The sequence below is a fragment of the Chrysemys picta genome, chromosome 24 (assembly GCF_011386835.1).
Source record: "Chrysemys picta bellii isolate R12L10 chromosome 24, ASM1138683v2, whole genome shotgun sequence".
Classification (NCBI taxonomy): Eukaryota; Metazoa; Chordata; order Testudines; family Emydidae; genus Chrysemys; species Chrysemys picta.
In genome coordinates, this window is record NC_088814.1 from 2,345,243 (window position 1) to 2,416,904 (window position 71,662).

Genomic DNA, 71,662 nt, shown 5'->3' on the forward strand with positions numbered 1-71,662 from the left:
TGTGGCTCATCAGTGATCTACAGACTATAGTTTGGGAACCCCTGCTCTACTTCAACAGCCTAACAATTCTCTTTGTTAGGAGTGTATGGGACCTAGCATCTGTCACAGGATTAGGACCAGACCTGAATATTTATAGCACGATGTCTCAGATTTTTCCACTGAGAGGTTCATCACTAGTTTCACTTTACTAAAGTATGACTCCATGTTTATTCATTCATTCACTTTGATCTTCGATATCTACACCCCAGCATCTCATATGAAAAACATGCTTATTAAAGACAAAATAAAAATTTAAATAAAAGAACAATATATAAAGAGCTTTCTGTTGCAATAAGCTGTATTATTTCTTCCCAGTGTATAATTTAGGCAGTGTTTCTCCTGGCTGCTTCTTGTAAAATTTTCGTCATAAAGAAAAGCTGCTGATTCATGAAACATCATTGCGAGTGTATATTGGGAACTAGCTGCTAAAGTGTAAATTAACTTCCTTGTGTACTGGGATTTCTGGAGGGAAACTGCCTTTGGGAAATTATTCTTGGCATAAACAGCAAGACTAGCCAGCCCCATGGGAAGAAGAAACACCCAACTGGTGACACCCACTGTAGAAGGTATAAATAGAGAACTGTGGGGATAGAAACTCTGCAGTCTGAATTCATATCAAGCTGTGCCTCTTGCTTTGGGCTTTGGGTTGGATTCTTAATCGCTGTCGCTATGAGCTTCAGCACTAAGCAGACTGTTACTCTCTCTACCAAAGGGAGGAGTAGTGGTGGTAGCTGTGTGGTTGGAGGTGGTGGTGGAGGAAGGATTTCTTCAGTCTCTTCTGGAAGATATAGCTCCTGTGGGATAGGCAGCGGTAGAGGCTTTTCGGGTAGGAGTTACAGTGGTGGTGCGAGTTGTGGAGCAGGACTGAGTGCTGGTAGCTTTTCTGGAGGTAGCTATGGAGGTGTCGTAGCAGGAGGTCACCCAGGATACGGCTATGGAGGTTGTTCCAGCATAGGGTTCGGTGGTGGCACCCACTGTGGATATGGAGGTGGCTTTGGTGGTGCCGTTGGTGGTGGTTTTGGTGGTGCAGTCGGTGGTGGCTTTGGTGGTGGTGGTCTTTGTGGAGATGGCGTATTTGTCACCTGTGATGAAAAGCTGACCATGCAGAACCTTAATGACCGCCTGGCTTCTTACCTGGACAAGGTGCGATGCCTGGAGGAAGAAAACGCTGCCCTAGAGTGCAAAATCAAGGAATGGTATGCCCATCATGGACACACCGGTGTACCAAAGGACTACAGCTGCTACTATAAGGAAATAGAAGATCTTCAAAATCAGGTGACATTTTTTGGCTGTATTCCCCATTGTAAAAGCTTCCTTCTGAGTTTGTGTTCATATCCTATTTCACTTTTGTAAAATGTTCTTTGCAGACAATAAATTAAGGCAACTGCTTTTATGAACTACGAGTGAGGGTGTGAAAACTCATGAGTCCATTTAAAATTTGCCTTTGCTTGACCAGATTTGTACAAAGAGAAAAAGGTTACATATGCAGGGAACAATCTGGGCCTGGTCAGTATTCCTCCTATCCAGAGGTGGGGGTGGGAAAGGGGAATATTCCCCTAAAGAACAATAAGAAAAAAAGACTACTTTGTCACCAATAGTTTTGAATGGACAATTTAATTTTTGTAAAAAATATTTTCCAAGTATATTCGGAAGAAGGATTAGTCAGCTAGGAAAAACAAAGCGGACAGAATCACAGGGTGCAGGAGAGAGATACACGCCAAATGCTGAGCTGTAATGTAAGCCTTGCAATGAAAAAATATAAACTCATAGTTACGAACTCTAGACCAAGTTTGAAAATGTGAGGTCTGTTATAGCAGGCACCAGGGAGCACTAATTCTAATTGCAAAACTGTTAGCATCTTAACTGTGTGTTTTTACACATTCATTCATTTCACCTATTTCACTTCACACACTTGGACATTTCTCAAACATTTCTCCTTGGATCAGAAATTTTCTGTGCTTCCTATCTGTCTGAATTTGAATACTGGGAGAGTAAAAAGACTGAAATTTGCAACGTGACACTGAGCATAACAGAGTGAAGAGACTTCATGGCTGAAAATCCCCCGGATCCTCTTCTTTTCCAGATTGTTTGCGCTACCCTAGACAACAACAAGATCATTCTGAACATTGATAACAGCAGGATGGCAGCTGATGACTTCAGACTGAAGTGAGTACCTCTCTGTAGCAGACAAACCCTGTCATTCTCCTCCTGTTCCCTCACATCCTATTTACAAATTGACAATGAAGATATCCCCCAACCAAGAATTACTGGTATTCCTGATTCATGACAGGTTGTATTATTGTGATATTTTATTATTATTAATTATCTGTATTAGAGTAGCAGCTATGAAGCTCAGTCACGGACCAGGACCCCATTGTGCTAGGCACTGTACAAACACAGAACAAAATGACTCACCACCCCCAAAGAGCCGACAATCCCATTAGAAGACAAAAGACAACAATGGATACAGACAGACCAATGTGGGAGTACTCGAGAACAACGACACATAATTGGTGGTCTCAGATTTTGAGATGTGCCTTCGGTCTTTGACTCTAGAGGTGCCAGAATAGGGGCATTTCCAGGACAGAGTGTTTGAGGCAACAAAGAGTTTGCTTGTGGGGTTTAGGGGGCTAAAATATAGGGACAATGGATGTAAGTTGGCATGAGTCCATTGAAGGCAATGGAGCTATGCACATTTATACCAACTGAGAGTCTGGCCCACGGTTTTTATAAAAAGAAAAGAGTTTAGATTATTTCCCAGGGGAAGTGCAGAAAAATCAATGTGGGACATCTTTGTAGTAGTTCCAGTAGAGAGGAGAGGGGCAAGAAAAGCTGAAGAAGGTCTTTTACGAACCAAACATCACATCCCTGCCTTTGAACACACAGATAGACTAGGCAGCAGACGCAGTGTGTTATACTTTAAGCACAGCTCTGAAGGTAAAGCTGAAAGAAGGGAAACCCAGACCCATTCCTAACCAAAGTGCAGCTGCCAGGAATTCTCAATGGTGGGCTCAGCCACGGGCTGACTTTTCTGTCTTTCTTGTCCACGGCTTAGGTTTGAGACTGAGCTGGCCCTTCGCCAGAGTGTGGAGGCCGATATTAATGGCTTACGCCAAGTTCTGGATGAACTGACCCTGTGCAGGTCTGACCTGGAGGCGCAGCTTGAGTGCCTGAAGGAAGAGCTGTGTTGTCTGAAGAAGAACCATGAGGAGGTAGGAGCAGGGCCGGTGCAAGGAAGTTTCACGCCTAGGTGAAACTTCCACCTTGCGCCCCCCCCAAGCCCTGCGGCAGCTCCCCGCCCTGAGCTCCCCCCCCCCCGTGGCAGCTCCCCTTCCGGGGAGCGGTGTGGCAGCTCCCCACCCCAGCTCACCTCTGCTCCGCCTCCTCCCCGAGCACGCCGCCCCCGCTCTAATTCTCCTCCTCTCCAAGGCTTGCGGTGCCAAACAGCTGATTGGCACTGCAAGCCTGGGAGGCGGGAGAAGTGGAGCGGCGACCGCGCGCTCGGGGAGGGGGCGTAGGAACGCTGTAAAAAAAAATTGGGGGCACCGCTTTTTGGCGCCCCCAAATCTTGGCGCCCTAGGCAACCGCCTACTTTGCCCTGGGTAGGAGCTCATTCCCTTAAATGGATTTTTTTTTAATTTTGTACATTATTTACTACAGCAGTGGGGACCTGATCCTGATTAAAACACTGGGGCATGAGTGCAACTACGATCAAGAGAATATTAATAATAATCTGCATTATTATGATATTGCTCCTTTCACAAACCCCGTTGCCTAATCATATTCATTCTAATTTAAAATATAAAGAGGGTGGATCCAGTGCTGGAGGAATTGTCACAAGCAGCCCAAGCGCTCAGGTCCAGCCCTCTAAGGTTTGGGAGCAATGGAGTTGGGTCTTAATGTCAAGCTTCTGGGAGCTCCTGGGCTCTGCAAAATGGGAAGGGGAGAGAGCTACCAGAGACACTAGCATGAGTTGGATAAATCTTCCAGCTGATTTGTCATGGACCGATAAAATAACTTTTCTCTTCTTTGGCATATTTCATCCAAAGAACTTTACTCAAAACAGTGCAAATGTTCCATTGCAATGAATCAGTATTAACAACTCCACTGTGAGGTTGGTAGTATTCTCTCTATTTTGAAGACAGGATATCTAAGGAACAATTAAGAGAAGAGTCTGCCTAAGATCCCTCGGAAACTCTGGAGCAAATCGAGGCATAGTAGGTCAGGAACTCTAACCGCTGAACCAAGCTCACCTCTCTTAAAACACAATAATGAAAGGAAGCAATATTCAAAGAGCCAACACACTGAGACTAAACTAAGCTAAGGCAGTAGAAATGGGCTAACTGGATTTGGAGTATAGAAGAGACACACACAAAAATGGTAGCTGTTGTGAAAATATAATCTGTTAACAGTGTAATGTGGCTATCAAGGAAAACACCTCTTATGCAGAATCCAGGTCACAAAGTGACACAATGACCCAGATGAAGATGAAGTATAAAACCTGTTAATTTTTCCAGCAAAAATAGTCAGGAATTCTTTAATTTGCTGGGATTAACCATCAGACATCCCAATAAACACCCCCTGTTTCTTTACCTCAGGAGTGCTCACTGTGGAATTTTGCTTAGAAATCATCTGTGGTTTCCCCATCAGGGCTGGGTCTATCCTGGAGAAGATGCATCAGAGACAGTTGTTGTGACTGTCAGAAATGGGCCCAAGGATGCAGAGGCTCACTGACAGTGGCATGCTGCTCTCATTCGCCCGAGAACTCAACTCATGTTTTTTTCTTTTTAAACAAGCTGATCTGGGTTATCTTTGCAGGAAATCAATTGTCTGAGAAACCAGTCCACTGGTGATGTCAGCGTGGAGGTCAATTCCTGTCCTGGCCCAGATCTGAAGAAAATCCTAGAGGAAATGAGATGCCAGTATGAAACCATGATTGCACAAAATCGCAAAGAGGTTGAGGACTGGTATGAATGCAAGGTAAATTCATCACAACCGTAACTCTCTCAAGCAAAAATACAGGAGCTATTTCAGAATCACACATTCACGCCATGGGGAGAATTTATTCCTGTAACATATGTTCCAAACATGATCAGCATAGATGTATAGTGACCAGGTCACAGGGGATAGAGGCCCTGTGCATGTACAGTGCATGTGTCTCATGGAAGAACAGGGTTTGCTACATGTCATTATTGAGGTGTGTTGGTGGAACAGTGGGCGAGCCTGTCAGTTAGGACAGAAGAGAATTACTGGTGAAGTTGTGCGGGGTCTTAGCATTAGACTAGCAAGGGGAGTTACAAGCAATAGATGAGATCGATTCCAGTGTGCAGAAAACTTGCCCAGCCCCTGCCTATCTTACATCTTTTGTCACCCACTCCTAGATCCTCCTGACAATTAAAAAATCCCACTGAAGCTCTTTATTCTGTGTTTCTGGTTTTCAGATTGAGGAGGTGAATCGTGAGGTCATCACAAGCAGTCAGGAGGTTGAGTCGTGCAACAGCCAGGTCGCTGAACTTAGACGTCAGTTGCAGTGCCTGGAGATAGATCTGCAATCCCATCTTAGCCAGGTATGTGATGTTGTCACCATTGATATCTCACCTGTGACACACTGACGTCTGGATTTCTGGACTGATGGGGACCAGCCTGGCCTGGCACTTCACATAGCAGTGACGATATCGCTGACAAACCCATTGTTAGCAACAATTTGCTTTTATTTTTGCCTAGGAAATCCTCAACTTCCTGCATCCAAATAGGTTTAATTTAGAGCATGGCTAAAGTACATGTGGGTTTTTTGCTTCATTCTTAGAGGGACAACCTGGAAGCCTCTTTGGCTGAAACCGAAAGTCGCTACAACAGCCACCTGTGCCAGTTACAGCAACAGATCACCTGTGTGGAGCAGCAACTGGCTGACCTGCGAACAGAAATTGAGTCCCAGAACCACGAGTACAAGGTCCTCCTGGATGTCAAATGTCGACTGGAGCAGGAGATTCACACTTACCGCTGCCTGCTGGAAGGAGGACAGCGTGACATTGTGTACGTAGACTACAGACACAGCGGGGCATAAAGCAAACACTTATGCTGTGATCTGTGCAATGTGTGAGATCTAAAATCACAGAGAGTGAGGAGATTCAGGGGGTGCAGAGGCAGCTGTGAAAATGAGAGAGAATTGTAAGAAGAGATTAACCTAAGTATTTCAAACCTGCAGAAAAGACCCAATGTGCGTTTTTGCCAAAAGTCCAGATCATTCCTTCTTTTATCCCAAGCATCTGACATGTCTCCAACTCCACTTCGTTGTGAAACAAGCGGTATAAATAATTAGGCAAAGATTTTTCCTGATTTGGAAGGAAGGGATACAGCAGACCCTCTTTAAAAAGCCCATTGGCAATGGCAGCCTATGACTAATTCATCCTTTGTGGCAAAGATAGTGGGGAGAATGAGTGGCCTCGTAGTGATGTGCTTTTGCTTTTCTGCATGGATGAAGTGGAGTGAGGGTGCTGGGGAGGCGTGCTGGCCAGGTCCTGGCTCTTTGCTGGACTGGGAGCAATTGATGACAGGAAAAGTCACATGGCTTCACTGACCCTACAATGCCGTTGTACGGTTGGTTTCTGTTTCATTCACCAAACATTCTTTCCTTGTCACAGTGGTTCGGAAGGAGGGATTGGCGTAGCAGGTGGCATAGGAGGAGGAACAGTCATTAAAACTTCCCACTGCTACTCTTCTTCCCACTCTGTCCCCCATGTCACGTCTTGCCACCCTGGTGATCTAAAAGGTAAGAACTGACTTACCGGATAAGGGGAAATGTTTCTTTAGTCCTCTTCTTACCAACAGGGCAAGAGAGACGCTGTCAAACCCACTCTCTGTTAGGTGGTTCTGAGGTGTTGTGGCCCAGCTTTCAGGACCCTGCTGTAAGGCAACTGGAGAGTCTGGTAGGACATGGTGACACAACAGTGGTCTGGTATGGGGGGTGTTGGCAAGAAACAGGACCAAATGCAGCTGTGACTCTCTCCCTATGAATTATGAATGGTGCAAGTGAGGGAGAAGAGAGCTAAAAGAGAGGGAGGAGAAAAGAGGGAAAAGAAAGAGGTAGCCAGAAGTGGAAGCAGTGAGAGAGAGGGAGAGACTCTAGAGAACTTGGAGAAAGAGGCTGGAAATGGAGGCTGGCTGTTTTGTAGGGCAAAGGAGGAGGCGAAACGTCCTCAAAACAGAGAGACGGAACCAACTAGGTGTTGGTGGGGGATGGGAAAATGGATCCAAGGCCACAAACAGTATCTCCGGGAGGTCCATCCAGCCGAGGGGGGAGCCCGACAATTTACATTTGCATTCTAGGAAAAATAAATCACCTTTGGGTGCAGAGTGAGCTGGGTGTCTAGGGCATGGACAAGGCCGGGGGAGGGCACAAGGAGCTGTGCTTGTGCATTCCCAGCACAGCGGCTGGCCCGACCTGCGGGGTTTGTATTCTTTACTTAAATTCTAAACACATAAACCATTTGGGGGCAGTTCTGGAGCTCATCAGAATGTATAGTCAGCAGGGTGTGTGTGTGCATCCCCCCCTCTCAGGGTGTATCGCAAAGCCTGATGCTGCAGGGAAGGTTTTACTTCCTTTCTAAGCAAAGTAATGGCTCTATTTCTCCCTCTCCAGGGCACGGCAGAAAGATTTGTGACTAAGAGAAACCGGCATCTTCCAGAGCAAGACGCACCGAGCAAAGACCCACCCACGGACAAAGCGAGAGCTCAGCCAGCACTGTGCACCTCTACAAAGAGCATGGAGAAGAGCTCTTCAGAATTACTCAACGCTGCTAATGCCAACACCACTGTCCTGAGGGGCCCATCTGAGCCTTGGTCCACCTTCCCGCCTATCATGCTATTTGCTTCTTCCATTCTGTGATGCTCTGTGTGTCCAATCACAATAATTACTTACTTGAGTTAATCTGTACCGTGGTTGGTAATTTACCTTCTGCTGAAAAAGTGTCTCTAATAAAACTTTGCTTCTGCCTGATGCAATCAAGAAACCTGTGTCTGGGAAATGATTTCCTCTATCAAACTTTTCAGTGGTTTCTAGTACCGGGTTAAACACAAAGCCATGTGCTCAGATAGGTCTGTTAGACTGTGCCATAGTCCCCAAAGGGAAGTGGTGGAAGCCTCATCTCAGTAAATTAAGGAGAACAATTTTGCTTTGGCCAATGTGTCTGAGGGAATGGACTAACTAACTTAGCACGTCTTTTGCAGCCCTAACTTCTATGTCAACACACTGCCTGTTACTGTATAAGCTGCTATTGTTCACAGTCTATATGTACAGCGCATACGGGCTGGTTTATGTGAGTTTGTGGGTTTCTTTCAGAACACTATGCTAAATTTTAGGTTAAAAAAAAAAAGGTTAATTGAGCACAGCTGAAAAATCTGGCTGACAGCTGTGCAGACTGAATGCCTCAGTATAATACTAGAAGACAGGCCTGGTGACTTCTAGGGTTTCCCCTATGAAATGGACTAAAGTAACCAATTCCCTTCACACAGGTCACTGGGCTATTCCTTTGGTCACTACCAGTCAAATTGAACTCAGCCTAGTACTCTAAAGGCGAAAGGTTATGTAAGCCATTACCAACCCCCGAACAATCCAGTCCCTCTCTGAGCCACACACTGGGTTTAGTTCTCAATGGGTTTGTGACAGTTTTTGTCAGAACCTGGTCATCTGTGTTTGTGCGCTGGGGCCTCACTTGAACCAGACACATTTTCTCAAATTCTAAGATTTTGTGAAATTACAGTTTCAACTCAGAAGTTGGAGTGGGAGAGTGGCTATCTTGAAACTTTTCCTTTTATGGGTAGAAATTAGATGGGGAGAAAAGAGGCTGAGAGAGAGAGAATATAACATTTTATATGTAATATTTATGTCACTGAATCCATATTTCACATATAATGGATGCACTTAAAATTAATTCTGATTTTAGTATTACTAGTTCCAGAAATATTCCCCATTTTAAATATCGCTGGAATGTGTAATACCTTTAAAACCAGACTGAACTATTTAAATGTGCCCACTGAACAGAGCCCTTTGGCATGGTGGGTAGAGAGCAAGGAAGATGCTATCGCTGTAGCGCATGTTGGTGAGGAGGGCAGAATGTAGTCAAGGGAGTTGGGCCATTTCCCTTTAGATGCAGTACACAAGAAGCAGTGAACCACCATGTGTCCACACTGTGGCAAGCCGACGGGCCATGGTCTGAGCAAACATCCAATGAAAGTACTGTAGAAGCGTGTCTGGAGCACTCACAGGTTGTTAGCATTTGGCTAGGTTATTCCAAGAAAGAAATAAAGAGGAAGCCATCCGGGTTCATCTACCAACTTCCTAAACACAGCATCCCACAATTGTACATTGCAGGCCGACAGTCACAAATAACCTTTGATGTACAGAGCCGTCCTGCCTTCCAGCTGTTATTTACAGGATGAAGATCTTTCTCTCCTCTCAGTAAAAAAGGACTATCATTCTTTTAACTTGTCTAAGTGAATGGGGGTAATACTGTGTATGCCACATGTCAGTGATGTGCATAGATTATTCTAGAGCAGGGGTTCTCAAACTTCATTTCACTGCGACCCCCTTTTGACAACAAAAATTACTACATGACCCCAGGAGGGGGGACCAAAGCCTGAGCCCACCTAAGCCCCACCACCCCAGGCCAGGGGGGGCAAAATCTGAGACCCTCCGCCCTGGCGGGGAGGGCCAAAGCCAAAGCCTGAGCCCCATCACCCCAGATTGGAGGGGGAGGGGGAGAGGGCGCAAAGCTAAAGGGCTTCAGCCCCAGGAGGGGGACCGGTAACCTGAGCCCCGCCACCCAGAGCTGAAGCTGTTGGGCTTTGGCCCCAGGTGGTGGGGCTTGGGCTTTGGTCCTGGGCCCCAGCAAGTCTAACACCAGCCCTGGCTACCCCATTAAATTGGGGTTTGAGAACCCCTGTTCTAGAGTGTCCTCTGTACAGTGCATTCCCGTAGCTCGTACGGCAGGCCAGGACACTGCTCCTGCTCAATGCTTTGCTAATTTTTAAAACATATACATACCTTAAGAATGATCTTCACTCACAAAGTGTCTCGATAAATCAGAGTCTATATTTTCCATGGATGGTGAATCCTTGGCTACAAATTTTCTTCATCCCTATCTTTCGCCAGTCCAGCCCAAACTTTCTGAGATCTCGAATATCATGAGCAGGACTTTGCAAAGATATAAAAATCAGCCCAGGTTCAGCCCAATGGACAGTATTTAAAAAGATAAAATTAATTTGTAATGCAGAGTGGTCTTGTTAAATACAAACAGAAATATAATGGCTGCAGTTGCTAAAATCAAGCCTGGAAAACCTGCCTTATGATGAGAGACTCAAGAATCTCTGTCTATTCAATTTATCAAGAAAGAAGGTTAAGAGCGGCTTTGGCCATGGTCTATAAATACACTGGAAGAAGATTTTGGATAGGTTTCTGATTTTCTTTAATCCAGCAGACAGAAACACAACATCCAGTTGATGAAGGCTGAAACTAGACAAATGCAGGCTGGAAATAAGGGACATTTTTGAGGATAATTAACCATGAGAACAATTTATCTAGAGATGCAGTGAAGCGTTCATCCCTTGATATCTTTAAATCAAGACTGGATGTCATCTTAAAAGACATGCTTTAGTTTAACAATAAGTTATGGGCTCAATGCAGGAATCACTGGTGAAATTCTCTAGTCTGCATTATGTGGGAGGTCAGATGACGTAGCGACAATGGTTCCTTCTGGCCTTAAAATCTCTGAATCTCTGAGCAGAGTTGAGTAACCTTTTCTGGCCATATCTTCTTTTTGTCAAAACACGTCGTTCCGAGAGAGGGAAACATTTAGTTAATTCATGCTGATTTCGCTGAACTGCTTTGGTCAAAAATAAAAAGTAAAAACATTTGATCCCAAATCTAAATAATTGACCCCAAAGCAAAATGTTTCAATCTGTCAATTTTGCAGCTACTTTTCATCCAGAAATATAGGTTCAATTTTATTTAAAAAAAACATAAAATGTTTTTAAAAGCTCAAAAATGAAAGGATTTTTTTTGTTTTGGGTTGTTTTGTTTACTGCAAAATTATTTTTCCTCCAACTTTTTGGTTTGGGGAATAATAATAATTTCAAAAATTTTTCATTTTGGGTCAAGCTGAAAGAATATTTTTTTAACTTTTTCAGTACGGCTAATGAACCGAAAAATCCATTGTTCGCACAGCTGTTGCTGAATAAATGTGACAACAAACTAGATATGAAAGTCATTTTTTTTACACAGCTGGTGATTTATTGCTACAATTACACACACTAAAATCAGCGTCTGATATTCTTCAGACCTTTATAAATGAAAATTAACTATATTAACATCTGCCTGATTTCCACTGTGTTACGCTGGTTTTACAGGATAATTCCATGCACATCAATCAGTTTACATGGACATAAAACTGGTGTAAGAGTGTAGAATCTGGCCTTTGATTTCTAAGTCATAATTAAAATAAAATAAGTGCACAACAAAGGTGAAAAGGTGTTTGAAACAAAGGAAAAAGATTTCTAAAATAAAATAAGTGCACATCCTAGAAAAGGTTTCTGAGATCTTCTACCCATCAGCTTGCTGCGTGGAGGTAATATCTATTCTATACAGAGCACTCAGAACTGCAAGGCTTTGCACGGTATATTGGGGTGAAATGTCTCTTACGCTCCCCTCTGATGGACACACTCACCTACAAAGAAAACCTTTTAGAGTCCAGAGTCATGTCATTCCATGATCATACAAGATCCAGACTAAATGAAGGGACCAGAAATTACTGTTAACAAACACAAGGGAGACACAACAGGGAGGAAATAGGGAACGCCTGAGTGGAGCTAGATTTATAGCATCCACAGCATATTCCAAAGCATGTCTCGCAGGCCCACAGGCACACAGAACAGTGTGTGTGTGTGTGTGTGTGCGGGGGGGATTCCTCTGCTCAGAAATGAAACATTATTTATAACACAGAAATAGATAAACTCTCCCTACAGGAGCAAAGGAATCTTCATATTTGGAAGAGAACAGTGATCTCCTTGGTCTGGTATCCAGTCTCTGATAGTGACCAGTGCTGGATGCTTCAGAGGAAAGTGTAAAACTTTTGCCTAATTATACTATACATTGGGACGGATTGTCTTTCTGACCCCACCTGGTGATCAGTTTGTGCCCTGTAACATCAGGGTTGCTGAGGACCCAGGGAAGGGTAACATTTTGACTCTTACTCGCCAACAGAGGAAGCAAGACTCCCCTCTGGTAAATAGTAACGGCATTTATTTTGGGAAGGAAGTTATTCGGTGCGGGCTCTTGGGGCGAGGAGGGTTAGGGCTGCGTGCATGCCTAGATAGGGCATTGATGTGCTCTCTCACATCGCGGTAATCGGCCTCAGTGATCTCTTCAAAGGTCTCATCCAGAACTTGGGCAATGTGCTGGTGCAGGTTTCTCACGAGAGCCTACGACGATAGCACTGTTATGCTTGTGTGGGATCTGTACATGCTACTGCAATAGAAATAACAAGAAATAATAGTTATACGTCACACCTCTTCTGGTCTATTGTCTCCACCTAGTCTAGCACTGTGTTAGTATCAATGGCTGTAAATGCTTTATGCTGTAAAGTGGTCACATGAATGACAAATCATAAATGTACAATATTTAAAAAAATATTAAATACAAACAGAAGAATCATTTCAGAATCTATCTATCTGCACTGGACTGACCACCTTAATGTCAGGTGTTTCAAGCACTTTAAATAGTGCAGCTCTGTGGCTCACTTCCCACATTCACACAGTGCTCTGCCAGTACATTTCCGTGTTCCGCTGCAGGCTCCGGCGTTGTCTCCTATTCCAATCCATCACTGCACACACATCCCAGCAAGAAAATATAAAAGGAGGGTGAACCAGCTGTGCCTTCGCTCCCACTTCATTCTTCCCGGTATTCCCTAATGTAAGTTTCTTTGGATTCTTCTTTGCCATGATGATCGATCGACGATGATGCCCCCAGTGTGTAAATGGCAGGAATTTTTATTGCATTGTGAAATAGCGGCAGACTCTGCAAGCAGATTAAAGCCTCCAGACAAGAAATCGAGGAGGTTAAGGATGAGCTTCTATGAGTAGATGATTCTGCTCTTGTTGCACACGCTCTACCACACCCCCACTGCATCACTAACAAATGTGCTGAGATAACTCAAAGCGACGAACTAACCACCAGTGTGAGAGAAACTGAAGTAATGTACAAGACCGGCACCTTGGAAGGTATATTTAAGACCTAGTGTTGCCAAATTCAGCATGGTAATGATTTCCTTTATCTGCTTGGAATTTTGTCAGACATGATCATTACTGACCAGCGAATCATTAGCCCAATAAAAAGGCATAGTCTGAATTTGAAGAGTTGCAACACTAAAATTGCAATCAGCACAGTATCCCACACCCACCCGCATGCAAAAATCAAAGTACTGATTTCCAACTTACTCTCTGTCACACATCAAAGAACTGGAAACATTTAATAGTCGACGCCTGGCAGCTATTATGCAAATTGTAAAAGGTAATTATGACAAGTGACAAGATAAAATCATGTACAACAAGGTTTCAGAAACATCACGGAAGCAATGCTTACGAAAGAAAGTTCTGCTGCTTTGGACACACCCTCCTCATGGAGCACACAGGGCTCTTAGAGAAAATATTCTATAGTGGACTTTTGATGAACAAAAGAACCAGACAGACAAAGAGAGAGCGATGTCCTGAAAATTAACTCTGCCCATTGTTATAAAAAGCCATCGGTGGGAAGGTGCAACAGGAAATTAATCATTTTGGTGGGAAAAACAGTAACACCTGATGCTGCAAGTTTTGAAGCAAAAGGACAGTTTGCTGTCACAGAGAGCAGGAGAGAGTTAATGAGATGAGTAGCTAGGATGACCAGACAGCAAATGTGAAAAATTGGGACGGGGGTGGGGGGTAATAGGAGCCTATATAAGAAAAAGACCCCAAAATCGGGACTGTCCCTATAAAATTGGGACATCTGGTCACCCTATGAGTAGCAAACATAAATGCATTTCCCTCTCGGATCCATGGCAGGGCCTGTACGTCGAGCAATGGCATCTGCAGCTAACTACAAATGTACAAAAATCTCCCTAAAATACTGAAGGTGGAATTGACAATGACCCTCTGTTTGTGCTGCATGTAATTCAGGCAAGGTTTGCTGTGCCGGCAAGAAAGTGGAACTCTGCTGTGGTAAAATGATACCTCTGAAAGAGGGATCAAAATGTTACCCCATCCACAAATGCTGCTTACAGGACAGCTATTGGCTAATTTCTTCAGAGATCCTACACAGCATAACCAAAGCTTCAAGCAATAAAAGCATTATATTAATTTCTGTTTGTCCTCGGAGCCTCACCCTGACTCCAATTATACTCCAGACTCCAAACGATGAAAATCAGATTTTTCTCCCTACAACTTTCCTCATGATTGTGTCTTTGCTGACTTGCATTTCGGGCGTGAGTGGGGCACACTTCTGAAGGGAGGACTGGCTTGGGTTTATAGCACTGTAGCCTAATTCAGGAGCCCTGCATGTAATTCTTGGCTCTGCCACAGTTTCATTCTGTGACCTTGAGGAAGTCACATCATCTCTCTATGGAATGATTATTTTAATGCTGTTGGGGGTTTCCATGTACCGCATAATTAATGAACGTGGCATCTAGAGCCATGTGATAGGCATCCCCTTTATCATTTGAAATCTAAATAAATAAATCAGTCACTTAAATGGGGATCACAGTACCCTAACTTACATGAATGGGATGATGATAAATCCATAAAGACTTGGGAGGCACTTGGGTATTATGGGATGAGAGCCATATAGGTGCGTAATATAGATAGCTATTCCTACCAGTAAACAGGAGATGGTTTGAGAGGTATGAATTTGGAAGGATTGTCTTTCAGATCCCAGAGGAGAAGGACTTGGAGAATTAGGTGCTCAGAACAGCAAGTAGTTTTTCAATAACCCTTTTCTCTCTAATATGGAATCCCTTTCTCAGTCTCATTCAGGCAACATGATATAGGAATTTAGCCTCTCCTTATACAGAGAGTTCCTGATTGCTCCTCAATCTCTATGTTAGGGCTTCCAGATCCCTAGCACAGTATCTCATGCTAGCGAATCTTAGCTGTTCACAGCTGACTGGTTCCATCCGGGTTTAAATGTTACTGGCCTTTTTGGTAGTATGCCAGTTCTGTGACTCCTCTTCTAGTTCCCATCTGTATATCATAGCGGTAGTGGTGTCCAGAATGTTTTAACACCAATTACTGTGCAGTTCAGAAATGAGAACAGCTCTTCTCACTTTCACTTCCCTGCTCAGTATAGATTCTTAGACTTTAGCAATGGAAAAGATCTATTCGGTCACACCTAGTCCACCCCTTGCAGCCAGCCAGTTGTTCCTCCAGTTTTTTCAGCAGTCCAGTTTTACATTCTCTATTTCATGAGTTCCCAGAGTTTTTCTTACACACAACAAATATTAACAGGGAAATTGACCATGGACAACCCCACCCCCATTCACCACTGCATGGACCATCTCCCCTTTCACTCACCGTCACAAAACATCCAGCTGGCATCTACAGCAATTACTTACATAGGAAAAGTAACAGTAGGAAAGCATTGAATGTATTTTTTGCTTATTTTAATGCAGTTTTCAGCTGAACACAAGGAGAAGGGGAACCATCCAACTCTCCACAGACTACCAGCAAGTGCTCCATGTGGATCATCAGTGATCTACAGACTATAGTTTGGGAACCCCTGCTCTACTTCAACAGGCTAACAATTCTCTTTGTTAGGAGTGTATGGGACCTAGCATCTGTCACAGGATTAGGAGCAGACCTGAATATTTATAGCACGATGTCTCAGATTTTTCCACTGAGAGGTTCATCACTAGTTTCACTTTACTAAAGTATGACTCCATGTTTATTCATTCATTCACTTTGATCTTCGATATCTACACCCCAGCATCTCATATGAAAAACATGCTTATTAAAGACAAAATAAAAATTTAAATAAAAGAACAATATATAAAGAGCTTTCTGTTGCAATAAGCTGTATTATTTCTTCCCAGTGTATAATTTAGGCAGTGTTTCTCCTGGCTGCTTCTTGTAAAATTTTCGTCATAAAGAAAAGCTGCTGATTCATGAAACATCATTGCGAGTGTATATTGGGAACTAGCTGCTAAAGTGTAAATTAATTTCCTTGTGTACTGGGATTTCTGGAGGGAAACTGCCTTTGGGAAATTATTCTTGGCATAAACAGCAAGACTAGCCAGCCCCATGGGAAGAAGAAACACCCGACTGGTGACACCCACTGTAGAAGGTATAAATAGAGAACTGTGGGGATAGAAACTCTGCAGTCTGAATTCATATCAAGCTGTGCCTCTTGCTTTGGGCTTTGGGTTGGATTCTTAATCGCTGTCGCTATGAGCTTCAGCACCAAGCAGACTGTTACTCTCTCTACCAAAGGGAGGAGTAGTGGTGGTAGCTGTGCAGTTGGAGGCGGTGGTGGGGGAAGGATTTCTTCAGTCTCTTCTGGAAGATACAGCTCCTGTGGGATAGGCAGCGGTAGAGGCTTTTCGGGTAGGAGTTACAGTGGTGGTGCGAGTTGTGGAGCAGGACTGAGTGCTGGTAGCTTTTCTGGAGGTAGCTATGGAGGTGTCTTAGCAGGAGGTCACCCAGGATACGGCTATGGAGGTTGTTCCAGCATTGGGTTCAGTGGTGGCAGCACCCGCTGTGGATATGGAGGTGGATTTGGTGGTGCTGTTGGTGGTGGCTTTGGTGGTGCAGTCGGTGGTGGCTTTGGTGGTGGTGGTCTTTGTGGAGATGGCGTATTTGTCACCTGTGATGAAAAGCTGACCATGCAGAACCTTAATGACCGCCTGGCTTCTTACCTGAACAAGGTGCGATGCCTGGAGGAAGAAAACGCTGCCCTAGAGTGCAAAATCAAGGAATGGTATGCCCATCATGGACACACCGGTGTACCAAAGGACTACAGCTGCTACTATAAGGAAATAGAAGATCTTCAAAATCAGGTGATAGTTTTTTTGGCTGTATTCCCCATTGTAAGAGCTTCCTTCTGAGTCTGTGTTCAGATCCTATTTCACTTTTGTAAAATGTTCTTTGCAGACATAAATTAAGGCAACTGCTTTTATGAACTACGGGTGAGGGTGTGAAAACTCATGAGTCCATTTAAAATTTGCCTTTTCTTGACCAGATTTGTACAAAGAGAAAAAGGTTACATATGCAGGGAACACTCTGGGCCTGGTCAGTACTCCTCGTGAATGAAGTTTGTAACAGGATGTTTTAATATATTTATACCCAAAAGGGAGATGAGAAGAGAAATTCATTCATTAATTCACTGAGTCATCTTCATTATTACATTGTGTCCTGTCATCAGTTTTCCCAGATTCTAGTTAAAATCCCATTTCTATTTCAACTAACTTTGAGCTCCTATCCAGAGGTGTGGGTGGGAAAGGGGAATATTCCCCTAAAGAACAATAAGAAAAAAAGACTACTTTGTCACCAATAGTTTTGAATGGGCAATTTAATTTTTGTAAAAAATATTTTCCAAGTATATTCTGGAGAAGGATTAGTCAGCTAGGAAAAACAAAGCAGACAGAATCACAGGGTGCAGGAGAGAGATACGCGCCAAATGCTGAGCTGTAATCTAAGTCTTGCACTGAAAAAATATAAACTCATAGTTACGAACTCTAGACCAAGTTTGAAAATGTGAGGTCTGTTATAGCAGGCACCAGAGAGCACTAATTCTAATTGCAAAACTGTTAGCATCTTAACTGTGTGTTTTTACACACACATTCATTTCACCTATTTCACTTCACACACTTGGACATTTCTCAAACATTTCGCCTTGGATCAGAAATTTTCTGTGCTTCCCATCTGTCTGAATTTTGCAACATGACACTGAGCATAACAGAATGAAGAGACTTCAGGGCTGAAAATCCCCTGCCCTCTTCTTTTCCAGATTGTTTGCGCTACCCTAGACAACAACAAGATCATTCTGAACATTGATAACAGCAGGATGGCAGCTGATGACTTCAGACTGAAGTGAGTACCTCTCTGTAGCAGACAAACCCTGTCATTCTCCTCCTGTTCCCTCACATCCTATTTACAAATTGACAATGAAGAAATCCCCCAACCAAGAATTACTGGTATTCCTGATTCATGACAGGTTGTATTATTGTGAGATTTTATTATTATTAATTATCTGTATTAGAGTAGCAGCTATGAAGCTCAGTCATGGACCAGGACCCCATTGTGCTAGGCACTGTACAAACACAGAACAAAATGACACTCACCACCCCCAAAGAGTCCATAATCCCTCTAGAAGACAAAAGACAACAATGGATACAGACAGACCAATGCGGGAGTACTCAGGAACTACGACACATAATTGGTGGTCTCAGATTTTGAGATGTGCCTTCGGTCTTTGACTCTAGAGGTGCCAGAATAGGGGCATTTCCAGGACAGAGTGTTTGAGGCAACAAAGAGTTTGCTTGTGGGGTTTAGGGGGCTAAAATATAGGGACAATGGATGTATGTTGGTATGAGCCCATTGAAGACAATGGAGCTAAGCACATTTATACCAACTGAGAGTCTGGCCCACGGATTTTTTTAATAAAGAAAAGAGTTTAGATTATTTCCCAGGGGAAGTGCAGAAAAATTAGCGTGGGACATCTCTGTAGTAGTTCCAGTAGAGAGGAGAGGGGCAAGAAAAGCTGAAGAAGGTCTTTTACGAACCAAACATCACATCCCTGCCTTTGAACACACAGATAGACTAGGCAGCAGACGCAGTGTGTTATACTTTAAGCACAGCTCTGAAGGTAAAGCTGAAAGAAGGGAAACCCAGACCCATTCCTAACCAAAGTGCAGATGCCAGGAACCCTCAATGGTGGGCTCAGCCAGGGGCTGACTTTTCTGTCTTTCTTGTCCACGGCTTAGGTTTGAGACTGAGCTGGCCCTTCGCCAGAGTGTGGAGGCCGATATTAATGGCTTACGCCACGTTCTGGATGAACTGACCCTGTGCAGGTCTGACCTGGAGGCGCAGCTTGAGTGCCTGAAGGAAGAGCTGTGTTGTCTGAAGAAGAACCATGAGGAGGTAAGGGCTCATACCCGTAAATGGATTTTTTTTAAATTTTGTACATTACTTACTACACCAGTGGGGACCTGATCCTGATTAAAACACCAGGGCATGAGTGCAACTACGATCAAGAGAATATTAATAATAATCTGCATTATTATGATATTGCTCCTTTCACAAACCCCGTTGCCTAATCATATTCAATATAAAGAGGGTGGATCCTGTGCTGGAGTAATTGTCACAAGCAGCCCAAGAGCTCAGGTCCAGCCCTCTAAGGTTTGGGAGCAATGTAGGAGTTGAGTCTTAGGAAGGAATGTCAAGCTTCTGGGAGCTCCTGGGCTCTGCAAAAGGGGAAGGAGAGAGAGCTACCACAGACACTAGAAGTGAGTTGTTGTTAGTATTAACATCATCCCTGTGATGCTAGTATTCTCTCTATTGCGAAGCCAGGATTTCTAAGGAATGGCTAAGAGAAGTGTTTTGCCCAAGATCACTTGGAAACTCAGTAACAGATCCAGGAACAGTAGGTCAGGAGCTCTAAGCACTGAACCAAGCTCCCTTCTCTTATAATGTAAATATGAAAGGAAAAAATATGAAGAGAGCCAACAAATTGTGAATAATCTAAGATAAGGAATGACTTCTTTGTCAAAAAGAGGTCAAGAGAACCTGCAACACTAGTCCAAACCCATTCAGGAAAATGAGTGACTTTCATTCATCAAAGTTAATTCTATCACAATCTGTATGCAACAAAAATGGCAGTGGAAATGCTCTGACTGGATTTGGTGTATAGAAGAGCCACGCACAAAAATGGCTCTTGTGAAAACATAAACTGTTAAAAAGCAAAATGTAGAAACCATCACAGGAAAACACCTCTCGTGCAAGATCCAGTGACACAATGACCCAGATGAGGATGAAGTATAAAACATGTTAATTTTTCCAGCAAAAATAGTCAGGAATTCTTTAACTTGCTGGGATTAACCATCACACATCCCAGTAAACACCCACTGTTTCTTTACCTCAGGAGTGCTCACTGTGGAGTTTTGCTTAGAAATCATCTGTGGTTTCCCCATCAGGGCTGGGTCTATCCTGGAGAAGATGCATCAGAGACAGTTGTTGTGACTGTCAGAAATGGGCCCCTGGATGCAGAGGCTCACTGACAGTGGCATGCTGCTCTCACTCGCCCGAGAACTCAACTCACGTTTTTTTCTTTTTAAACAAGCTGATCTGGGTTATCTTTGCAGGAAATCAATTGTCTGAGAAACCAGTCCACTGGTGATGTCAGCGTGGAGGTCAATTCCTGTCCTGGCCCAGATCTGAAGAAAATCCTAGAGGAGATGAGATGCCAGTATGAAACAATGATTGCACAAAATCGCAAAGAGGTTGAGGACTGGTATGAATGCAAGGTAAATTCATCACAACCGTAACGCTCTCAAGCAAAAATACAGGAGCTATTTCAGAATCACACATTCACGCCATGGGGAGAATTTATTCCTGTAACATATGTTCCAAACATGATCAGCATAGATGTATAGTGACCAGGTCACAGTGGATAGAGGCCCTGTGCATGTACAGTGCATGTGTCTCATGGAAGAACAGGGTTTGCTACATGTCATTATTGAGGTGTGTTGGTGGAACAGTGGGCGAGCCTGTCAGTGAGGACAGAGGAGAATTACTGGTGAAGTTGTGCGGGGTCTTAGCATTAGAATAGCAAGGGGAGTTACAAGCAATAGATGAGATCAATTGCAGTGTGCAGAAAACTTGCCCAGCCCCTGCCTATCTTACATCTTTTGTCACCCACTCCTAGATCCTCCTGACAATTAAAAAATCCCGCTGAAGCTCTTTATTCTGTGTTTCTGGTTTTCAGATTGAGGAGGTGAATCGTGAGGTCATCACAAGCAGTCAGGAGGTTGAGTCGTGCAACAACCAGGTCGCTGAACTTAGACGTCAGTTGCAGTGCCTGGAGATAGATCTGCAATCCCATCTTAGCCAGGTATGTGATGTTGTCACCATTGATATCTCACCTGTGACACACTGACATCTGGATTTCTGGACTGATGGGGACCAGCCCGGCCTGGCACTTCACGTAGCAGTGACGATATCGTTGACAAACCCATTGTTAGCAATGATTTGCTTTTATTTTTGCCTAGGAAATCCTCAACTTCCTGCATCCAAATGGGTTTAATTTAGAGCATGGCTAAAGTACATGTGGGTTTTTTGCTTCATTCTTAGAGGGACAACCTGGAAGCCTCTTTGGCTGAAACCGAAAGTCGCTACAACAGCCACCTGTGCCAGTTACAGCAACAGATCACCTGTGTGGAGCAGCAACTGGCTGACCTGCGAACAGAAATTGAGTCCCAGAACCACGAGTACAAGGTCCTCCTGGATGTCAAATGTCGACTGGAGCAGGAGATTCACACTTACCGCTGCCTGCTGGAAGGAGGACAGCGTGACATTGTGTACGTAGACTATAGACACAGCGGGGCATAAAGCAAACACCTTTGCTGTGATCTGTGCAATGTGTGAGATCTAAAATGATAGAGAGTGTGGAGATTCAGGGGGTGCAGAGGCAGCTGTGAAAATGAGAGACAATTGTAAGAAGAGATTAACTTAAGTATTTCGAACCTGCAGAAAAGACCCAATGTGCGTTTTTGCCAAAAGTCCAGGTCATTCCTTCTTTTATCCCAAGCATCTGGCATGTCCCCAACTCCACTTCGTTGTGAAACAAGCGGTATAAATAATTAGGCAAAGATTTTTCCTGATTTGGAAGGAAGGGATACAGCAGACCCTCTTTAAAAAGCCCATTGGCAATGGCAGCCTATGACTAATTCATCCTTTGTGGCAAAGATAGTGGGGAGAATGAGTGGCCTTTTGCTTTTCTGCATGGATGAAGTGGAGTGAGGGTGCTGGGGAGGCGTGCTGGCCAGGTCCTGGCTCTTTGCTGGACTGGGAGCGATTGATGACAGGAAAAGTCACATGGCTTCACTGAACCTACAATGCCGTTGTACGGTTGGTTTCCGTTTCATTCACCAAACATTCTTTCCTTGTCACAGTGGCTCGGAAGGAGGGTTTGGCGTAGCAGGTGGCATAGGAGGAGGAACAGTCATTAAAACTTCCCACTGCTACTCTTCTTCTCACTCTGTCCCCCATGTCACGTCTTGCCACCCTGGTGATCTAAAAGGTAAGAACTGACTTACCGGATAAGGGGAAATGTTTCTTTAGTCCTCTTCTTACCAACAGGGCAAGAGAGACGCTGTCAAACCCACTCTCTGTTAGGTGGTTCTGAGGTGTTGTGGCCCAGCTTTCAGGACCCTGCTGTAAGGCAACTGGAGAGTCTGGTAGGACATGGTGACACAACAGTGGTGTGGTATGGGGGGTGTTGGCAAGAAACAGGACCAAATGCAGCTGTGACTCTCTCCCTATGAATTATGAATGGTGCAAGTGAGGGAGAAGAGAGCTAAAAGAGAGGGAGGAGGAAAGAGGGAAAAGAAAGAAGTAGCCGGAAGTGGAAGCAGTGAGAGAGAGGGAGAGAGTCTAGAGAACTTGGAGAAAGAGGCTGGAAATGGAGGCTGGCTGTTTTGTAGGGCAAAGGAGGAGGCGAAATGTCCTCAAAACAGAGAGACGGAACCAACGAGGTGTTGGTGGGGGATGGGAAAATGGATCCAAGGCCACAAACAGTATCTCCGGGAGGTCCATCCAGCCGAGGGGGGAGCCCCACAATTTACATTTGAATTCTAGGAAAAATCAACCACCTTTGGGGGCAGAGTGAACTGGGTGTCTAGGGCATGGACAAGGCCGGGGGAGGGCACAAGGAGCTGTGCTTGTGCATTCCCAGCACAGCGGCTGGCCCGACCTGCGGGGTTTGTATTCTTTACTTGAATTCTAAACACATAAACCATTTGGGGGCAGTTCTGGAGCTCATCAGAATGTATAGTCAGCAGGGGGTGTGTGTGCAGCCCCCCCTCTCAGGGTGTATCGCAAAGCCTGATGCTGCAGGGAAGGTTTTACTTCCTTTCTAAGCAAAGTAATGGCTCTATTTATCCCTCTTCAGGGCACGGCAGAAAGATTTGTGACTAAGAAGAGAAACCGGCATCTTCCAGAGCAAGACGCACCGAGCAAAGACCCACCCACGGACAAAGCGAGAGCTCAGCCAGCACTGTGCACCTCTACAAAGAGCATGGAGAAGAGCTCTTCAGAATTACTCAACGCTGCTAATGCCAACGCCACTGTCCTGAGGGGCCCATCTGAGCCTTGGTCCACCTTCCCGCCTATCATGCTATTTGCTTCTTCCATTCTGTGATGTTCTGTGTGTCCAATCACAATAATTACTTACTTGAGTTAATCTGTACCGTGGTTGGTAATTTACCTTCTGCTGAAAAAGTGTCTCTAATAAAACTTTGCTTCTGCCTGATGCAATCAAGAAACCTGTGTCTGGGAAATCTTTTCAGTGGTTTCTAGTACTGGGTTAAACACAAAGCCATGTGCTCAGATAGGTCTGTTAGACTGTGCCATAGTCCCCAAGGGGAAGTGGTGGAATCCCCATAACACGAATCATTTAAAACTGGTCTGGACAATAAACTAAGGAGAACAATCTGGCTTTGGCAAAAGGGCTGTGGAAATGGAATAGTTGATTTAGCGGGTTTTTTAGGGTAGGGTTTTTTCCTACCCTAATGTCTATGGTTATGAATCAGACACTTCTTGTTGCTATCTGAGCTAATATTCATTGGATACAGTCCCCTCATGCAGCCCATGCATGAGGGTTTATGCGGGTTTCTCTCATATGACTATGCTAAATTTTAGTTTTAAGAAGAGGAGAATTAAGTGCAGTTTGAAGTGTATGAATGACACCTTCGGAGATCTACAGAACAGGCAGCTTCAGTACAAGCTTCCACACGCTCACACTAACCACCAGCAATATATTGCAGTGACAATCTCTGTGGGGGTGAGATGAAATATTGTTCTCTATAAGCCATTGCAGCTCTGCTGAGATCACCAACAAACAGGCCTATTTCGACAATGTTGACACCTTCTCACTAAGAAATGGACTGAAGCAAACAATGCCCTTTGTACAGGTCACCAAAGACTCATGGGACCACTCCTTTGGTCACTACCAGCCTAAACTGATCTCAAGTTAGTAACCTAAAGGTGAAAGGTTATGTAACCCACCGCCCGAACAATCCAGTCCCACTCTGAGCCACACACTGGGTTTGGTTCTCAATGGGTTTGTGACAGTTTCTGTCAGAACCTGGTCATCTGTGTTAGTGCTTTGGGGCCTCACTTGAACCAAACACGTTTTCTCAAATTCTAGGATTTTGTGAAATTATAGTTTCAACCCAGAAGTGAAAGTGGGACAGTGGCCATCTTGAAAATGTTCCTTTTATGGGTAGAAATTAGATAGGGAGAAAAGAGGCCAAGAGAGAGAAAGGATGTAACATTTAATATGAATGTTTATAGGTGTAGATTTATTCATCGTATGCATATTTTATATAAATACAATGGAAGCATTAAAAAAGTTAATACAAATTTTAGAGGTATTACTGGTCCCACCAAGATTCCCTGTTTTAAATAATAGGAATGTTGCTAGAACTGTTAATACCTTTAAAACTTTTTAATGCATCCGCTTACAGACCTTTTGGAATGGTGGCAGAGAATGAGGGCAGAGGCGCAAGGAAGGTGCTCTGGCTACAACTGATGATGATGAGGAGGCAGAATGTAGTTAAGGCAGTTGGGCCACTTCCTTTCGAGGCGGTACACAACAAGCAGTGTTCCTAGTGCCCATGCTCAGAGCAAACACAGTATGGTGGAAGCATCCCCGGAGCACTCCTAAGTTGTTAGCATTTTGCCAGCACAGTCCAAGAAAGAAAGCCCAAACCATACCCCACCCCTCAACAACAAAGCCAACAACCCCCTCTTGCCCTCCACAACAGCACCACGTAAACACAGCATCCCGCAGTTGTACATTGCACACAGGAAGTCACAAATATCATCTGCAGTAGCAAGAACTTTGCTGGCCTTTGTTTTAGAGCAGGGCCCTACAGATGTTTCAGTGACTGTACATATGGAGTAATATGTAAAGGTAAAATGTGGTGAATCAATAAGTATGAAACCATGCCACGTGGAAGTGAATTTTACATATCCAGAAGTGACAGATGCCAGCCAACGAGGCAACTGCACAAACATAAAAAGAAGTGTGTGTGCATGAGCGTGCATGTGCACGAGACCTGGGAGACTACTCATATCCTGTGAGAATCAGGCCCTTGTAACTGCCACTTTTAGCTGTCTGCTGGGCTGGGGTACAAACTGGTGTCCTCTGAGGACCGTCGCTTTATGTTGGTACATGCCCGCTATTGGGGAGTTGCATCAGTAACAGCAATGTGGAGAACTGAAAGGGGGAGGGAAAGACTAGTGCAGACAGAGCCTTTGATATGCAGAGCTATCCAGACCACTAACCCTTATTTACATGCACATTGGAAAACATAATCCCAAGTAGACATACAAAATGATGGGGTCTAAATTAGCTGTCAAGAAAGAGCTCTTGGAGTCATTGTGGAGAGTTCTCTGAAAACAGCTGCTCAATGTGCAGCGACAGCCAAAAAAGTGAACAATGTTAGGAACCATTAAGAAAGGGATAGACAATAAGACATTAAATATCATAATGCCATTATATAAATCCATGGGACGCCCACACCTTGGATACTGCGTGCAATTTTGGTTGCCCCATCTCTAAAAAGATATATTAGAAATGGAAAAGGTAGAGAGAAGGTCAATAAAAATTATTAGGGGCATGGAACAAGCTTCTATATGAGGAGAGATTAAAAAGATTGGGACTATTCAGCTTGGCAACGAGACAGCTAAAGGGGGATCTGATGGAGGTCTATAAAATCATGACTGATGTGGAGAAAGCGAATAAGGAAGTGTTATTTACTCCTTGTCATAACACAAGAACCGGAGGTCACCCAAGAAAACTAATAGGCAGAAGGTTTAAAACAAACAAAAAGAAGCATTTCTTCACACAATGCACAGTCAACCTGTGGAACTCGTTATCAGAGGATGTTGTGAAGGCCAAAAATATAACTGGGTTCAAAAAAGAATTAGATACATTCATGGAGGATAGATCTATCAATGGTTGGTTTCAGAGTAGCAGCCGTGTTAGTCTGTATCCGCAAAAAGAACAGGAGTACTTGTGGCACCTTAGAGACTAACAAATTTATTAGAGCATAAGCTTTCGTGGACTACAGCCCACTTCTTCGGATGCATATAGAATGGAACATAAGTGGGCTGTAGTCCACGAAAGCTTATGCTCTAATAAATGTGTTAGTCTCTAAGGTGCCACAAGTACTCCTGTTCTTTTTGCAGATCTATCAATGGCCATTAGCCAAGATGGTCAGGGTTGCAACTCCATGCTCTGGGTGTCCTAAGTCTCTGACTACCAGATGCTGGGACTAGATAAACAGGGGATGGATCACTCGACAGATGCCTGTTCTATTCATTCCCTTGGAAACATCTGGCATTGGCTACTGTTGGAAGACAGGATACTAGGCTAAATAGACCTTCGATCTGACCCAGTATGGCCACTCTTATGTTCTTATGGCTGTGAAAAAAATCAAAATGTGTGTGTGCAGGGGGAGGGGGGCAGATGAGCAGTCAGGAGACAAAGAAACATTCTAATGAAAACACGAATTCAAGGAATCCATTTGTGCTTGCCCAATTTTGGCAGGGGCAGGGGTTCTTCTACCCCTAATACAGAAAACTCACTTCTCTTTAGCTAGAAAAATTAATTTGATAATTAAAATAGATTGAATCACCTGAGAAAAAAACATGGGTTTAAACCAGAGAAATAAAAGATTAATTCAATCCAACTAGTTTTGTGAGGACCCTCGTGAACTAGTTTCCATGGATGCTGAATACTTGCCACAAGTTCCACCATCTCTACCCTTGGCTTTGGGAAATCTGAGTGCCCGTCCAGTTCAGACTGTCTGAGATCCTGAAGATTCTGAGCAGGACTTGGCAAAGATGTAAAAATCAGCCCAGGTTCAGCCTAATGGACAATACATAAACAGAATGATTTTGCTAAATCCGAGCAGAAATATTATGGCTGCAGTTGCTAAGATCAAGTCTGGAAAACCTGCTCTATGGTGAGAGACTTAAGAAGCTCTATCTATTGTATTTATCAAGAAAGAAAGTTAAGAGGTGACTTGATCATGGTCTATAAATACACTGGGAGAAAATTTTGGATAGATTTCTGATTTTCTTTAATCTAGCAGACAGAAACACAACATCCAGAGGCTGAAGGCTAAAGCTAGACAAATGCAGGCTGGAAATAAGATACATTTTTAACAGTGAGGGTAATTAACCATTAGAACAACTTATCTAGGGGTGCAAAGGAGTGTTCATCACTTGACGTCTTTAAATCAAGATTGGATGTCTTCCTAAAAGACATGCTTTAGCTTAACAATAAGTTATGGGCTCAATGCAGGAATCACTGGTGAAATTCTCTAGCCCACGTTATGTGGGAGGTCAGAGTAGGTGGTAAGAATGGTCTCTTCTGGCAAAGCTTTTTGTCCAGAATGGTTGTTTTTTTTAAATAAAAAATGTGAATTCATATCAATTTTGCCTAATTGTTTTGGCTGGGGAAAAAAAGAGTTGAAATATTTTAGAAAAAAAACAGTTTCATTTTGACATTTCCAAATTGAAACATTTCTATTTTTGAATTCAAAACGACATTTTGTTAAAAAATTTACTTTAATTTTATTTTAAAAAATTTAAAAAGCTCAAAAATGAAAGGAAATATTTTGTTGAACATTTTCTGTTTTACCCAAAATGAATTATCGTTTGATTTTTCCCCCCAAAAAAAATTTCAAAAAAGTTTCATTTTTGGCCAAGTTGAAATAATTCTTTTCTATTTTTTCAGTATCGCCAGTGAATTGAAAATCAGTTATTTACACATCTCTATGAATAAACGTGAAAAGAAATTAGACATCAAAGTCATATTTTACACAACTGGCAATTTACTGTACCGACTACACTCACTTAAATCAATATTTGAAAATGTTCAGTCTTTTAGAAATCTTAGTTAACTATCGTAACATCTGGCCTGATCTCCACTCTGTCACGCTTGTCGTACAGCAGGTTAACTCCATGGACTTCAGTCAATTTACACGGGCATAAAACTGGTGAAACAAAGTGCATTCATTTCTGTGTCTTGATTTAAAAAATGTAGGTGCATAAGAATGGTGAGCACATCCCGGAAACGTTTTCTGAGACACTCTCCCTATCAGCTTTCTGCACAGGGTGGGGAATATGCAAATACTGCAAGGTCGAGGACAATATGTTGGGGTGGGCTGTCTCTCACTGACAATCACCCACAAAGAAAATCATTCAGAGTCAGGTGTCCTGTCACTTTGATCATACAAAATCTAGATTGCATGATGGAACCAGAAATTACTGTTAACAAACACAAGAGAGCCACCTACAGGGAGGAAATAGGAGATGTTTGAGGATAGCCAGTTTTTAGCATATACAGCATGTTCCAAAGCACGTCTCTTAGTCCCACAGACACATAGAGCAGTGTGTGGGAATCCTTTGCTTAGAAATTAAGCATTACTTATAATGCAGAAACAGATAAACTCTCCCTAGAGGAACAAAGAAATCATCATATTTGGAAGAGAGCAGTGATCTCTTTGGTCTGGTATCCAGTCTCTGGCAGTGGCTAGTGGTGGATGATTCAGAGGAAAGTGTAAAACTTTCCTAGTATGTCATTATATTGCCTATACCATAAATTAGGAGGGATTGTCTTTCTGACCCCAGCTGGGGATCAGTTTGTGCCCTGCAACAACAGGGTTGACTGAGGACCTGGGGAGGGATAAGACTTTGGCTCTGACACACCAATAGAGGAAGCAAGACCCACCTCTGGTATATAGGGAGGCAAGAGAAGTCAGGGAGTTAAAAGAATACAAACTTCTCTGGCAAGGGGTGACAGACTCTTCAAATGGACAGAAAAGTCTCAGTTCTTGCCAAACAAGAATGTTTCCCAGCTTTTGCCAGGCTACTTTAGATCAACAGGCAAAGCAGTGTGCTCAGACAGCGGCCTCTAGTGCTTAACACGAGTGCACAGAAAATATCAAACAAAGGAAAGAGACATCTTCTAATCCCACTGGTCACAGGGAGCCTTCTAATTCAAGTGTGGGGAAGGGGCAGAAGATATTGTTGAAGAGATACCTGCCTCTTTTAGCATTATACAGCATCTGGCACTTTGTAATTCTGAGACCATCTATTTATTTTCCTGTGTTCTTCTATTAGTACCTATTCTCTATGGTATGTGAGTGCTGCTCAGTGCCCACCACTAGTCTGATTTACAAAGCAGGACAAAAATGGGGGAGGATTTTAAAGTCCTGGCTCCTGCTGGTTATTTCTTCACTCAAAGTTCTGAGGTCACAAAATGAAGATTCGGACTAAGGAGAATGAAAACGTTTACACTAGTGAAAAGTCAGTGACAATTTGGAGCCAGTTTTTCACAGGAACAAAACCTCTGATAGTTTTGCAACTGGTTTTTCACTGTTTTACACAAAAATCCAAAGCTCATTTCTGCCAGCTGAAATGTGAAAATAGCAAACGAACCTGAAACTTATGTGTACAATTTATTCTAGGATGGAATTTCATTAGATTTTTGCAGGAAAAAAATGTGTTTGCTCAGCTCAGCAGGAAATGCAAAAACATTACCCTTTATTAAATCTGCATCAAAACTTGAAAAATCTTTTTGTTAAGACTCAAATATATGTGATTTCAGGTAGGCAAACATAAATTAAGAGCAGTTATAATCAAGAAACCATCATTATGTTTCCATGCAAATGCCACGAATGATACATAACAAGAGAAATAGAAGTGCTTGATAGATCCCAGGAGGGAAGATCATTTCTGATGTTTTTCAGATTTTTCTTATGATGTCAGAAGCTGTTTAACAGACAGATCTAAATGAATTCCCAGCCTGCCAGTGCTGTGCTTACGTATGCTTGTTTTAGTAGAACGGTTATCCTGCCCTGGTGTCCAGCTCACCCAAACACTGACAGCTGTGCACAATCATAAAGAGAGCCTGAGAATGCTAGGTAAAGAACTGGAGAATATTTTACTAAGGGTAGTGAGATGTATAGCAAGTTTTTTTAATAGTTCCAAGGGGGTAGTGTTTGAATAATATAATATAATATAATATAATATAAACTGCAATAGTTTCCAGAACCTCATTGTACAAGGCTCTATTCCAACACATATGGAAACACAATCCCTGCCCTCTAATGACACAAAGTATGATTCTCCACGGTCCTGCACCTTATGTCATTGCTTATACCTGTGCAAAAGGGTTGTCTAATGCCACCACTGACACGGGTGAGTGGTGAATTCTGATCTGGAAGCACCTTACATCACTGGATTCAATTTGCGCAGGTGTGAATGGCAGCACAAGCTTGAAGGTTCAGTTTTGTTCCCATCGTGTTCTCTAGAGGGCACTGTGTTGCTAATGATGCATTGTGTATGTTGTTTCTTCACATAGGCAATAAAGCCATATTTTAAATTCCAGCTTTCAGGTGTGTTTGTTTTGCTAATTCTAATTCTGGGAATTAAGAATCTCTGGCTGTATAATAGAAATATGCTGGAAAGCAGATAAGGCCCTATCTGTGGAATGTGATAAAACGTAATCCTGTGGAAATCCCGTCAACTGAAAATGAGGAAATTGACTAAGAAGATAAGATTCCAACTGCCGGCCTTGGCTGCCCATTGCCCCAGCCCAGTTACCCATCTTAAACAGTCAGGTCCATGAGAACTTTGAGATGAGCCTGACTTTGCCTAGGTTACTTTCTTGGGAGATGGTGTAAATTTATTTCCCACCTTCTATGGGATTCCTGACCACATTCGCCTTTGTATGGCTGATGGAATAATTGCCTGCTGCTCTGGAGGGTGTGATAGTGATTACAACCAGCTGCCAGCAGCCAGAGACCAGATGAAGTTGGACAGGCCTTCTGGATTTATCGATAGAGGAACCAGTGCATTGTCAGAATGACTTTGGCATCTTTTACCTATTAGAGATTGTGGCATGTATTTAGAAATAAGCACAGTGTATTCCTGGCTGTACCAGCTGGGCTGTGTCTACACTGAGCAATTCATTTAATTCTCCAGCTCTTGACCTAGCACTGGTGTAGTTTCTCCCCTCTGTTGAGCAAATTATTGGACTTTTTATTTATTCTTTGTGTTACTGTAGGACCTAGGAACCCTCGTCATGCACCATGCCATGACTCCACTGAGCTGGGTGCTGTACAAACAAAGAACAAAGAGCTGGTACCTGCCCTAAAGAGCTGGCGTGCTTCGGGGAGCAAAACTCTTTCCCAAAGCTTGGTGCTAGAGCTGGATTCTGGCAGATATGACCACTGAATACATCTGCCCACTCATAACCATCCACTCTCTGTTTGGTCGATGCATCTTCAAGAGGCTGCTCTGTAGCATTTTGTGAATACCAGTGTGTACTAGATTACATAACAAATCAGTAAACAGATTCAGTATACTGCATGAAACAATGGTTGATTCTCTAAAGGGCAAATATTTGGTTAGGATAGTGTATTCTTGTCTGCACCTACTAGGGGGCAGCAGACTGCCTATGAGGGATGAAGTGCAAAGCAATTTTTCACAGATGGGTGCAGGATGAATGTTCTATTTGATCTTCATCTTCTGAAACCAGTGAACATAGTGAGTGACTGCCTCCAATGGGGTGTGGGTCAGATGCAATGGGCACACAATCTTTTCTTGGAATTTGTACTTTGTAACTTAAAAATATGCCTCTAGGCAATCTAAATACAATAAATTGTATATATACGTTGGTGGATCAGCAGTTATATATTATAAACACAGCAGAATTTTGCTGGTCTCTTAAAATATATTGTTTTAAGATATTAAATAATTAATTTGATATTGTTTTAAATACACACAGAGAGAGAGAGAGAGAGAGAGAGAGAATGAATAGTACCTTATTTTGCTATTAAATAATCCTAAAAGCACCTGCTGTTGAAATCCCTCTTTGGGAGGAAGGGTGTATGATTTTTGAACCAGCTGCATCTGCAGACAGTGGCAGTATTCTCAATTTATTTCATCGTCAGAACTAGAGCTGCTTGGGCATTTTTCAACAAAATGTGTTTTCATGGTAAAATGCTGATTCATTAAAACAAATTTTTCATGAGAATGGGTCAGTTTTGGTTAATTTCTGGACTCAAAACATTTTTGAAAAAAGGTTTTCAGAATGTCAAAATATCCTGTTTTGACCTTTTCAAAATGAAAAACAAAATCTGGTTTTCCAGTTGAAAATGACTTTTTGTTGAAACTAATTAGAGGTAAAATGGTTGAAATTGAAAAAAAAAACATTTCAATGTTATTAAAACAAAATGTTTCCATTGACCCAAACCAACATTTTGTTTGAATTTTCAGTCTGCAAAAATTTTCAAGATTTTGACTTTTTGTCCCAATTTGGGATGGGAAAATTTTTGAAATCTCAATTTTTTTCACAGGACGGACAAACCATTTCCTGCCCACAGGGGCGGCTCTATGTTTTTTGCCGCCCCAAGCACGGTGGTCAGACTGCCTTCGGAGGTCCTCTGGTCACGCGGATTCGGCGGCGTTTCTGTGGGTGATCTGCCGGTCCCACGTCTTTGGCGTACCCGCCGCCAAATTGCCACCGAAGCCGCGGGACCGGTGGGCCTCCCACAGGCATGCTGCCGAAAGGTGCCTGACTGCTGCCCTCACGGTGACTGGCACGCCGCCCCCTGCGGCTTGCCGCCCCAGGCACACACTTGCTGCGCTGGTGCCTGAAGCCGCCCCTGCTTGCCCAGCTCTTAGCTGTTTGTTGCTGGTGGAATGAGAGATAGCACAGGTCCTCAGAGGGAGAACAGCCCCTTGCGTGCTTGGAGAACCATACTGTATCTTTATCCCAGAGAAATGCTTTTAATTCACTGGTGATTACGAGAGACTAATAAAATTACCTGGCTTTACTGAACAATAGGAGCTGGATTTTAATGTGTAATTCTGGTGATGAATCACACCCTTCAAGCTGATGGGTGTGATTCATCACCAGAATTACACATTATAATCCAGCTCCTATTGTGAAGCAACACAGGCCAATTGAATTTTCCTGGCAATGATCCAATCATAGGTGAACAGGAGGGACAAAATACTCTTATTCCCCTGAAAACACAATCAGCAGTATTCACCCCAAGATATATTCAGCAGCCAAAGTACCTGAGCTGGTCATGCCAATTCTCACTCCAAAACACAATCAGAAGGACTACTTTTCAAAACATCTTCATGAAGTTAGAACTCAGAGACAGCTGGCTCAAGCCAGGCATAATGCAGGCACGGGCTGCTTCTCACACATAGGTCTGCCAATTCACTGCACTCCTAATCTGTCACACTCGCTAGTCCAGTCCTTAGCCCCCCAACCCCCAGCTTTTCTGATGCACCTGCACCACTCCCTGCTGTTCATGCATAGAACCTCCATTTGTCAAATTGCAAAGGGGATTTGGTGCACAAATGGGGTCTGGGAGGAGGGACTGCTGTTCACCTGAAACTGGAAATGGAACAGAGTGATGCCACTGGGCCAAGTCACATAGAGGTTGATTCTTCCACCTTTACTTATGGTGACTAGTATTTTACTCCACACAAACAAATCCATTGAAATCGGTGGCCCTACTCGTGGAGAAAGGTCAATAAAGGTAACAGAATTGAGTTAAAGGCAATTGCTGCATTGAAATAAAACGTGTAACATTCAGTTGATGTGAAGACAGCAGAGCTCTCGGGTCTCTCTTCTGTACTTGATTCTGCAATTGGGAGTAAGCAACCAATGAGTCCAAAATGAAAATTCCATCGATCATTCTCACAGCCTGCCCCAAATGTCCACCATTCCTGCCCTCACAACACTGACTTCATCAATATCAACCACTCTGCAAAGGAAATCACCTCCTTCCTTCAACTGCCTCCAAGCTCTGGTGTACAATGGAGAAGGCATGTTAGAGAAGCAAGAAGCAAACTTCAGAGACAAGCATCATGAGGGAAAAGTTAATTAACAGCTGAAAGTCATTTTCCAGACTTTGTCACAGAAGTGAATTCATCGTTAGTTTTTGTTTGTTTATTTGTTTTAGGTCTGGGCTTTTCTGCAGGAGAGGAGAGGTCAGTGAAGTTCAAGGTAAGGCTCTGATGTCAAACTAAAGGAAATGAGATGCAAATATGAATGCCTCATTGAGAACAACCAAAGAAAGGTGAAAAGCTGGTATGAAACCAAGGTAAATTGCAGTACATCTGTTGCCGCCAAAGATCTGCTTTTTTCTATTTGGCCCAAAATCCCAATTTCCTGCATCACAAATGGGTTAAACTTGCCACAGGCCTACAGAGCCTGTATTTCCTTGTCAATTCTCAGATACAGTCTTTGCAATCCTTCTTGGATGATGCAGAATGCCACTACAACAGGGGTGAGCAAACTTTTTGGACCAAGGGCCACTTCAGCATTGCAAATCTGTATGGAGGGCTGGGTAGGGAAGGCTGTGCCTCCCCAAACAGCCTGGCCCCTGCCCCCTATCTGCCCCCTCCCATGTCCTGCCTCCTGTCACCCTCAGAACCCCTGACCCATCCAACCCCCCCTGCTCTTTTTCCCCTGACCGCCCCCTCCTGGAACACCCCACCCCTAACTGCCCCCCAGGGACCCCACCCCCTAGCAAACCCACCCTGCTCCCTGACTGCCCCGACCCCTATCCACACCCCCACCCCTGACAGGCCCCCTGGGACTCCCATGCCTACCCAACCCCTGCCCCCGTTCTCCATCCCCTGACCGCCCCCCCAGAACCTCTGCCTCATCCAACCACCCCCTGCTCCCTGTCCCCTGACTGCCCCCTGGGACTCCCTGCTCCCCATCCCCTTACCATGCCAGAGCCGGTCATGCCGCTGCGCTGCTCCGGAGGAGCAGTGGGCCAGAACGCTGGCAGCAGGGTGTGCTGAGGCTGCAGGGGAGTGGGGACAGCAGGGGAGGAGCTGGGGGCTAACCTCCCTGGCTGGGAGCTCAGGGGCCAGGCAGGATGGTCCTGTGGGCTGGAGTTTGCCCACCTCTGCACTACAACATGCAGCTGCAACAGATCAGGGCATGATTGTCTCTGTGGAAGAACTGGCCAATACACAATGTGAAATGAAGAATCAACATCAAGAGAACAAGATGTTCCTTGGCCTCTAAGCTTGACTGTAACAGGAGATCTGCCAATACTGGGAGGTGCTGGAGGAAGGATAGTATCAGAGAAGATCAGGGTTGGAGCTCCCTGGCAGGCTGCCTCCTCAGCCACCTCTTGGCTCATGGCTCTTGGTGCTCTGCTGGTCACCGCCTCGCTTGAAGGCCCAGAGCCAAAAGAAACAAGTGCGCGCATAGCATGGCCTTAGCTAAGCAAACTGGAAAGGTGTGATGGCATTAATTAAAATAGTAGTGTTATGAACTGTTGAAAGTGAGTATATAACAACAAAGGAACCAGTGGGGAACTAGTGCCTGCTCAAAATGTGCACTGAAATGGGGATAGTTTGTCTGATGAATCTAAACCTCCCAATAGCAAATACTACAGAAAGCTTTGTTGTTCTGTACTACTTGTTATGGGCTGGGCAGAAACTACCAGAAGAAGAGGATTTATGGCAATATTTTGCCATTTCCCCTCTCAGACAGCATTAGGAAGTACAGTGGTAGCAGTGAAAATGAAAAATAAGCAGGAAAATAACCCCACTTCTTCAATCTTTACAAGTGGTTAAATTGGAGGTTTGAGTGATAGTTCAAACCATTTCTTATTTTGTCCAAAGCACTTGGCTTGTTCCTAATTATAATTGTTTTAAATCAATGCTCTGAAATACGTATAATAAGAACTTAGCCTTGAGCCTTTCTGATTTGGACACCAGAATAACAGCATGTTCTCAGATTTGGCAGGGAAACTATAAAAAGCATCTGTGAGTAGGAAGATGCTATAGATGGAGTCAGAGGATGGTGAAATTCAGTCCCATTGTCATAAGGTCCCACCCACCCTGGTTTGGTAGGGAGAGAGGCCTGGGCTGAAAGCAGCTGATGACAAACAACGTCCACTTGACTTCAACTAAAGTGTACCAGTGTTTTGTTTAATTTATCAAATATCCTTTCCCACTTGCTGGAGGATTCTCTGCACCTTGAGGTCTTTAAACCACGATTTGAAGACTTCAATAACTCAGACATAGGTTAGAGGTTTGTTCCAGGAGTGGGTGGGTGAGATTCTGTGGCCTGCATTGTGCAGGAGGTCAGACTAGATGACCATAATGGTCCCTTCTGACCTTAAGTCTATGAATCTATGAATCTCAATATCCAACAAGGAGGAGGAGGAAGTGGAAGAGAATCTTCAGGAGGAGGAAGATGAGGAGGTGGAGAACACAGCATAGGTGCCGACTTCCCCTCTTTCTTGTGGGTGCTCGACCTGCCCTCTGTCCCTGGCCCCGCCCCCACTCCACCCCTTCCCACCCCTTCCCCAAAGTCCCCGCCCCAACCCGCCCCCTCCCTGCCCCTATTTCGACTCCTTCCCCAAATCCCCACTTCGGTCCCGCCTCTTCGCCGCCTCCTCCCCTGAGCACGCCACATTCCCGTTCCTCCCCCTCCCTCCTGGAGCATGGTAACCCTGGCAAATAGCTGTTTGGTGGCGGCCGGGCGGGAACCGCTAGGAGGTAGGCAGAAAAGCATGGACACAGCGTGCTCGGGGGAGGAGGAGGCGAGGATGGGGAGGGGGGAGCTTGGCTGCCATTGGGTGCGGAGCACCCATTAATTTTTCCCCAAGGGTGCTCCAGCCCCAGAGCACCCATGGAGTCGGCACCTATGGAAAACGGAGGAATTCCGCGAGGGTGCTTGGTGTGGGAAAGATGGCCAGAGAATTCACTTCTTCTGCTAATTTCTATGATTCTGTAATGTTTATTAATCATTTCCTAACCATTTTCCATAACCACCTAACTTACTGTTTTAAACCATATATCTGTACATACAACAGCTCCAAAGGCATACAAGGGTTTGTTAATAGCAAACAAGCCTTGACAGAAAGTTATAGTCAAAGCTGTACGCAGGGGAAGAGTACATAAAGTTTGAGGCCAGAAGGGACCACGAGTCTGACCTCCTGCAGACTAACAGCACCACCCAACACCCACACACTAAATGCAACAATTGAAATTGGACCAAAGCATTACAGCCCGCGAGAGACTAGATTATTATGTACCACAGGCAAGGAGGGACCAAGGTGCATCAGTGTCCAAGGCTCCTGAAACGTCAGGGAATTGATTAAGCAAGATGGACCCAGATGATCCTGGAAAACAACCTGTCCCTCATGCCGCAGGGGGAGCAAGGTCACTTTTTTGTTTTTGTAGTAGCCTATTTGCTGTAAATGGAAAATACGGTTTAATAGCTGCAGGGTGATTCTGGGATGCATTTTAGAAAAAATCCTAGCCAGAGTCGTCTTGATAAAGATTCCCAAGCAGGGTCACGCAGCAGCTTTTGGCAGCACAGGTGTGTGAGCTCCAGATAGAAGCAGGTGGAGCATGGTTGTAGCAGTTGCTTCTCCTTACTTAGACACAGGCAGGTGGACTCTCTCAGTCCTAGCTCCGGCTTTTAGCAAACTTGGCCATTTTCCTTTTCTCCCACCAGTCCCTGTTCCTCTCACAACAACCCCTACCCCTGCCCAACATCAATGGAAAACCTGACATGACAGAGGTGGAAGATCTTTTTGTGAAGTTCCTTCTCTGGGAAGACAATTACAGACCTGGCTGATGTTGCTGAGTCTGCTAACCAGATGCTACAGGCTCCATGTCTCCCTCCATCCTCCCTTCCCAGTTTTCCAATTTTCACCAAAATCAGTAAGATTCAGATGTGGCATTTCAAAATGATCATGTTCCATCCAAACAGAGAAATGCGATCAAGCTAGGCGTAGGCTATTATTATGCTGACGACACCCATCACTAAATCCTTCACCAGTCCCACCCCTGAGTCTATCTTCACCTATCTCAAATATCAACATTTGGCTCTTTCGTAACTTTTTTCAGTTGACTTGTTGACAAATGAATTTCTCTCAAACTCTCTCAATTCTGGCCTCTCTTTTGTCTCTACTGTCTATAATCTTGAAGGCCCCATTGCTTTTCTTTGAACTTTATATTATTAAAAACTGTATTTCTGTCTACTATAACCCACACCTGGATCTATTACTTTCATGCATTCTCCATTCCTTCTTTGATTACTCCAATTCCTTCCTCTTTAGACTCTGTGGTACTGATAGACAAACTCCAGTCTGTTCAGAATGGGGTAGCACACCCAGTGAGGGAGCATTGTTTAGTGCCCTGTTTCTCAACCGGTGGGTCGCAAACCCCAGATTGATCTAAAAGGCAAAAGGGGGTTGTGAGGTGTTGACAATTTAATTATGATTCTAAAGCAAAGAAAATAAAAATTCCAGAATAACTTTAGGGTGTCCAAAACTTTTAAAGTCTGTGACGTCAAATGTATTAATAGCGCCACCCATTTCAAGTTCACACACGTAACCCTCTCCCGCTCTCTCTCCCCCTCACTCCCTACACACCTTCAAGGTCAACTATTCTCTGTGAACCTTTCAAAACACGTGCACCATGTGCACGCACACACACACACACACACACACATCAATTATACAGGTTTATCATGGATACATTTTTTACTGTTACTTTTATAGCAAATATAAAGAGGTAACACATTTTTTTGACTTCACATAAGGGATCGCCAACCCGAAAAGTGGTTTGATCATGGAAACAGGAGTCTTGAACACCTGACCTCCTCATCCATCTGTGCCAGTGACTCACAGTGTAGCTTTATTTAAGTCACTCAGTTTATGTGGGTCTGTTTCCTCATCTTGAACAAGCATAAAAGCATTTTTTTGCCTACCTCATAGGGTTGTTAGGATTTGGTTAATGTTTCTAAAGTGCTATCTAAATGCTAAGCATTATTAATATTCTCACCCTAAAATACAAACATGATACCATCAGCTGTTCAGTAAGACCTTCACTGTCTCCCTATCTACTACAAAATCACGCTCCTCATCTTTAAGTCCATTCTTAGGTATTCTCCAGTTTTAGCTCTCCCTTTAGCCCTATTTATTCTCTTGGCTCTGTTAGTTCTGTCTTTCTCTCTGTTCCCAACTGCCTCCTTTTATTTCAGAGATATAAGCCGAAGGGCTAACTCATTTTAATATGAACCAAGGAACAATCTCTAGACATAGGATTCTAGTCCCTTTTCATCAGGGATTCAGTTTTATTTTGTTTAACACAAGTGAAATATGTCAGTCATGTCCTTTTCCCCTTGGCCAGGATATCTACAGATGTCTGCCTGCCTTTCACCTGATCTCTCACATGATGACATCATCTGGGAGGCAGCTGTTTAGTCACAGCTGAGGTGGGCCCAATTCCTCATAAAAGACCAGCCACCCTGAGCCAGGGTGTATTGTTGCTTAACGCAGAACCTCATTATAATAGAGTTGCAAGTGAGAACAGGCAGAACATAACCTGCAAGGTTAGAAGCTCTTGGGAGGAGAACTCATTAGATAGTTGAACACTAAACTGTCTGAGATCAGACAGTTAAATATTACATGTGACAAACTCCTGCACTAGCACTAACTGGAATTTTATCAATATTAATATATTGTGTTTTGCAATGTGTTATATAATCATGGAAACGTAGGGCTGGAAGGGACCTTGAGATATCAACAAATCCAGACCCCTGTGCTAAGGCAAGACCAAGTAAATCTAGACCAGGGGTGGGCAAACTACGGTCCCCGGGCCAGATCCGGGCCCTCAGGACTTTGGATCCGGCCTGCGGCACTGCCGGCACCACATCCCTGCAGCCCCTCGGTGGGAGGGGGGGCAGAGGGCTCCGTGTGTTGCCCTTGCCTCCAGACACCGCCACCGGCAGCTCCCATGGACGGGAACAGGGAACCGCAGCCAACGGGAGCTTCGGGGGAGGTACCTGGAAGCGCTGCAAGGGCAGCACACTCAGAGCCCTCCACCCGCCCTCCCCCAGGGGCCGCAGCGCTTCTAGGAGTGATGCGGGGGTGGGGACGGGGACAGGGGAGGCGTGCAGGGAGCCTGCCCTGGCCCCAGTGCACGCTGCTGCCACCCCGGAGCCGCTTAAGGTAAGCGGCGCCGGGCTGGAGCCCGAACCCCTCCTGTATCCCACCCCCTAACTCTCTGCCCTAAGCCCCTGCCTGCATCTTGCACCCCTCCTGCCCCCAACCCTCTGCCCTGAGCTCCCTGCTGCACCCTGTACCCCTGTGCACCCCAAACCCCTGCCCTGAGCCCCTTCTGCATTCTGTACCCTCCTGTACCCCAATCCCCTTCCCTGAGCCCCCCATATGCCCCACACCCCTCCTCTTACCCAATCCCTTGCCCTGAGCCCCTTCCTGCACACCACTCCCACACCCAGGGCCGACGAGAGCAGGGGGAAGCCGGTACAAATTACCAGGGACTGGCAGTCCCCCGGTCGGCCCTGTTTAGCTGGTCCGCCCCTGCTGGGGGGCCTGAAAATTTTTTTTCATCGGGGCCCGAACCCACTGTAAGTGGCCCTGCCCACACCCTGCACTCCCTCCCGCACCCCAACCCCCTGCCCTGGCTCTGCATACAATTTCCCCACCCAGATGTGGCCGTCGGCCCCAAAAGTTTGCCCACCCCTGATCTAGACCATCCCTGACAGGAGTTCACCCACCCTATTCTTAAAAACCTCCACAGATGGGGATTCCACAGCTCGTTTGAAAGCCTGTTCCAGAGCTTAACTACCCTTTTAATTGGAAAGTTTTTCCTAATAGCTAACCTAAATCTCCCTTACTACAGATTAAGCCCATTACTTTTTGTTCTACCTTCAGTGGACATAGAGACTAATTGATCACAGTCCGCTTTACAACAGCCCTTAAGATATTTCAAGACTTAAATCAGGTCCCCCCTTAGTTTTCTTTTCTTAAGACTAAACATGTCCAGTTTTTTTAGCCTTTCCTCATCAGTCAAATAAGTTTTCTAAACCTTTTATCATTTTTGTTGCTCTGGACTCTCTCCATTGTATCTAAATCTTTCCAAAAAGTGTGGCACCCAAAACTGGACATAGTACTCCAGCTGAGGCCTCACCAGTGCCGAGTAGATTGGGACAACCACCTCCCATGTTTTACAAATGCCATTTCTGTTAATATATTCCAGAGTATTATCTTTTTTTGCAGCTGCATCACATTGTTGACTCATATTCATTTAGTGATCCACTATAGCCCTCAGATCATTTTAGTAGTACTATCATCTGACCATTACTTCTCATTTTGTAGTTGCACATTTGATTTTTCCTTCCTAAGTGAAGTACTTTGCACTTGTCTTTACTGAATTTCATCTTGTTGATTTCAGACCAATTCTCCAAATTGGTCAAGGTTATTTTTGAATTCTAATCCTGTTCTCCAAAATGCTTGCAATCCCTCCCAGCTTGGTGTCAACTGCAAACTGTGTAAGCATATTCTCCACTCTATTATCCAAGTCATTAATGAAAATATTGACTAGTACTAGACCCAGGAAAGACCCCTGCAGAAACCTACTAGGTACACCCTCCAAATCTGACGGCGAACTAGTGATAGCTACTCTTTGAGTATGGTCTTTCAACCAGTTGTGCACCCACTTTACAATAATTTCATCTAGATGACATTTTCCTAGTTTGCTTATGAGAATGTCATGTGGGACTGTGTCAGAAACCTTACTAAAATCAAGATATATCATGTCTGCTGCTTCCCCCCATCCACTAGGCCAGTAACCCTGTCAAATAATGATGCTGACCTATTAGGAGTTATATTTGCAATTAGTAGGATTATAATAATATACAGTTTGCAAAAGAATTTTTGATTTTTCAAGATGGAATAGACTATAACTCAACACTTTCTGCAGTACTTTCCTCCTTATCTAAAGTCCACACCTGTTCTCACACATCATGTCGAATTTCATGGTTGTAACTGCTGTCTTTGTAAAGCAGTTGTAGTAAAGACACATTATAAAATTAGAGTGCATCATTAAATAATTTATTTTATACCCTGAAAGTAAAACAATAAAATCTAATGAATACCCACTTACATTACCTAGAGCAGGGAAGCTAAGGACTACTGAAGCATGAACAAAGCCAGAGCAAGCCAGGCAGGTTTAATATTTTATGCCCCCTGGAGCATAGCTTGCCAACCTCTCTAATTTTTTTCCCTGTTTCTTTTTTTATGCCAGAATAGTAAGGCGTGCTTTGGGTTATAATTGAGGTGCGCTGGCCAAGTTGTTTGGGAAATCCAGATCTGGAATAGCAGGGATAGTGCAGGCAAAGCGGTGCACAGACACAGGGCTAGAAAAGCAGAAGCATTGAAGGCCAGGAATTAAGTACATTAGCAGGAGGGACTGCTGTAGGTGAAGTTTGGGTAGTATTGATAGAGCTGTGTGGAGAACCTTGCACAGTATCTGCATTCATTATGCTTAATCAGCATTATCAGCTCTAATTTTATGAGCATCAAGTCTTGCAATTTGCAGACTGTATCTGATGTTACTATTAGTTACTCAAGAAGCTTACTGCAATACATGTTGGAGCAAGATTTTCTGAACAGCCATAGGCAAAAAGAAATTAGCACACACAGTCCTGCAAAAACCCTTCACTCTCAGAATAATTTGCTTTCTGCAGTTGAAAGAATAAATTATTTCTTAGGCTGATCTAATTCGTCAGGGCATGTGTAAGTGTACAGAAATACTTCCTATTGAGAAAACTGCTCCCTTATTGGACTACAACAGGGAAAAAAATGAAAGAAAAGGGGCAACATTCTTTAGTTTGATGGTAAACTGGCAAACTTTCTCCTTAGAAACCATCCATCTCCATCATGTATTTCCTGGTGCTTTCCCTACACTTTTTATGAGCAGGGGATCTTGGTTGCTTAGGGACATGTTTACTTCGAATATTTATTTCCAACCACAGTTTCCTATTTCAGAGTAGCAGCCGTGTTAGTCTGTATCCGCAAAAAGAAGAACAGGAGGACTTGTGGCACCTTAGAGACTAACAAATTTATTAGAGCTTATGCTCTAATAAATTTGTTAGTCTCTAAGGTGCCACAAGTCCTCCTGTTCTTCTTTTTAGTTTCCTATTTGTAATATCAGAGTAAGGTCCTTTGGAAATTATCATGATTTCAGAGTATTATGAAATTAGCTAGATATAAACAGCTTGGGCAGATTCCTAAGCAAAATCAATCAATCAAAAAATCCTGTTTTCAAGCAGAAGTTTCTGGTAACAGTTGGGAGGAGAGACTGTCATATATAACAGCAGAAAGGTTTACAAAGTTTGCCACAAGGTATTGTTAGGCCCATATTAGACGTGGTTGGATGTACTGGTACATCTTTAACTTCCTGGGACAGACACACAAGCGTTGGTGTATTTTTTTGCAAGTCCATTTTGTATACAACAGCCTCATGAACTGCCTAAATTAAGAGTCTCTGGATTGTGTACACAATGGGGTTAACTGTTTGTGGACTTTGTCTTTGGTCTGATGCTCACCAGCTCTCTCGTTGATATGTACTGTTGGGGCCTGGGATAGAGGCAAAGCGTGAGAGAGAGTCGAAGGAAATCAACATCATTTTAAATCCATCACATGCATGTAGATTTAACAGCTAGTTTCAATGGTGGTAATAAACTAGCGGAAAGCTATGTCATAAGATCTGAATCCTTTGCAGACTTTGGGCAAGTCTACACTACTGCGCTACATTGGCGCAGCTGCATGCGCATCTGGTGAAGATGCGCTATGCCAAGGGGAGAACACTCTGCTGTCGACATAATTATTCCACCTCCACAAGAGATGGAAGCTATGTCAGCAGGAGACATAGTGCCAGTGTGGACAGTGCTTAGGTTGATGTAACTTACTTTGCTCGGAGTGTGTGTCTTTTTCACACTCCTGAGTGATGTAAGTTACATCGACTTAAGCAATGCTGGCAGTAGTAGTCATGAATTTGTATGCAGGCAATCCAGAACATTGGTCATTCTGCACTGGACTTGAAAATAGCAACAGCATTTAGAGCATCTTGGATGGTTAAAGAGCATAACTGTATCAGAATCACAGTGCTCCTCAAAGATAAAAAGAAAAAAAGTGACTAGAACAACTGCCCTAAAAATTGCCAGTTTCTTTTAGGCACCCCAGGAAACCATGGCTTTTAGGTCATCCATCTAGCAGTTACTTATGTGAACAAAAATGGACCAAAAATAATGATTATTGTTGTGTCTTGAAACATCAAAACAGCTCAGGATAGGAAAGATTGATTCTGCCAGAGAGAAAGTGTGCCCTGTTTTTCAAACAATTCACATATAACCATACAGATACCGCTGCATTAAGTGACTTCCCAAGAAGATTGAACTAACCAAAGTTTTTGTGTGATGGAGTGCTTACCTAGTGGAGGAAATCATAGGAACCCAAACTTGCTGGTACTGGATTTAAACTTTGAAATAACTTCATTTAATAACTTGATAGCTTAGAAATGGGAAAAGTAGGGCTGGCTGAAAATCTGCGATCAAAAGGTTTTTTCTATGGAAAAACGGGATTTTGACTACATTAAAATATTCATAGAAAGTGTCTGATTTCCTCAGGTTTTTCATTGAAAAACTGAAAATATTTGACTGAAATCTGATTGTTTTTATATGACAAAAAGTCAGTTTTCGGTGGGGGAAAAATTCTGACCAGCTCTAGGAATAAGTGTGTGTGTATGACACTCAATTGCCACTTTAACAAAAAGGCCATGTTTCCTGCAGTGCATTGTACAGTGCATGTACTTTGACTAATAGCAATGAGAAAAAAGGGGAATGTGTACAGCAAATTAGATGAAGCTATCAAAAGACCCCCAAATGCTGAGACGTGTCTCCTTTTAAGTGACTTCAGTGACCAAGAAGGAGCTGACAGTGCCACCTATTATGAGTTGATTGGATGAGTGTAGCTAATGGAAACAGCAGCAGATCTTTGCTACACCAAAATAAACACCGCTAGATTCATGAAAAGAAAGCATTAGGATTCAGGTGATGATAATGATAATGAAATAATGGCAATATTGAAAGAAAAAAAGGAAAGCCCCACAGATATACCATTTCAAAGTTACTGAAGTTCAAGAAGCAAAAATTCATACTTTTGTTCCATCTTTCAATATAATTGATGACAATTTTTAAGTATTAGAGTGAGACTAAAAGATTCTCTGAGGCTAACTAAAGTACTGAAAGTAGGATGGAGTGTTATTAGGGATTTTAAAAAGACAGGACTAGGGGAAATCTCATTTCTGGAAATCTCATATTTTGGTCTCTTGCAATTATATTAAATACTTCATTGTGAAATTCTTAATTTTTTTAGCATTACGTATCCATTTTATATTGTGGGGAAAGAATTTAAAAAATTTAAAATATTTATAATTTATTATTATTTTACAGCCCCCAAAAATGTGCTGGGCATTTATAGACTGGCAGTAAGACAAAACCTTGCCCTGAGGAGCTTTCAGTCTAAAATACATCATATAGGACAGGAGGAGGGGAAAGGATGCAGGTTCTTTAACTTGAGCAGACTGAAAGCCTCCATAAAAGTGACCAGGTTATATCAGAGAACTTGATGCAAATATTTTTGCTCTTGTTGCACACACTCTAGAGTTCATTACTAACCCAATGTATATAAAATAGGTCCGATAAAATGAAAGCAATGTACTACTCTGTACCTGGGAAAGCATATGTAAGACATAGCACTAGAATCAGTGGTGAGAAACTCAGTGTGATAATTGATTTTAGTTACCTTATGGAATTTTGTCAAAGAGGTCCCTCACTGACCAAAAATATGCTACCTGAATAAAAAAAAGACACAGAAAAGATATTCTGAATATAGCAAATTGCATCTTTCAGTCAGGCACCAGTAAGGTATCACACAAAAGACCAAAGTCTACATTTACTCTGTTGTAGGTTGCATCTGTGAAACAAGGACAAGTTATCATCTCATCAAGGAGAATAAAATATTTCATCACCATTAAGCTATTATGCATAACAAATGGCAGGATAATATAATAAACAGTGAGCTTCTGCAAAGAGAATGCATAAAGAGCAATCAAGCAAACACAATAGCACAGCTTTATTGGACGGGACGTGTCCCCAGATGGCACCCACAGGGCTCAGAAAGAAAATGTTGTATAGTGATTTGTTAAGTAAAAACAGCCAGAAATGAAGATGCAGAAAGATATCTTGAAAAAGAACCTTGCACATTGTGGCAGATGGCAATTTGTGAGAAGTGACTGCAGCAAACCAAACAGGTTGCATAGTCAGGGTAACATTTGCAAATCCATGGAGAGCTTGCAAAATGGGTCATCACAGATAGGGACAAATGATGATGACACTCTAGGTGTGTCTCACTGTGCTCTTAGCTGGTGGGGTATGGGGTGAAAATACTGTGTCCATACCATGCTAAATCTCACAACAGCATCAGAGCTCACTAAACCAGCAATCACAAAATATCACAAAGGCAGGATAGTGTTAAAAATAATTCAGTAATGTCCAACACTTAATACTGCAAAAACAGTCCAGTTTCCTCAAACCACAGCTGCCAGAGGATTTGTGGTCCTGTGAGGCTTAATCCACATGAGGAAGATCACAAGAGTACTGACAGGTGAATCTTACAAGGTTTAGAGGTTGATTTCAAATAAGCAATCCAGGGTTCGGATGTTGACCTGAATTTACTAAACCTTGTATGTATACAAATATGGGCTGGAAATCTCACAAGAACAGACTTCTGGGCTGCAGTGGGGTTGAGATTCTGGATCTGGCAAAGGAAAAAGTTAATTAATCAATTAACAGCAATTCATACCATCAGACAAATGCTTTTTGGAGGTGACTGATTCTGGAAGCAAGCTGTTATACTCAGTGTTGGTTGGCCATTTCCATGACAATACTCAGAATACTCTTTTAGCTTTTTCAGAAACAGTGCTGGTGTCCAAACACTCAGTGAAAATATTAGGATTGTTTGGGGGTACTGCCTCTCCACAGACTGCTACAACAAGCATGCTTGGCAGAATTTTTGAAGCTACCCACACCTTTTGATAAAGTGGGCTGTAGCCCACGAATGCGATTTGACTTATGCTCATCCTTTCCCCTCCTCCTTTATTTGACTTATGCGCAAATAAATTTGTTAGTGCCACAAGAACTCCTGTTCTTTTTACTTTAGCACAGAACTTAGAAATTTAAGATAGAAAAGACCTATAGGCCATGTGGTCCTTACCCCTTTAGGATCAGAGCAAGATTCTTCCATAAAGTATCTTCTCTAGTGCTTTGTCCAGTATAATTTTAATTGATTCAAGTTATGGGACTTCCAACATTTTCCCTGGATACTATTTCAGACCCTCTAAGATCTCTTTACTATGAGAATACGTAACACTCTAGCAATAGATGGAATTGACACTTTCTACCACACTAAGACCTTTCAGCACTATGGTTTATGAAAACTCTTCAGCTTAATACAGCTTTTCACTGCACTGCAACTTTTTTTATAACAACATTATAGTACAATTGATTTTATTATGATTTCATATTGAATATGCCTCTCCTAGACAAGACTAGTTAAAGAGGTATATGCTGAAGAGCTTTTTACTGCAAATAAACTGTAATTATTCTTTCTCTGTAATATTTTGAGGGCTGTAGTATAATTTTCTTCATAAAGAAAAGTTGATGATTTAAAAATATTAATACTGATGCATTGTTTGGAACAGACTTCTGATATGTAGAATGAAAATGGAAATATACAGAATATGAAAATACAAAAGAGAACAGTAACATTCTATAACAGTAGTTAACTACAACAATCCGAGCAAACAAAATGGAAGAATAAATAAATACCCAACATAAATCTGAGGGCTTTAGGATTAATTTTCTCTATTTCATACAGGGAAATGGAATTTGGAAAAGAACTTTATTGACCAATTATGCCAGAGAGACACTATCCAGTAGTTGCCTTTTGCAGTTTATTGTATTACAGAAACCTTTTTGCTATGATGAAAGAGGTGCAAATGAGATGAGTGAGGCAAAGCACTGCACTGATCTAACACAGAGATCCACATTAATACAGCCATCCCACTGAAATTACATTTTTTTTCTCAAAGACAGACTGAAAAAAATCAGCAATGTGTGCTTGATTGTCTTGATATTGAAAAAATCCCTTTGGCAAACTTTTCTTGGCATCAACAATATGGTTGCCAAATGCCCTGGGAAGAGGAAACACCCTAATGGTGACACCCAGTGTGTAAGGTATAAATAGAAATCGGAGGACATCAAAAATTTACAGTCTGAGTCTTTATCAGGCTGTGCAACTAAACTTGGGCTTTGGGTTGGACGCTTAACTACTATCACTATGAGTCGTAGCACTAAGACTACGATTACCTCTTCTTCAGTTGTTGGAGGTGGCGGTGGAGGACGTATCTCTAGTGGAGGTGGTGGTGGAGGACGTAGCTCTAGTGGAGGTGGTGGTGGGCATTCTTCAAGCTCCACTAGAAGGATAACCAGTGGCGGAAGCTTTTCTGGTAGAAGTTATGGTGGAGGAGGTTCCAGATGTGATTACGGAGGGAGAATAAGCTGTGGTGGTTATGGAGGAGGAATAAGTGGTGGCAGTTGTGGAGGGGTAATAGGCGGTGGTAGTTATGGAGGGGGAATAAGTGGTGGTAGTTTTGGAGGGGGCTTTGGATCAAGTTGTGGTGGCTTCGGGGGATTTGATGGCGGTTTTGGAGGTGGCTTTGGTGGAGGTGGCTTTGGTGGAGTTGGTGGCTTTGGTGGAGCTGGTGGCTTTGGTGGCGATGATACTGGTATCCTCTCCAGCAACGAAAAGATAACCATGCAGAACCTTAATGACCGCTTGGCTTCTTACCTGAATAAGGTGCGAGCTTTGGAAGAAGAAAATGCTAATCTTGAGAATTTAATCAAGGAATGGTATCTGAGGAAAGGTCCAATTGCTACATTAAAGGACTACAGTCGCTATTATGAAGAAATTGAACAACTTAACAACCAGGTAAACTATTATTTTTCAGACAAGTTCTATTAATTATAAAGGCTTCTCTTTGAGACTATGCACAGCTACTTAGGCAGACAGCAGATAAAATATTTCATGTAGTATGAGATTACATACAAGCAATCCAAAATTAGGACATGATAGCATTACGGTTACCTGTATAGATGGAATCTTCGGATACTTTACTAAACTCTAACAAGTATTTATTGAGCATGTGCAATCTCCGATTTTCACAGGCTCATAACTTGGCCAATTTGGGGCTGATTTTATAGAGTCAGCAAAAGGCGTGTCCTTTATGCCAGGGCACACCCTCCTGCCAAATTCTGAGTCTCTAGACCAAAAGATGGAGGTGCTAAAACTCAACAAAATGTTAGTAAGAGCTTTTTTTTTTTTACATAGACAAAATATTGTATTTTACCTAACCTTGCCTAGAGAAATAGCTGAACTGTTTCTGCTAAAATCATATATTTTAAAAAGAGGGCGGGACTCTGGCATGCACAAGCCGAGGGGCAAGCAGGGGCACCCCCCAATCTCCGTGCGGTGTGTTCCTGCAGCCCAGAGTGGGAGGAAGCAGTAGGACGACTGCCACGTGTTGCCCCTGCCTCACCTGTAAAGCAGACAGCATTGCTGGGACTCCCAACAGCAGGCTGCAGCTGTATCGGTGGAGGGAGGACCCTGCAGCCAGTTGTCATGCTGCTTCCAACCCTCTCTGCCCAGGCTGCAGGGACACGGAGAGTGCTGCTGGGTGGGGACACCAGAGGCGTCCCAAGAAATGGGGTGTCATGCAAACCTTTCATTTCCCTCCCAAAGTATTCACATTTCAATTCCTGCTCACGCCCCTGGGCGGGAGATAAAAAATAAAACAACCTGAAGCAGACACCGGGCATGGAAAAATTCTCTTAACATTTGGTAGAGCTATAAGCAACTTGTACAGGAAAGCATCAGGCAACCTTAACTATAGGCATCACTACCTGTGCCACTTGCAATACATTTTGCAGACACAACGGAAGACAATTGATTATAAAAAACTCTTTTGTGAGGGCATCAATACTCTTGTAATCCATTTATAATGGACCCTTTCCTTAACAGAACGACGTTTTTAAAAAGACAAATAGGTTTTAGTCATGGTTTATGGGGAAAATTTTACTAATCTGAGTTAATGAAAAATATTCCTTATAAGTGAAATTGGAACTAGGATGTTTTAATAAAATACTCTTAAATATAATGAGTAAAGGACAAAGCAGTTAGTCTGGTGTAACAACAATTATCAAGCTTCTCTACTGAAGAATGAAAAGACTTTTTCCTAAAATAAAATAATAAATATTTCAGTGATCTAATTAGCTCTAACCAGGCATTTGGAAAAAAATTGCTTTCAAAGTTTATTCTGAAGAAATGTATAAATAACTGATTCCAATCTAAGGTACAGGACTGAATAACCAACTTTGAAGGTAAATAATTAACTCATACCACAAACATTAAATCATATTTGACAACATACGGAATAGTCCTATCTATATCTATATACCTATGTATATATTATAATATAACTATATATATATAACTACATATGTATATATTACTAAATATATTACTGTAATTCATACTTAATCTTTCATACATGATCTTCACAGTTTAGATGACAAAAAGCAAAAATTTTCCAAATGTAAACTTGTAAATGCTATTTTATCCCTCCAATGCCATTTTCGGTGGTAAAAAAAACAAACATAAAATTACATGCTTTTGACATCACTTCAATGAATTAAAGTGTTGTGGATCTTTTCAATAAAAGGAAGAGAACTCTAAGTCTAGACAGGAGTCATATACTAACTGATATCCAGCACATTATAGGGGCTTGACCATTGTTCCACTCATTCCCAGTTTCTCTACCTGCCCACACCTCACTCACTTGCATGGGAGATGGTGGAGTGACTCTGCAAAGGTTGCTTCCCCATCTTGTCCTGCTATCTGCAATGCGAATAGCCAGCACAGGGTGTGTGCATTATGGCCCAGTGTGGGTGTGTAGGATGGGCCACAAGATGAGCCTAGTTTCTAATCTTTACCCAGAACCGAAGTTAGACCTCCCAGATGTATGAACATTCCAGTATCCTTTATTTGAATGCACCTGTTGTTACATGCAATGGTAATAATGTTTTTTTGCACTGTTATTTTGCAGGATATGGGATGTTTGTTTAATTATTCTCTTAAACAAGGTTTTACATGTTTTAAAAGACATGCAAATCATTAGTGTAGTGAATGCCTCATTAATATATACATCTGCCAAGACAGATTTTCATAGGAAGAGCACCATTGCATTTGCCTTGTAGGTGAAAAAGAAGCAACAGACACTTGTTTCTCAGATCTTTGGTTTCTCCCACACTGTTTATATATGACACTGCACTTGTTTGCTCCCTTTTTCTCTGTGTCAGACAAAAGAGACTGCAGGGCTGAATGTCATCTGTCACCTCTTTTTCAGATTGTTAATTCATCTGTGGAGGTTAACAAGGTCATTCTGAATATTGATAACACTAGGATGACTATTGAAGACTTTAAACTGAAGTGAGTATCTCTCTTCCTTCCTGCCTGACCCAGTCATTTCCACCTCTTCACATCAGTTCCATGAATCCACTATCCAAAGCAATTCATATAGGGGGTTACAGTATTTACTTCAAACTAGATGACAGAACAGTTATTGGAAAGAGAAGTACTCCAGGAACCACTGGCTTTTTAAGATTTACATTATCATTTTTCTCTAGAAATGCTTTTGAACAGGGGCATTCCAAGGATTTCAGTTCGTTGTCACCCACAACTTTTCTTGTGTTTCTTAGGTATTACGAATTTAGGATCAGATCCTCAGCTGGTATAAATCAGTGTAGCGCCATTGACAACAATGGGGTTTTGCTTATTTTTAACCACTGAGGATCTGACCCTTAGTTTTACACAGTAATTGAACAAAAAATTGATGATTCCTCACTGAAAAAAGGAGACGCTGGTAGGTGATATCTGTACAATGCCTACAGTGAGTGGGAACATGGAAAAGACTGAGGAAAGAGTGCTTGATTGTACTAAAAATCCAGTCCAGGACACTGAACTAATAGGTCAGATGGTCAGGAAGTGCTGCACTCACCTTCACCGGTGTTAATCAGGAGTAGCTCCATTGCAGCCAATGGGATTAAAACAGTGTAAAGTCAATATAAATGCAAAGAGAATCAGGAATAAGCAAAGAGATTAAAATAAGGTAGAAAAAGGCAACGAGGTGATGAGGACCTGTTCATAAACAAACCTGATAGTGCTAAGAATACTAACCTAGTATCCCTCTGGCACCGCTGTTACTGACTTTCTTTTCCGTGGTTTAGATATGAGACTGAATTGGGTCTCCGCCAGAATGTGGAGGGTGATATTAATGGCTTACGCCCCCTGTTGGACCAACTGACCCTAACCAGGTCTGACCTGGAATTAGAGTTTGAATCCCTGAAGGAGGAACTGATTTCTCTCAAGAAGAACCACGAGGAGGTAAAATCCCCCCTTAAAATAATAATGAATGAAAATTCAATATTCAAAGAGTTTCCTTGGCTACTAGTCACCAAATTTTGCCCACTGATTTTGAGTGTCCAACTTGAGACATCCTGGGCCTGATTTTCAGAGCTGCTGATTGCCCACCGCTCTCACTGACTTAACCAGGTACACTTCTTGTTCAGGAGAGGGATGGCTAGGTGAAGTCTACTTTGAACGTTAGACCAAACTAGATTAGGGAAATGAGCCGTTTTCATTCCCCAAATTCAATTCATTGGTGAAGCCATGGAAGAAAACAATAGATTTCATGTATGTAAAAGCCACAAGGAAATATTTAAGCTTCTTGTGAAAATATTTTTCATGGAAGAAGTGTGATGCATAAACTGACTACCATAATGAACACTCAGCATGCAAGGTCCACAACACACTGGAAATCAAACACCCCACAGGAGGCAGAGTTGGGGCTGAGCATACAAAACTGGCCCTTTCACAGAGTAAAACAGTGTTGGCCATTGTGTAGTTTAACTAGGGAGTCAAAGGTGTGGATCCTTCTCCTCTCCTGGCATATGACAGAGGAGGGTCTTGTGAGACATAAGGGGTGAATGTCAGAATCTGGCCACATGAGAAAGGGTTGTGTTGGCAGTGGGAGGGTTGTCTTCCAAACCTTCTTTGCTAAAATATGAGCTCAGAATGAGGTCTTTGTTTTTGGGGGGCCTGGGTTTTCATTGCAGGAACTTAAAGGACTGCAACCACAGACCAGTGGTGATGTTAATGTGGAGGTCAATGCTACTCCAGGCTACGATCTGACGGAAATACTAAATGACTTGAGAAGAGAATATGAGCATATCATTGAGAACAACCGTAAAGAGGTGGAAAAATGGTATGAAACCAAGGTAAGTTGCAGTAGCTATAACTATAAAAAGACTTGACATACTTTGTTAGCACACACAAGTATAATAGTGGTAGGACAATTGTTCACATGTTACTTAATGCAGATCATCTTTAAATTATGCTGACAGTTTAGCATGAGAAGTTCAGAATTGGAGCGAAAGGGTTTGCTGCGAGCTAGAATTCATAGAATCATAGAAATGTGGGGCTGGAAGGGACCTTGAGAAGTCAGGTCCAGACCCCCGCACCTATGGCAGGACTAAGTGAACCTAGACCATCCCTGACAGGTATTTGTCCAACCTGTTTTTAAAAACCTTCAATTATGGGAATTCTACAACTTCCCTTGGAAGCCTATTCCAGAGCTTAACTGCCCTTATAGTTAGAAAGTTTTTCCTGACATCTAACCTAAATTTCCCTTGCTGAAAATTAAGCCAATTACTTCTTGTCCTACTTTCAGTGGACAGGGAGAACAATTGATCATTTTTTACCGCAGCGCTTAACATATTTGAAGACTGATAACAGGTCCTCCCTCAAGACTCCTTTTCTTAAGATAAAGTATGCCCAGTTTTTGTTAACCTTTCCTCAGAGGTCAGGTTTTATAAGTACTGCAGATTTTATAAGTACTCTCTCCACTCCATTATCCAAGTCACTAATGAAAACATTGAATAGCACTGGATCCAGGATTGACCCCTGAAGAACCTACTACATACACCCTTCAAATTTAACAGCGAACCATTGATAGCTACTCTCTAAGTACGGTCTTTCAATCAGTTGTGCATCCACCATTTAGTAATTTTATCTAGACCACATTTCCCTGAGGTGAACTAGTAGATATGTGGAATCCCTGTATTAAATAGCAAGGGGAATTCAAACCAGGCCTGGGGTGCACTGGCACTGCAGAACTGTGTGTAGAAAGTTTACACAGCCCAGTTTACATTACTCTTAGACTCTTCAGACTCATAGACTTTAAGGTCAGAAGGGACCATTATGATCAACCAGTCTGACCTCCTGCACATTGCAGGCCACAGAACCTCACCAACTCATTCAGCCTCTAGCCAGATTTACTTATTTTTGTAGATGCTTTCATGATGATAAATTCACCATATTCACCCTATAATTAAAGCAAAAACGTCTTGATTGTGTATTTGCATTTTTCAGATTTCAGAAGTTAATCACGAAGTCCACTCGAGTGGTCGGGACATAGAGTCAAGCACCAAACAGGTCACAGAGCTGAGACGTGAATATCAGAACGTGGAAATCGAGCTGCAGTCCCTCCTCAGCACGGTATGTAACAGCATTTGCTTCTGTATCTCACAAATGAAAAGGACATATGGATTACAGGCCTGACGAGAGACCAGCCATAGCTAGTGCTGCATTAGTAAAGGGTGAGATGGCTAGTACATCTGTTGCTGTGAAGGATTTGCCTTGTTCTTTTTGCCTTGGAGAATCCCAGTTTCCTGCATCAAAATAGGTTAAATTTGCCACGTTCCTACAGACCCTGTTCTTCCCGTTCAATTCTCAGATACAGTCTTTGCAGTCCTCCTTGGCTGACACAGAAGGTCGCTACAACATACAGCTGAATCAGATCCAGACCATTATTGTCTCTGTGGAAGAAGAACTGGCAAGTATCCGATGTGAAATAGATAATCAGAATCAAGAGTACAGACTGCTCCTTGGCATCAAGAACCAGCTGGAACAGGAGATCGCTCAGTACCGGCATCTACTTGACGAAGGAAATCAAGAAATTAGGTATGTGAACTATAGAGATATCAGGGCATTACATGAAACCTCAAAGCAGGTAATTCCTGAGTGTGAATTATAGTACTTAGGAGCAAAGAGAATCATGCAGGGTGAAGAACTGGTACAACAGATTCTGCAGTCACAAAACCTGCAAGGAAAGGGGCCTAATTTCATGCCACTGAGTGATCCTCAAAATATTTGGAGATTTGTTTCATAAACCATAAGGTGCTCCAAAACTCATGGCATTCTTGAATTTTAGAATTGGAATAGAAAACTTATGAGTAAAATTATAATTTAAAAATTGTTCTTCTGCTGTACTACTTTGGGCTGGGCAGGAAATACCATGAAAAGAGCCTTTTTTCCATTCTTTTGTTATTTTTGATTCTAGAAAAAGCTAGGAAGTACAGAGGCAGCAGTGAAAATAGAAAAGAATTTTAGTTTGAAGTTCTGGTGAAAATTCAGGTTATTTTTTATTTTACCTGAAGCAGCTGGCCTGTCCTTAATTCTGATTGGTCTTAACCCATATCATGAAACAAGCAAAAATTAGTTAGCTTTATGCATTTCAACTTTGGATCCCAGTGACACAGTAGGCTTTCAGAACTGGTGGGGCAGCAGAACCGAATCTGGCAAAAAATCTCTGAGCAGGGCCATGGGAAAATTCAACCTGTGGACTCGAGGTTGGTGGGGGGATGGATTTGAGTGTCATTTTCTTGATGATCTGCACTGGCCCTGGGGGTTGAGGGTGCTGGGTAATGGACAGGAAGAAGAGTGCTGGTCAGGCTTCCATGCATCTTCAGTGTGTGGGTCTCCTTTTGTGAAATGATTTGTTGTTTAATTCACTTTTCTCTTTTCCTTTTACAGTATTACACGAGAAGGAGGTGGCTATTCTTCAGGAGGAGGAAGAGTCATTGGAGGTGGAGGATCAGGAGTCAGAACTGGAGGAAGTAGCATTACTTATGGAGGTAGCATAGGAGGAGTAAGAGGAGGAAGTATCACTGGAGGTGGAGGATCTGGAGACAGAACTGGAGGAAGTAGCATTACTTACACAGGTAGCACGGGAAGAGGAAGCGAAAGAGGAGGAAGTATCACTGGAGGTGGAGGATCAGGAGGCAGAACAGAAATAAGAGAAGGTAATGTCCATTATGGTGGAGGTGGCACAGTAAGAGGAGGTGAAATTTGCTCAGGGGATGGAACAGGAGGAAGAACATGTGGTGTAACTGGAGGGGAGAGAATTTCAGGAGGTAGTAGTAGTTCTTCCCACTCCTATTCATCTTCCCATGGCCACTCATCTTCTCAACCATCCAAGTCTGGTGAAATCTATGGTAAGAACTTGTTTTAAGGATAATTGTTTCCTTGTTCTTTCCACTCTAATTCAAACAGTGGGCTAATTGCTCATTTGGCTCAAATGATTCCTTGGGTGGGGCTCTGCAACGTTTTATTAAGTCTCTTTTTTCTTCAAAGTGTACGTGAGGCTGTTGGGGAGACTGAGGTGAATTGGATTGCAGTATCATTGATATGCAACTGGTACACTGAACTGCTCTGTACCTCATTTTTAATCAGGCCCAAATACTCTTTCTTTTCCATTATCTGGGTGTCACAGAGCCCCAGTGAGAGTGAGCTGGGTGAGGTTCAGTTTGGACATGGCAATAATGATATTAGTTGGTTGGGGTGGGATCTCAAAAGTACAGAGGGGAAGTTTCTGCCCCCGCTACAGAGGAAGTTTGCAATTTGGGAGTGTTCTTCGACTCCACATTGTTCCTGATGGCACTGTTGGCCAAAAACACCCTTTTCATCTATATCTGGTTAGATGATTGCAATATTTTATTTCAAACCTAACACAATTCTCCAAGTCTTTAATTACAACCACAGCTGATTTTCTTCATCTCATTTACTTTCTGCAGAACCATCAAAAATAAAAATTTGTAATAAAGCTCTAGAGTACTTACAGCCATCCTAGCATTTGTCCCCAGCCTGTTTTCTGTGTGTTAAACAGTAGTGCAAAGAGATTCCCCCCCCACCCCCACTAAACAAAGTAATGCTTCCCTCTCTCTCTCAACAGCACACTCAAGAAAATCCTTCGATTAACCAGTCATGTCGATGATCCTCCAGCCAAAGACCAGACAAAGTTAGAGTGAACTCACCACATTTCCTGCATGCCTAAACAAAGAGCAAGGAGAAATGCTCCTAATAGTTATTCAGTGCTGCTGCCATCTATCCATAGGGGTCCATCAGAGCTGTTCAGATGGGCCACTTTCCTGCCTATTGCTACCCGCTTTTTCCATTCTGTAATTCCATTCTGTAATGTTCTGACAATCTGTACCAAGGTTGGTAATCTGCCTTCCAGTGAAAAGTGTCTCTAATAAAACTTTATTTCTGCCTGATGCAATCAGAAACCTGTGTCTGGGAAGTATTTTCCTTTAACACACTTTTTGTTGGTATCCAATTCAGATGCAAATACCAACCCATCCTCACACAGAGTATATAGGAATGGGTCAGTTGTACATTGCAGTAGTTGATGGTGCTATACTTAAAGAAAAAGAATTAAATTGAGAGAAAATACATCTGCATCTCTTAGTGGTCATGTACTTCAATCCCAGATTATCCAGCGCATTTCACACTGGTATTTTTCTGACTGTTCAGTGTAGATTGTAAACTCCTTGGGGCTGAGACCATGTCTTCATCTTTTAGTAATGTACCAACTACTCTTGTGGCACTCAGCAAATAATAAATAAACAAGCATAAGGAAGTACTGCTTCACACAAGGCAGAGTCTCCTTGTGGAATTCACTACCAGGGGATGCTGTGAAGGCCAAAAATATAACTGGGTTCAAAAAAGAATTGAATAAATTCATGGAGGTTTAAAACAAACATATGGAAGCACTTCTTCACATGCACAGTCAAACTGCAGAACTTGTTGCCAGGGGTTATTGTGAAGACCAAAAGCATAACTGGGTTCAAAAAAGAATTAGGTAAGTTCATGCAGGATCAGTCCATCAATGGCTATTAGCTCTGGGTGTTCCTAAAACTCTAACTGCCAGAAGCTGGGAATAGATGACTCAATATTGGATTACTCAACAATAGAGTGACCAGACAGCAAATGTGAAAAATTGGGACGGGGGTGGGGGGTAATAGGAGCCTATATATGAAAAAGACCCCAAAATCAGGAGTGTCCCTATAAAATCGGGATATCTGGTCACCCTACTCAACAATTGCCCTGTTCTGTTCATTCCCTCTGAACTATCTGGCACAGGCTGCTGTCGGAAGACAGGCTACTAGACTTGATAGACCATTGGTTTGACCCAGTATGGCCGTTCTTATGTTCTTAGTGCCAATCTAGACCAGACTCCATAAGAGCACTCAACCAAGTGAATCAAGACTGTGAGAAATTAGTGCTGGTCCAGTCTGCAGAGATAACAGTGACCCAGGACAGCATGATGGTCGGGGTGAATACAAGACTGACTTACACAGACTCTTACTTCCTTACTATTTGCCCCTACTGACCACCCTGGATAGTGGCTCTAAACATTCACAACTAACACCAACCAGTCATGACTCAATGAGATCCGAGTAATGATACAGCCCAGACATTGTGAGATTTAAGCACTGATCCAGTTTTGGTTTTGTGGGATCTTGAATGAATAAAACTGTACAGTGTAAACTTGAAAATGTGGAATCTAGTGATCATTTTGTATAGAAACATTCAATTTAAAAGAAAAAGGAAGAAGACAAGAAAAATCATTCATAATCCCAAATGATTTAGCCAAATACAAACAGAAATACCATAACTGTAGATTTTAAAAGTGAAAAAAGCCCCATGAAATGAATTTGTTACCTAATTAGTAATTATCACCACCCAATTAACCTGCTGCAGAACAGGATGGATCTATATAGAGCCAATAAGAACTGGGATCTTTTGCAGGGCATATGGGGGGCTTCCTTCTCATTATTATTTTCTGTTTCTTCCCTAAAGAAAATCTTTTTGAATCTGAGGTTGTATCCCCCTGGGATCCTGCATGACTCAATAAAACTATGGGACCCGAAGAGAAAATACTGTTAAACAAACTCAAAATTGATAGCTACAGGGAGAGAATGGGGGAAGTCAAGGGAAGCCAGTTTTATTGTAAATATGGCAAATTCCAAAGCACGGGTCTTGGTCCCTCAGACACACAGAGATGGCTGCATGCGAATCCCCTTCTCAGAAAAGAGGATAGTTCTGTAATATAGAAACCAAGAAACAGTCTCTCTTGAGAAAAAAATAATTCTCATGTTGGAAGAAAGCAGTTATGTGTTTTGTCCAGTATCCTGTGTCTGACAGTACCCAGTGCTGGACACATCAGAGGAAGAGGTAAAAGTTACACAGCGCATCCCAATTTCTCTTCCTATATTAGAACATGGAGAGAATGTCTTTTTTAACACAGCTGACTATCAGTTTCTTCCCTGAAATGTCAGTATTGATTGAGTACTCAGGGAAGGATAATATTCTGGCTTGTTATTTTATAGACCTTATTCTAGGGGCTTTGTAAATTTCCTTCTGAGATGTTAACATTGATGGTAACATTTCCACTGTCTCTATTAGCTAGTGTACATGTGAAAGCAGACAGAAAAGCTTATTTATACACATTTGTGAAAACCATTTACACAGTATTTGTAATTTGATAACGAAGTAGAGAATCCTTTACCACCAGAAAGCAGGACCGGATTAACCTTTTGTGCCGAAGCCAGGACATCCCTGGGCCCACGCCACTTCCCGCAGCCCCCATTGGCCTGGGACGGCGAACTGCGGCCAGTGGGAGCTGCCATCGGCCGAACCTGCGGACGCTGCAGGTAAACAAACTGTCCTGGCCCGCCAGTGGATTTCCCTGATGGGCTGTGTGCCAAAGGTTGCTGATCCCTGGAATAAACTATTGAATGTCAAGAATGAACTAAATAAAGAAGGGAATAGTTAGAACTAGCTGGCAGAGACTTGGATGAAAAGATGAACCTTGCACTGTACTCTGAAAACACAGCCCCTGGACAACTACTTTCAAACCAATATTATTAGACCTTTTAGTTACTTTGATCCTCATTAGTCACCATATTCATCAACAGTTAACCCACCAACCCCATTTGTGTTTGTATTTTTCAGATTGAAGACGTGAATCCTCAGTCACTTCAAGTGGTCAGGAGATGCTAAGTAACAAACAGGTCACTCAACTGAGACATGACATACAGGTCCTGGAGACTGAACTGCAGGCCCAGCTCAGCATGGTACCTGATGCCGATAGGATCTGCACTCCCACGCTGTATGACACACAGATATAGAGATTGAGAAGAAGGCGCCATGGCTTGCACTTCTTTTGGAAGTATCGGTGTAATGAGGTTAGCAAAGAGTTTGCATTACTTTGTACTAGAAAATCCTAATTTCTTGAAGGAAAAGGGATTAAATTTGCATCATTCCTAAAATTCTGCATTTTCTTTTTGCATTCTCAGAAAGGCACTCTGGAAAACTTCTTGGCAGAAATGGAATCTCATTGTAGCATGCAGTGCAACACCTCCAGGCCCTGACTGACTCTGTAGAGGAGGAACTGGCCTGTTTGTGATGTGACATGGAGATTCAAAACCGAGAGTACAAAACGCTCCTTGGCATTAAGGCCCAACTAGAACAGATCTGTCGATACTGGGAGCTGCTGCAGGAAGGACAGCAAGATCTTGTGTATATATACGCTGTAGAGAAGTCAGGGCATAAAGTAAAATTAGGGTTACCATCCGTCCGTATTTCCCCGGACATGTCCGGCTTTTGCGTCTCTAAATAGCCGTCCGGGAGGAATTGGTAACAAGGTTAAAATGTCCGGGGTTTTTTTCTCCCTCGCCTCCCTCCCTCCCTTCCATGCAGAGTGTGGCTGCTGATTGGGCGGCTAGGCCGATTGACCCACTCCCATTGGCCTCCAGCAGCCAGAGCCCTCCCCTGCTCCCCCCTCCCTCTCTCTGTAGTCCTCTGTAACACACAAACAGACCCACGTGGAGCCAGAATGGTAAGGGGAGTGGGGGTGCGCAGTTAGGGAGCGGGGGAGTGTTGGATGGGTCCCCAGCCTCCACCTGCCACCCCCCCTCCGTGCATCCCCCCCTCGGTGGGTCCCCCATTCCTGTCTGCCTGCTGGCTCGGCAGTACATGCAGACAACTGCTGTCTGCTGCCCCTGGGTCCTAGTGCCCCCATCCACTAATGGGAAGACAGGCTGCCCTTACCCTGCCCTTCCACCCTAGCCCTGAGCCTCTCCAACACCCCAAACCCCCCAGCCTTCATCCCCACACACCCTAATCCTCTGCTCCATCCCTGAGCCCCCTCCTGCATCATGAACCCCTCATCCCCAGACCCACAGCCCTCACCCCTGCATCCCCTCCTATCCCCAAACTCCCTCCCAATCCCCCTCCCTCTTCCCACACACCCCCTCCTGCCCTCAAACTTCCTCCTAAAGCCTGCACCCCCTCCCTTTGCACCGCCTCTCACCCCCAAACTCCATCCCAGAGCCTGCACCCCTCACCCCCTCCTGCACACCCACCCCCTGCCCCAGCCCGGAGCCTGCACCCAGCACCCAAACTCTATCCCAGAACCTGCACCCCTCCTGCACCCTAATCCCCAGCCCAGGACCTGCACCCCAGACCTCCTCCCCCCACCCAAACCCCCTCCCAGAGCCTTAGGCAGGTGGGGTGGGGGGTTCTGGGCACCACCAAAATTTCTACAACCCTGCCACCCATGCAAGTGGATAAGGGTCAGGGCAGTCAGGGAACAGGTAGGGTCCTGGGGGGGGGGCAGTTAGGGTAGGGGGTTCTCAGCAGGGGACAGTCAGGGGACAAGAAGCAGGGGGGGTTGGGGTTCTGAGGGGAGCAGTCAGGGGGTGGGAAGTGGGAGGGAGTGGATGGGGCGGGGCTAGGGCGGGGCTTCCCCCCCCCCCCAGTGTCCTCTTTTTTGTTTGTGGAAATATGGTAACCCTAAGTAAAATACCAGTGCAGTTGTCTGTTTAAAGTGACATAGTTATTTTAGCAACAATAGAAACTCTCTGCGTGGGAAGCTAGTGCACTGGATTGTGCAGCCACAATATCTGCATTGAAACGGGATTATTCATATTGTAATGAGCACACCTCAAAGGATTTGGAGATGTGGTTCAGATAAGCACCAAAAAGTTGATCCCAACCTCATCATATCCAGCTTGTTCTGCAGCACGGAGATGTAAATCTCATGAGAAAATTCTATTGTATTGTACTTCCTTCTATCAGCTGAGCAATACAATGGGAAGAACTTTTCTTGCAGTATTTTGTTATTTCCACTTCCTGAGAGTTTCAGGAAGTGCAGAGCTAACACAAAAGTGGGGAGGGGGAATCAGGAAATTAACCAAACATTTCAAAGCTTCAAGAAAGGTCCAGCTCTTGTACACCTCCTGTGAAATGCACAGATCCCTTTTTCTGAATTTATTGTTTCAGTCCCCAAAACTTCCTCCTTTCCACAGTATCCCTTAAGTGGATCCAATGCTCCAATTTGTCTCGGTCACTCTGGACCCTATCCTTACCCTCCAGCGTATCTACTTCTCCCCCCAGTTTAGTGTCATCTGCGAACTTGTTGAGGGTGCAGTCCACGCCATCATCCAGATCATTAATAAAGATGTTGAACAAAACCGGCCCCAGGACTGACCCCTGGGGCTCTCCGCTTGATACTGGCTGCCAACTAGACATCGAGCCGTTGATCACTACCCGTTGAGCCCGACAATCTAGCCAGCTTTCTATCCACCTTATAGTCCATTAATCCAATCCATACTTTTTTAACTTGCTGGCAAGAATACTGTGGGAGACTGTATCAAAAGCTTTGCTAAAGTCAAGATATATCACGTCCACTGCTTTCCCCATATCCACAGAGCCAGTTATCTCATCATAAAAGGCAATCAGGTTGGTCAGGCATGACTTACTGTTCAATCACATTGCTTTTTGATACATCACTTGCCCCCAGTTTGTCTGTTCTTTTATATAAATTCTTTGATGCAGGGATCTTGTATTCCCATTGTTTATGAAACACCAAGCCAACCTTAGCTGCTATATAAATAATGAATAATAATAAAGCCAAATCTCCAACTCTTCTATATTCATTAATCATTAAAACCAAAATGCAAACAATTCCCAGCAGGGAAGGAAGAGAAAAGTTTTATGAAGCAAGAAAGCCCAGAGAGGACAGGGCTAAATGACAGAAGAGAAATGATGAGGAGAACTGGAGGAGAAAGAGACAGGTGGCTTGGGGAGAATTGCAGACTGGGGGCCTGGAGTTAGGAAGGTGAAAGTCGCTGTGGGAGCTGATCCCAGGCCTTTAATGTCCAGACCCATTAGTGCACCCAGTGCATTTGCTGCACACCTAGGCAAAGAGAAAACAGTTGTATAGCACTGCTGATGCTAACAGAACAGTTCAGATGGGACACTTCCCAGCCTATCATGCTACCCGCTTCTTCCATATCTATACACACACACGCTTCCTTGGGTGACAGCTGCCATCTGGCCAACACACTCAGGATTATACTGGGGACCTCCAGACTTAAAAGCACAACGAGGTGCTATAGCTTGAGCTAAAGCTCCCTAGCTGAGGACTGTAACACCTCATATCATCATAGAATCATAGGAGGTCATCTAGTCCAACCCCCTGTTCAAAGCAGGACCAACCCCAACTAAATCATCCCAGCCAGGGCTTTGTCAAGCCAGGCCTTAAAAACCTCTAAGGATGGAGATTCCACTACCTCCCTAGATGTATTCTGTGGATGGGGCACAGAGGGAAACCTTTAATACACACTCAGGCAATGGGTTACACGTCCTCTGAACACTAAAACCCATTTAATTAGAATCAAAGATGGGATCTGAAGCTGGGAAGACTCCAGGTCTGAAAAGCTGAGAAAGGGTCAGGGGAGGGCCAGTCAAGTGAAAGTTGGAGATTAAAATATGAAAAAACATTTCTTTCCTTTCTAGGAACCCTAAAAGACATTTAATTAGACTTATAGATGGGATTTGCTCTTTCTTTTCAACTGGATACATAACATTACAATTAGTGAGAAAGTTCTAGAGCAGCAGTACTCAAACTTTAGCCACCCGAGGACCCTCATTTTGTTTAAAATTTGTTGCGAACACCCAAGCCCCCCGTTCAGCTGTTCCGTGGCATGCAGGAGGCACTGGGAGGGAGGGGGAGGTTTGTTTCAATATGTTTTTTCCTGGCTTAACGTAGTTCTATGTACTTGGGTATCTCCTTTTTTCTGCTGGTAGATGTCTTCTTTAGCATAGCCAATCACATAGTATGCTCATGTGGCATCCTCTAGTGGCAAGCACAGAAAATGTGATAGAATTTACAACACAAACTCTTCACAGGCGGAGGGACCATCATTCACGTATATGACTAGAGAAAGGGACAGCCTCATGAAAGTAACATACTTTATAACTTCGTAATAGCTACCATTAAAAGACTATGAAGTTTCTACTGGCTCCTTGTTCTGTATCCTGGAGATACAACAGTCTTTCACAAACCCTGTGACCTTTTTTCCCCATGAATATGTGCCCTTAACCTCCCAGAGAACATGCCCTCTAGTTCCTGATCCTAACCAACCCACTCCCATCCTCTCCACACTTTGGCCAGTATATAAACGATATAAGTTTTGAAACATTTAAAAAACCCAACTCCTGCTGCTTCTTCCCCACATAAAGGCATAATTCTCCGTTAAGACATCACACTTGCTTGCTGGGAAGTTGATGACATCACAAATAGATGATTCTGACTAAAGCTGCATGAAAAGAGACCAGAGAAAAATTTTCTTAACCAGTTCCTCAAAACAAGAACAGCTTGTGGTTTCTCTCGGAATTAACTGCCATTTTCCACAAAAAGTAAGAGCTTATTTTTCATTAGCGAATGTGGTGAAATTTGTCTATGAAAATAATTCACTCTAACCCTGACAAGAGTGTAAACATGCACTTGCTATTTCTTCCAGGGTGAAATTTCACTAATGTGTTTGATGAACAGAAATGGAGGAACAAATTGTTTCTGAGAAAATTCACATATAAGCACATGAAAACATTGGCTTTTAATGCAAAATATATTAATAAAATTGATACATTTTTCACAACTGCAGTGTTGTGATTTCAAATGGGGGAATAAACAGAAGGAGCAGATGGACATTCATAGAAAAAAAGATAACAGAAATGTCACTGGCAATAAAGAACAAGGGAGAGAATTAGAGGAAGTTCTGGTTATTTAGGCATGATTGTCTCTGAATCTATTCAAATCATTCCATAAGGGGCCAGCAGATCTAACAGAAGCCAGAGTTTGCCAGTGCTGTGCTTGTGGGCACTTGATTTAGCATGCATGTTATTCTGTCCTTGTGGCCAGCTCACCCACATATTGACAGAGGTGCACAATCATAAAAGGAGGGGGAGCCTGATATTGTCAATTTAAAAATGAGGGCACTTTTATTAAAAATGAGGTTTAATGGATCTGCCATGTGTTTATAATGTAGCCCTCAAGAGAGGACTGCATCTGTTACTGTTGCTTTGTGTTATGTTGTTACTGTCTCCAAGGGAGGAGAGACTCTAACTTCAACCTTCAAGTGTGTTTGTTTTTCTGAAATCTGGGAACTAATCATCTCTGCTTGTATAACAGAAACACGCAGGAAAGCAGATGAGGCCATGTCTGTGGAATGTGATAATACATGATCCTGTGGGTAACGTGCTGACTGAAAATGAGAAAACTAAGATAAGAACCCAGTGCCTTATCCTGAGTGCATAAGGGTTCAGCTTGGTGAGGTCCCAGACTGACACCTTTTCATGAGTTGGCACAGATTATATTCCTAACTCTTTCCCTGTAGCAGCCAACCATCTTCTCCTCTGACTCTGACAGCATTGCTGCTTCATGGAGCACAATACACGTTCAGCCACTACAGTCTGCTGATCTCAGAGCATGAAAATCAGGCTAAACACTGAGGGAGAGATCCTCAGCTGGTTTAAATTAGCATAGCTCCACTGAATCTGATGTACAGGATCTCCCCCAAAGACTGAAATGAGACTGTAACCCTAGACTTCGCTTACAGCAAATAGACATTAAGGATAAACTTGCCAAGAAGAACTTGGGAGACCTGATTTTCCCCCTTTCTATTAGAGGGGCCAACACAAATTGGTGAATGAAGAGACATCCCCGGTATGGTTCCTGGGCTATTAAGTCCTATACATTGCACTAAACATTGCTATACATTGTATTGTAGGAAACGCTGCGTTCACGCAAGAGAGTGCAATTTGTTTGAGGGGTCTATGAGGCATAAAGCACATATCTATAGAATACAAAGCATACTTCTGCAGCGACCTCAAAGATGCGTAATTTATGCTGGCTATATATCCAACATCTGTAGGAACTGAAGATGAGCGAGGGATACAAACACATTAATAGTTAAAAATTACTATTAAAACTGTTAAGGGAAAATTTTAGAGAACCAATGAAACTTCAAACAGGGTCACTATCTATCCTAATTTAATGGGATCCCCTGATTTTGACAGCTGACTTGCATCTTGCATTAAAAGCATCTCAAAATACCATATCTTCAAGGCTGAGATAAAGTAATGATGCTATGCTGCTATATCACAAAGTGATGACTACAGCTGATGGGAAATTTTCCATCAAGGTATTTTTTGGGGAGAAAATGGCTTTTTGAAATTTTCATGCCATCTCTGGGATCTAGCTATGGACATGAAAATCTTACATGCAGGGGTCAGCTTTAGTTAAGAAAGAACGATAGAATAGTAAAGTCATGATTAATGACATGAAAGTGGTTTGTCCTTACCAAGCCCCACCCTAGGCAGCAGAATTTAGCGTAGGCTTTTTAGTAATTCCCTGGTTTGGCACAATTGCCAATGTTAATATAATAATGTCCAGCAGATGTGTGCAAGGAGGAAATCCACTGTACTGGTCATGGAAAACTATGCCTGCAGACTGCCTTTTTGCAAGTCAGCATAAGAAATTTGTATCAACAGAGATATCCTTCCATGCATAGATGATTGTGTAGTAATCTAGGGGTGTGTATTCAGATCCTTCATTGAAGTCTCTTTGGAAAATCTAACCTTAAATGCCTAGAATGTCTCATACTCCCACTATCCAACTGTAACTCAAATTCAATTTTTTGCTGTTTGCATAGGAGAGAGAAATTTTCTATGAGCTGACAAACAGATCATTCCAGAATTTGTCTGCATTTCCAAATATATGACTAGACAATCATGAGCTGATCTGGATAAAATCGTAGTCTGGTCTAATCTCCTCACAGAATGCCAGATAAGCCTTGGTTACTTCAAAAAGATCTTTGTGACTCTCCATGCTTTTGACAAGAAACACTGGAAACAAAATACTGCAAGGAAAGCTGCTCATGTAGTATTTTAAATATGTATTATATCAATAGAAAGAATAAACAGAATAATAATAGTCAAACTAAGGAAGTACAGGAATTCTTATATGAAAATTATTTTTGTTAAATTTCAAGATAAGCATCCACAATTCTGAGTAGAAATCCAAACAATTTGGGAACTTCTTGAAATTTGCCGGTCATTAAAACAAACCCCAAGAGACAATGCTCCTTTACGACTGGTGCACTGAATAGGCACTTTCAGGTCCACATAAGATGACTTCTAAAAGCTTGTTTAGTAGTGCCTAGAGAGAAATGTATGCACTCTGTAATTAATTCTAATAGCCCATTATCTATGAACCTACACTCAGAGGTACAGAAGAGTAGCTGGCTGCAGGGAATATCTTTTGACTGGAATGTAGTCTTGTGAGTGATTTGCCTGGTTGAACTAACACAAGGGTGCATCAGAGGCACTTCAAATCATGTAAACCTATTTGTTCCTGCAGTATTTATGATCTCAGGTCAAACCTGTCCCACAGCCTGATGACAGAGAGCCTACCACACAAGTTGAAGTTTTACTCTGCCTTTCACAGCCCCACCCCAGACACAAATCTACCAGGGGCCAAGAGGGGTCCATAAAGTCCATAATAATCTCACACAGAGAGAAAATTAAAATAAATTACTTTCAGGTGGAAATTTGACATTTAACCAAAATTTTGCATTTGCATTTTTGGTTAATTCCACAATAGCATGAGTCTGTCCTCATTTTTAAGGAGTGCTGAACCACACCTTTTCAAGGGCTTCCAGGCAGCTGCATGTGGCGACAGCAGCACCAAAAGCAACTGAAGTTATTTGCTAAACAGAAGGTAGATTTTAGGGTTTAACAAACAAACTATAAAGAGACTGTAAAGTGGACAATCTCTCCAGAGACTCCCACATACATCCAAGTTTCAGCTACAGTTAATGTAGCCAGACAACTCAGGAAGGCATCTATATTGTGATCCAATTGGGTGTCTGACTTGCACCCAGTTGGCACATATAAATACATTCTTCAAAGTTCTTCTGCATACTTTTTTTAAAAATGGAATATTCTTCCAGATATGCAGAGAAATATTAGAATGATTAGTAACGCCACCTCCCCACCTTGTACTTGTGTTGCCAGATTGGTCAGGTGAATACCAAGGCTGCAGTATGCCTTGTCCCAGCACCTGACCAGCTGCTATGAGAACAAGGACCTGAAAAGACATCCTTGCTTTCTGGCATAGCTGCCTGTTCTCACCTACCTGTACATTTGTGTAATGTCTTGCACACTTTTGAACATGATCCTGAATGGTACTACCAGAATACAAATAAATAATAATAATAAATAATAATATAGCACTTACATGGCACGTTGAATCCTCAAAATATTTTACAACCATTAGCTAATCAAATCTGTGCAAGATCTCCCCACATGCTGTTTTAGCAAACAGCCCTCCTTGCCTGTTTTGCTTTCCTCTGTGTCCACACAGGCTTTTTTAGTTTCTGCTTATTTTAGTTGCCCAAATCCCAGGAATATTCAATGGGACAAGGGCTCTCTACTCCCTTAGGTTCTTTTCAAAATCCCAGCCTAAAAGTATTTTCCAGCCCTACATTTGTATGATTCTATATTGCACACAAAAATATGTTAAAAGAATGTTATTAAGATTGCAAAATCAAGCACTTGAAGATTTGGAAATTCCAGAATTCAGGCTTCCTGTGCACCTTAATTTGGCTCCCTTGTGTGTATGCATTATGATATAATCTTTATTACATAGCCACATACTATGTTTTGCACAGGACCCCTGCTTCATTCAGTTTAGGACTCCCTTTCCCCTCCCACCCCCCGCGCCAAATTTCAAGTCCCTGCTCCAAACCATGGAAGCGCTAGAACTCTAGAACTCTTCAAAGAAATGGTTGCCATAATTTTTTAACATGGGCCATGTTTTTCCCTGGCCTCATTCTTGGAAACTGCTGAACTACTTAAGCTTGGCAAAATAATAAGCAACTGTAAATGGGTCTTATAATGGGAAGTATCAGGCAACCTTAATAATAGGCAGCGCTACCAGCTCTACCTACAATATCTTAGAGATGCAGAGAAGTCATCATCAAACCATTCGGAACATGAAAAGTTTGCAGCTGATTCCGATCCTACATGACTATTTATTCCTGTCCTCAGCGCAATGCCAAGGTCCAGTGAGGTTGTGGTCTGTCTCCTACCTGATGAATGTGCAATCAGGTTGCAATTAACAGAGATATAAAAAGTTGTGAAATGCAACTAATGGGGATGGTGGGAGAGTAAAAGGTAGAAGAGAACTACAGCCCTGCAGGCCACTTCCCCCCCAACTCAGATTTTTTGATTTTGGGCTTCTGCTCTAATATGACTCACAACAGGGCTGTAATTGACATGTGAACCAGGCAAAATGTTTGTTGAGTTCCCTGCAGCCCTGGAAAGGTTTAATCTGATTGGCTCTGGCAGCTTCCTCCAAACAGGTTTTACTTCTTGATGCTTGCTGAAACCTGACTTCTGGGACAAATCAACATGTTTGTTTCAGAAGTCTGGCTCCTAATAATAGTCTCCAGCCTCAGCACATCCATGCTAGTATTTACGCAGCAGAGGACGGATTATACAAGATGTACAAGAAAAATTCAGGGACTTATTTTTCACTGATCATAGCACCAGATCCTTTCTCTCCACGTGATTTTGAATCATTCTGTATGGAAATTCATTTTAGAACAACATTAAATACATTAATGCAAACTAGGTACTTTTTAGAGTGCGCCAGCTGGGCCTACTCCAGGCAGTTAGGGCACAGCACATTAGAACTCTTTACAAATCACACACCGCTAATGCACTTTGTTCCGCCATGTAGACGACCCCTGCGCCCCATTAACTTTCACTGGGAGTTAGGCACTTAATCTGTTTAGATCAGAGGTGGGCAAACTATGGCCCGCGGGCCACATACGGCCCGTGGGATTGTCCTGCCTGGCCCCCGAGCTCCTGGCCCGGGAGGCTAGCCCCGGTCCCTCCCTCGCTATTCCCCCTCCCCGCAGCCTCAGCTCGCTCGCTCCGCCGCCATGCTCTGGGCGGCGGGGCTGTGAGCTCCTGGGGCAGCGCAGCTGCAGAGCCGGACCTGACCCGGTCTCTGTGCTGCGTGGTGGTGGCGGCGGGGCCCAGCTCCAGCCGGGCGGCGGGGCTGTAGCGCCGCCAGCCACTGGTACTCCAGGCAGTGTGGTAAGGGGTCACGGAGTGGGGGGGCTGGATAGAGGGCAGGGGAGTTCGGGGTGGTGGTCGGGGGCAGGAATGTGGATAGGAATCGGGGCGGTCGGGGGGGAACAGGGGGTTGAATGGGGGCAGGGGTCTGGGGGGGCAGTCAGGAAGGAGGGGGGGTTGGATGGGATGGCAGGGGTGCGGGGGTGGTCAGGGGACAGGGAGCGGGAGTGTGTGGATGGGACAGGAGTCCCGGGGGGGACAACAGATAGGAGGTGGGGGCCGGGCCACGACCCCCTCCCCTAACCGGCCCTCCATACAATTTACAAAACCCGATGCAGCCCTCAGGCCAAAAAGTTTGCCCACCCCTGGTTTAGATGCTTTTGAAAATCCCACTAGCCACATATTTAGGCACCTAAATACCTTTGAAAATCTCGCGATTCATGCTCAAACTGACCAGTGATCAGTTTCTGGCCCTGGCCCGGTAGCGCACAGTGTGAAACTAGATTGCATCGGTTTTAACATGCCCTGAAATGTCCTGGTATAATGCAGCCTGAAACCCAATTCTCCCAGTGCAGTTAATGAGAATTTCACACATCTATTTATTCTAGATACTTATAGGGTCCCTATTATCACAGTTTCTGAGT

The 71,662-nt window shown here is 43.2% G+C and overlaps 3 protein-coding genes across 4 annotated transcripts; all 3 read left to right on the forward strand.

The window, feature by feature from the left end:
• Positions 1-632: 632 nt before the first annotated feature.
• LOC101943485 (keratin, type I cytoskeletal 19-like) lies at positions 633-8,048 on the forward strand. The gene is made up of 8 exons (XM_065577466.1): positions 633-1,314; positions 2,123-2,205; positions 3,095-3,251; positions 4,858-5,019; positions 5,481-5,606; positions 5,846-6,072; positions 6,681-6,808; positions 7,679-8,048. Exons 1-8 carry the CDS (start codon positions 709-711, stop codon positions 7,702-7,704), a joined length of 1,515 nt encoding a protein of 504 aa, XP_065433538.1. The 5' UTR covers positions 633-708; the 3' UTR covers positions 7,705-8,048.
• An 8,380-nt stretch (positions 8,049-16,428) lies between these two features.
• LOC101945565 (keratin, type I cytoskeletal 19-like) lies at positions 16,429-23,597 on the forward strand. The gene is made up of 8 exons (XM_024100806.2): positions 16,429-17,114; positions 18,065-18,147; positions 19,041-19,197; positions 20,418-20,579; positions 21,041-21,166; positions 21,406-21,632; positions 22,227-22,354; positions 23,225-23,597. The coding sequence occupies exons 1-8, from the start codon at positions 16,506-16,508 to the stop codon at positions 23,248-23,250; spliced, it is 1,518 nt and encodes a 505-aa protein (XP_023956574.2). The 5' UTR covers positions 16,429-16,505; the 3' UTR covers positions 23,251-23,597.
• Positions 23,598-48,296: 24,699 nt separating this feature from the next.
• LOC101943762 (keratin, type I cytoskeletal 13) lies at positions 48,297-57,808 on the forward strand. 2 transcript variants are annotated; one of them, XM_024100776.2, is made up of 8 exons: positions 48,297-49,277; positions 51,751-51,833; positions 52,631-52,787; positions 53,519-53,680; positions 54,834-54,959; positions 55,198-55,424; positions 56,277-56,737; positions 57,475-57,808. In XM_024100776.2, exons 1-8 carry the CDS (start codon positions 48,627-48,629, stop codon positions 57,498-57,500), a joined length of 1,893 nt encoding a protein of 630 aa, XP_023956544.1. In that variant the 5' UTR covers positions 48,297-48,626; the 3' UTR covers positions 57,501-57,808. The 2 variants fall into 2 exon arrangements, with proteins under 2 accessions (XP_023956544.1, XP_023956545.1); XM_024100777.2 differs by having other exon boundaries at positions 48,563-49,277; positions 56,277-56,545.
• Positions 57,809-71,662: the final 13,854 nt, after the last annotated feature.

Coding starts and splice junctions, on each gene's coding strand:
- LOC101943485 (XM_065577466.1), top strand. CDS start 709: ATGAGCTTCAGCACTAAGCAGACTGTTACTCTCTCTACCAAAGGGAGG. Junction 1,315..2,122: donor TAGAAGATCTTCAAAATCAG/GTGACATTTTTT, acceptor CTTCTTTTCCAG/ATTGTTTGCGCTACCCTAGA. Junction 2,206..3,094: donor GCTGATGACTTCAGACTGAA/GTGAGTACCTCT, acceptor TCCACGGCTTAG/GTTTGAGACTGAGCTGGCCC.
- LOC101945565 (XM_024100806.2), top strand. CDS start 16,506: ATGAGCTTCAGCACCAAGCAGACTGTTACTCTCTCTACCAAAGGGAGG. Junction 18,148..19,040: donor GCTGATGACTTCAGACTGAA/GTGAGTACCTCT, acceptor TCCACGGCTTAG/GTTTGAGACTGAGCTGGCCC. Junction 21,633..22,226: donor GGAGGACAGCGTGACATTGT/GTACGTAGACTA, acceptor TCCTTGTCACAG/TGGCTCGGAAGGAGGGTTTG.
- LOC101943762 (XM_024100776.2), top strand. CDS start 48,627: ATGAGTCGTAGCACTAAGACTACGATTACCTCTTCTTCAGTTGTTGGA. Junction 52,788..53,518: donor TCAAGAAGAACCACGAGGAG/GTAAAATCCCCC, acceptor TTTTCATTGCAG/GAACTTAAAGGACTGCAACC. Junction 55,425..56,276: donor GAAGGAAATCAAGAAATTAG/GTATGTGAACTA, acceptor TTCCTTTTACAG/TATTACACGAGAAGGAGGTG.